General features: G+C 40.0%; 2 protein-coding genes across 5 annotated transcripts in view; both read left to right on the top strand.

The window, feature by feature from the left end:
- Nucleotides 1-14,078, top strand: part of FADS6 (fatty acid desaturase 6) — a 21,415-nt gene extending 7,337 nt beyond the window's left edge. The window contains exons 2-6 of one of the 4 annotated variants that reach the window (XM_060688710.2): nt 1,835-2,001; nt 7,513-7,693; nt 9,324-9,511; nt 12,484-12,663; nt 13,541-14,078. In XM_060688710.2, coding sequence (XP_060544693.2) covers nt 1,835-2,001; nt 7,513-7,693; nt 9,324-9,511; nt 12,484-12,663; nt 13,541-13,690 — 866 coding nt within the window. In that variant the 3' untranslated portion in view covers nt 13,691-14,078. The remainder of the gene's footprint in view (nt 1-1,834; nt 2,002-7,512; nt 7,694-9,323; nt 9,512-12,483; nt 12,664-13,540) is intronic. The other 3 variants (XM_060688711.2, XM_087887166.1, XM_060688712.2) reach the window with 3 other exon arrangements.
- Nucleotides 14,079-24,550: 10,472 nt separating this feature from the next.
- Nucleotides 24,551-58,239, top strand: FDXR (ferredoxin reductase). Its single transcript, XM_034408707.3, has 12 exons — nt 24,551-24,728; nt 29,494-29,591; nt 40,546-40,641; nt 41,613-41,735; nt 44,642-44,755; nt 45,598-45,699; nt 47,129-47,236; nt 48,715-48,799; nt 52,672-52,871; nt 53,671-53,842; nt 54,175-54,348; nt 56,635-58,239. Exons 1-12 carry the CDS (start codon nt 24,647-24,649, stop codon nt 56,763-56,765), a joined length of 1,485 nt encoding a protein of 494 aa, XP_034264598.2. The 5' UTR covers nt 24,551-24,646; the 3' UTR covers nt 56,766-58,239.
- The last annotated feature ends 13,850 nt before the right edge of the window (nt 58,240-72,089 follow it).

Below are 72,089 nucleotides of genomic sequence, written 5' to 3'. Positions count from 1 at the left end.
GGTAAAAACAATGAAGAATTATAAACAGTTCCAAAAGGATCACTGCACCAATGGGCATCAAAATGTCAGGTGTTATTCTGCGTGACCAAGTGTAAAGTGATGTACATTGGCCCCCAAAAATCTAACTATTCCTACAAACATATGGGTTCAGAACTAGCAGTGATTGATAAAGAAAGAGATATTAGAGTAATGATAAACACTTCAATGAAAATGTTGACACAGGGTCAACATACGCTATAAAAAAAGGACAACAGCATCATAGGGATAATAAGAAATGAGTTGTCAATATTGTAATGCCCATATCTAGAACAGGGGTGTCAAACTCAAGGCCTGCGGGCTGAATCTGGCCTGTGGCGTGCTTAAATCTGGCCTGCAAGGCTGGCCTGGAAATATCAAAGGACCAGCCAATGGTGCCTCTGCTGGCCAAAATGGGCTGTGTTGAGGCATCGCAAAGCCCCTGCGTGACCATTTTTGGCTTCTCCAGCCTCCAACAGCACTCTGCTGACCAAAAACGGGTTTCCGTGCGGAGGCCTCACAGGGTCTGTTTTTGGCCAGCAGAGTGCTGCTGAAGGCGGGGAGGCCAAAAATGGGCCTTGCGGGGCATCCATGGGGCCCATTTTCAGTTGGTAGCGTGCTGCAGGCGGCCATGGAGGCTGAAAACAAGGCATGAGGGGCCGCGTGTAGCCTCCCCTGAGCCCCGTTTTGGCCAGCAAAGTGCTGCAGGAGGCCATCCAGGCCAAAAATGGGGGCGGGGAGGCCACATGTGGCTGCCCCACGCCCTGTTTTGGCCAACAGGTGCTGCAGGAGGTTTCTGTCCCATCTCTCCGCCCCCCACTCTCCATCGGCCTGCGGCAGAGAGCTACAAAGCTGATCTAGCCCTCAAAGAAATCCAGTTTGACACCCCTGATCTAGAATATTCCTTTTGATGAACCTCAAAAGAATATAGTAGAATTAGGGAAAGTTCAGAGGAAGGCAACTGAGATGATGAAGGGGCTGGAATAGCTTCCCTAGTCTAGAAGGAAGACGAATGAGAGGTGACATGACTGAGATATTCAAAATTATGCATGGTATGGATAATGTGGATGAAGAAAGCTATTTTCCCATTCCCAAAATACTAAAATCAGAGGCTACCCAATGAAATTGAATCCCGGAAGAATCAGAGCAGAAAAAAGGAAAAAATAGCAATAGCATTTAGATTTATATACCACTCCATAGTGCTTTACAGCCCTCTCTAAGCAGTTTATAGAGTCAACATATTGCCCTCAACAATCTGGGTCCTCATTTTACCGACCTTAGAAGTATAGGAGGCTGAGTCAACCTTGAGCTGATCAGGATTGAACTGCTGGCAGTCGGCAGAGTCAGTCTGCAATACTGCATTCTAACCACTGCACCACCATGGCTCTTTGGTGTACACAAATACACAGTCAAACCTTGGAATTCATTACTAACAAGATGTGGTGCTGGCTACCAGTTTGGCTAGCTTCAAAAAAGGGTTGGACCAATTCATGGAAGTCATGGAGATCACCCTTGATGGCAGTGCGGCTGTCTCTGAAGGCTTCTATTGGGGGAAAAATGGGCTTCCTTGCTTGGTTGGCCACTCTGAGAACAGACCTCTGGATGAGATAGCCAGAGATCTCATCCAGCAGGACACTACTTATGTTCTCATGTGCCAAGAAAATGTTCTGCCTCTCTCCTGTAGCTGTGAACTAAACCTAGTTATCAAATTATATTTGTAAAGATTGTTGTGGAAGATGATAAATGACATGAATCTGGACTGCATTGTTGCCTTTGCTTATATCTGGAAAGATTCTAAGTGCTTCTTTTCCATTTCCAGGATTCCTGCTTCTACGTTCCAGTAATCCTTTTGTGTTCCTGGTGGGCATTGCTGTCCTGGGTGTAGCCCATCATACCCTCGCTGTGAAGGCAAGCCACTTGGCTAGCCACAATGCTCTGGTGGAATCCAAATCATGGGGGAAATTATGGAGCATATTCTTCATTGAGGTTTGTTCTTAGCTAATCCCATTCTCTGAGAGATAGAAAGTATGACAAAACTTCTGTGGGTATGTGAAATTCGTCCAAAATGAAAAATTGACACAACCTGCAGAAATTACATTAGCTAAACCAAACCATCATATGCATTTATTTCATTTGCTGTATACACTGCTAAAATTATACAATTTATGAGAGTTAATGATCATAGTTAATAAGAAAGTGAACATGGTCATTCTGAAACATGCCCGTTCTGATTTTCAAGTTTCAATACAGCCTACTATCAATGTTTCACTGCAAAATTATTTGGAAATCCTTGGGGATATTGCCAGATCCATACAACTCAAAGTACAATGCTTTCCAGATTTATTTTTTTCTTTGGTACTGTGGGAGAGAACAACTAGCTTAATGCTACATTGATTCATTGCTTGTGTGAATGCAGTAACGATGAATTAATAATACCAGCGATTAAATTAATTGTGGCTACTTAAAATCAAAGAGATGATAGCAATTGCCAAGTAGATTAAATCTGCAATCTGGGTCTTTTAAAAAGACATGTTATTTATATTGTGAAGCATATTAATAGGTGGCACCTGATGTTGATACTCCATAAATACACAGTTGTTATTTGGACATAATGTCTTACGAATGAAGGAGTTCTTTCCACATTAATTAATTAATTAAATATGTTAATCATGCTATGTCAGTAATCAGAAGTCTTATTTTAGGTCTAATAAAGTTTTCGTTCCCTCTTTATTGAATCTTGATAGATAATTGCATTAATATATTTGAAAATCCTTTCCTCCTTCCTCTTGTTAGGTCATAGAAAGTAATAACATTAGTGCCACAATTGGCAAAAGATAGTTCTGTTGTGTTTTTGCAAGTTAGTAGAATTGGGAATATTTAATGGCTTTTAATGTTATTTGCAATTAAGCTGTATTGCACATCACAGTAAAATGGAACTAAAAGTGGCATTATTCTGATTAGAGGAATTTCTGTACCACCGAAGGGCAGATGGTTGGAACAGCTTGAACTTAATCAATATCTCCAGTCAACAATCAATAATCTATTTCCTTCTCAGCAGCATTCTAAGAAAGTCCAGAATAATGTTTCATGTAGATTATAATTACACTTTTATTCTTCGTCTGAAAAGAATGAGTGGGAAATAGCCAGCATACATGCCCCAAGAACGGAATGGGACAACTTGCCCCAGCCAACCGGCCTTGGCTAACTCGCCACAGGACAACTTGCTCTGGGACAATTCAATTTAATTAGTTAAAATAGTTAAATATTAATTTTCATCATTCACCTTTCATTTTGTCCCTCCTTTAGCATCCTTTCTTTAAAGATTCTATTGCACTATTTTTTCCATATTAGTGTAACTCTTTTTTTTTCAGTTTTAAAACAAACTTTATTAAATTATCAAACAATTATAAAAACAATTAAAACCATAATAAGATATTCATATACATAGATCATATCATATATTTGACATTTCATTTCTATTCTTTCACATATCTATATATATTCCTCTTCTCTACACATTATATATTTCATAACCTAGTCCCATATTCATTCTCCTGACGGTGAAGTCATTGTTGGTATTTATATGAAATAAGCATTGAAATACACTCTCAATTATCAGTTCTTAGTTTAAAATTCACTATTAAAGAAAGGTAAAATTTAGTACCGTATTTTCCGGTGTATAAGACGACTGGGCGTATAAGACGACCCCCAACTTTTCCTGTTAAAATATAGGGTTTGGGCTATACTCGCCATATAAGACTACCCCTCTTCCAATGCACACCAAATAAAAATTAAAAAACATCAACTGGCTCACCTACAATGTAAAAGCAGCTGTGCTAGACCCAAAATGGCCCCTGCAACAAGCAGGAACCTCACACAGCCACAAAAAGTCCAAAAAACCAACTTTCATACTTTACACACACAAAATTCCACATACAGCTTTGTGAGATTTTGTGTGTTTGTGTAGTTAGAGTGAAACACTACAGAAACACACTAAATCTCAGAAAGCTGCACAAATATTATTTTATTTTATTTTATTTTTATTTTTATATGAAAGCTAAATTTAAAACTTACCCAATAGAACAGGGGTCTCCAACCTTGGCAACTTTAAGACTTGTAGACTTCAACTCCCAGAATTCCTCAGCCAGCTTTGCTTTGCTGGCTGAGGAATTCTGGGAGTTGAAGTCCACAACTCCCTGCTTGCTTGATTGCAGGCAGGGAGTTGCTTGCTGATGGAATAAATTCAGGCAAGCGAAGCAAGGCAAGCGTTGCGACTAGCAGCTGAGGTAAGCAAGCTGGAGGGGGAAAACTTTTTTCATTTTACATGGTTCTGGCCATCCCAGCTAAGTTGCAGGGAACTCAGCTGAGATCGTCAGAGCTTGGATGTCAGAGTAAAAGGGAAAAAACTTTTTTCCTTTTACATGGTTTCTGGCGATCCCAGCTGAGTTGCAGGGAACTCAGCTGGGATGGGATCGACCGTCAGAGCTGGGACCGTCAGAGCCATGGTTCTGGCAATCCCAGCTGAGTTGCAGGGAACTCAGCTGGGATCGTCAGAGCTTGGATGTCAGAGTAAAAGGGAAAAAGCTTTTTTCCTTTTACATGGTTTCTGGCGATCCCAGCTGAGTTGCAGGGAACTCAGCTGGGATCGTCAGAGCTGGGATCGACCGTCAGAGATGGGACCGTCAGAGCCATGGTTCTGGCGATCCCAGCTGAGTTGCAGGGAACTCAGCTGGGATCGTCAGAGCTGGGATCGACCGTCAGAGATGGGACCGTCAGAGCCATGGTTCTGGCGATCCCAGCTGAGTTGCAGGGAACTCAGCTGGGATCGTCAGAGCTTGGATCGTCGGAGTAAAAGGGAAAAAACTTTTTTCCTTTTACATGGTTTCTAGCGATCCCAGCTGAGTTGCAGGGAACTCAGCTGGGATCGTCAGAGCTGGGATCGCCAGAGCCATTTAAGGCTCGTCAGAGCCTTTCGGGTTGGTATGCCTGGTTACAGGAGAACGACACCCGGCGTATAAGACGACCCCCGACTTTTGAGAAGATTTTCATGTGTTAAAAAGTCGTCTTATACGCCGGAAAATACGGTACTCATCAAGATTATCTATATGCTTTACTACATATATTCTTACCCACTTTCTTTTCGCTTAATCCAATCGTACCACTTGTCCCATACCTTAAAATACTTTGAGCTTTCCTTATCCTTTAATTTCAGTGTTAGTTGATCTGATTCCGCACATGCATATATTTTTTGTATTATCTGCTGGTCAGTTGGCAAATGATCTGTCTTCCAAACTTGTGCAATTGCTATTCTTATTAGTGTAACTCTTGTCCCACTGTGAGTTGGTCGTGGCGAGTTGGCTGTGGCGAGTTGTCGTAGACCCCCCCCCCCAAATAACGGCACTACTTGGGGAAAAATAAACCACAGATTCATTGAATTGAGCCAGTAATGCATTGCACCTGAAATAAATATATTGAAAGGGAGTGAATGGAGACTATTTATACCTGATCCCCTGATTCATTTTAGGAAGCTCATTTATTGACATAGGTGAAGTGCTTTTGATTCTGTATCATAAACAGAGAAGAAGATATTTCTGGTCACAATTAGTACAACTGAACGACCTTCAGAGAACCATAAATACTTTAGTGCTTATTTTATATTTCCAAATTTATTTTATTGTGGACTAATATGGATGCATTAAATGCATATATACTGAAACATATGAAAGTCTGCAATAGAAAAGAGCAACTTAGAGAGCCGCAATTGAAAAAAACCCCACTTCTGAATCTGTTTCTATGGCTCTCGGTTGCTGCTTTTCTTGCACCGAGGTGGGTTTTCGGTTTCAAAAATGGCTGACAAACCACAGGTAGCCCTTGACTTACAACCATTCGTTTAGCAACCACTTGAACTTACAATTGCCTTGAAAAAAAGTGACTTACAACCAGTCTTCATGCTTACAACCATTGCAGCAGCCCCACAAGCACATGATCAAAATTTGGGTAGTTGGTGACTGGCATGTATTTACCACAACTGGGTCATGGGATCGCCATTTGTGACATTTCCAGCAAGGAAAGTCAACAGGCAAACCTGGATTAACAACAACATGATTCATTAAACAACGCAATTCACTTAACAACTGCAGTGATCAGTTAACTGTTAGAAAAAGGTTGTAAAATCAGTGTGACTCACTCAACCGCCTTGCTTAGCAGCAGAAATGCTGGTTCCAAATTGTGGTTGTAAATCAAGGATTATTTTATTAGCAAGGTAGGCATTCTGGTAGTGATTTAATGTTTGAATTTCATAGAATTGTAGAGTTGGGAGGGGCTCTTTTGGCCCTCCAGTCCAATCTCCTATTTAATGCAGGAATCCAAAATAAAATATTCTGGACAGATGGCTCTGTCTGTAGTCCCCACTTGAGCACATATAATGAAGGCAGCCAACACCTCTCTGCATGATTGGTTCCATTTTTTATTTGCTCTTACTGCTTCAGTAACATTTAATTATAATCTGTAGTGTAACTCCATTATTCTGTGTTTTGCAATCTGGAATGAGAGAGAACAAGCCTTGACCTACTTTGATCAGACAAACTTGTGGATATCTGAAAAGCATTATCGTGCATTTGTTTTTCCCCAAGACCAAGCATGCCCAACCACAGCAATGTCTCTCTTCATTAAGCTATGTTTGAGTCCTCTCATTATCCGCACGTTCGCTAAACCTTCTTTGAATGCTTTTAAAGTGTGGTGCCCAGAACTGGATACAGAAATCTAGATGAGATCTATCCAAACCAGAATAAGGTGGAACGATTACGTCTCATGATTTCTAAATTATATTTCTAGTTATACTTCCCTTCAGTCCTAACTAGTATGGCCAGTGGCATTAGTATGTGGAAACTGTATCAGAGTATCTAGAGCAAGGATGTCAAACTCACGTCATCATGGTGGTGTCATGTGACGTATCGGGACTTTTTCCCCCTTCACTAAATCCCAGCGTGGGCATGGCCAGTGCGTGACGCATCTGGCCCGTGGGCCGGGAGTTTGACAGCCCTGATCTAGAGAATTACAAGTTGAATACTTCTGTGGTGTATATATGTTTTATGTATAATTGAATGACATAGGCTGACTAAATGTCTCCACTGGTACATTATGGACTCCTGAAGGTGACTATAGTGAAACTGTTATCCCATCATATACCTGTTTAAATCAAATGACTGTTTAAATCCAATTAAATGATTTAAAGATTTACTGTATGCTGTTATCAAAATTTAGGAGGGCAACTTTAAAGATCTTCATTTGTATGATCTGCTGTAGACTTCTTCTTCAACGTGGTTCCTTCTAGCTGCCATATTTTGGAATGCAACTCTGACTGTTGAGCATATAATGCACCCATTTCTTGGGTGATGGGAGCTATATTCTAACACATCTGCCGGGTACCAAAAGACGTATCATATACATATGTGGATAATTGCAGTGTTCTTTATTTACCATTTCTTTCTGTCCTAGATTTGCTCCTCTTTCACAGCAGAACGAGGATCCTACAACCATGTCAAAATGCACCATGCTTATACAAACGTCATTGGCCTTGGGGATTCCAGTACATGGAAGGTTCCTTTCCTGAACCGTTATGTTTATATGTTCATTGCACCTATTGCTGTACCTGTCATCACTCCTTTAGTAGCCATTGGTATGTTACTGTCCTCCGAATCCCCCTACTAATGAGCATACTCTTCATTCATTTTACAGTGTTAATGTTGAATGCAATTAACTCTCTTCGTTAATATTGTCTGTCATTATAGCTTACTGTATGTGGCATTTGGCCTTTGAAAGAATCAGAGAAGTAGAACGAATAAAGATAAACCAGCAGCCTAAACCTTCTTCCATGAGATAAAGCTATTCACCCAGCAGCTTGCAATACAGATTATATGATGTGTTATTGGATAAGAGCCTCTCCCAAATCCCTTTGCTCCTGTTTAATTAAAAAAAAAATCTATACTAAAAAAAGAGAGTAGATTTTGAAAGATTACAATCAGGTCCCTGGATTTTTTTTAAAAAGAGACTTTCAAATTTGATCAGAGAATAAGCACTGGGGAAAGTGGCATCTGATCCTTTCCCTTGAAAAATTAAATTATTTCCTCCCCCCAAGCTACAATGTGTATCTTAGAAGGGAGAGCCTTTATTTTCTTCTCTTGGGAGTTCCACCCATCAAAAAATAGTCTAAAGGACAATTGTTAACTCCTTCTTTCAAAGGACAAAATCTGTGGAGAGTCTCAGTCATCCAGGTCATGGTTGTCCCAAAGGTACTTTTTCTGGAGGCAACTGGATTATCTTGTTTTTTCCTTTGAAGACATTTCGCTTCTCATCCAAGAAGCTTCTTCAGCTCTATAAGAATAGTGGGGAATGGAAGGATTTATATTCCTTGCAGACAGCTGGTCATTTGTATCCTTTTAGAGGGTCGTTGAAGCACTTGGAGGTTTATCTGTGTCCTCACGGTCACCTGAGTAGTGCTCCTAGTTCCTGTAGTCTGCAATTTTTTCTCTGGAAATCCATTCCTACTCCCACACCATTCAAAACGTGTTCATCCCAAATTGTATACTTAAAAGTCTTTAGAGATTCTCAGTCATCCATGTCATGGTTGTCCCAAAGGTGCTTATTTCTGGAGGCAACTGGACTTTCTTATTTTTTTCCTTTAAAGACATTTCGCTTCTCAGACTTTTAAGTACACAATCACGTGACCATGGGGAGGCTGCAATGGTCATAAGTGCCGTTGTAACTTTGAATAGTCACTAAGTGAACTGTTGTAAATCAAAGCTTACCTGTGCAAGATATTGAGAAGAGAGGAGAGGAAACATCTAGCCATTTCTTACTACCGGTAGTGACTTCTTTAGGTAAGATCTCTGAATTTTCTTTTCCAAGGCTGTGTGCATGATGGGCTAAGTATCCATTTCTTTGACAAGTCTGTAATGTCCTTTCCTGTTAAGGATATTGTTGTGTTAGCAACCAGCAGAGCATAGAGCACATGGAAACAGTGCTGAGAGCAATAATGAATAAAATACATATAAACTGGTTTATCAAAGTTTTTACTTTGTAGTGAAAATACATATTCATCATGTTAGCTTATATATTGCCTGGACAACCTGTTAGGCATGAACCATATCCTAACATTTCCCATCTTGATTGTTCGTCTCAATGAATACTCCCTTCCCTTTCTCAGTCTCAAGAGCAATTTCTTGTCCTCTTTTTTCTACAAAAACTGTAACAAGAAGAAAAGTAGCTTCCCAGTAAACAGTAGCTTGACTTATTGTTCGTTTCCATAGGTTTACTCACAGAAGTAGAACTGAAAACTGCCATTCGTACTCTGTGTTGTATATTCATTGGTCTGTATGCCCATTGTTGGCTGCTGCTTAATATCTCAGGGTTCCAGTCTATCTGGTCTACACTTGGCTGTATGTTGATCACCCGTGCTCTCCTCGCCCATGCATACATCCATGTCAATATCTTCCAGGTAAGGCTATCAACCCTATGTTGTATGAAGAAATCTATTAGATGAGCATCTCTTAGCATAAGTATCCTGCATTGTAAAAGTGTGCATGTTTTCCCTTTGAGTTGCCCAGACATGCCGTATGTCCAGATGCTGCTTATAGATGAAGTTCCCCTTGTTACAGTGTATTTAGCTAGGTTTTGCCCGTCAGCGCAGAAGATCCATCAAATTCTGATGGGCCATTATCCCTCAATCCATTCCCGGGAACCATAATTTATTTAAATTTTAAATATTACTGGTTTGCTGATATTAATATTTTTACTTTGCTGCAATTTTAGATACTATACTTAATATAAAACATTAAGTATATTAAGTACATTAAGTAAAACATTAAAATATTAATAGATATTTTTACTTTGATGCAATTTTAGATATTATACTTAATATAAAACAGTGTTTATGTGATACGCTACATCCTGGGTTTTATATTTTGTATGTTGGATGCTAGTAAGGTCGTTTTACAAATGTATTTTAACTCTGTACTAAATTTTATTTGTCAATTATTATTACTGGTCTTCGATCGCAGTAAATCGAATTGAACAATTGACTGGGAAACTAAAGTGATTGAGAAAGGGGGCTTTAGAGACTCTGAAAAGATAATTGGAGCAACTATTTTCAATGTGTATGCTATTTTTAACTATGTGATTGCACTGAGGCTAGGATCTTGTGCATATTCACGTAAAAATAAGGATGTTTCTAGCTGTAGGCTTCTTAGAAGCAATATAATATTGGGCAATCATTTCATCATTCATTCTGAAAGAGGTTTTTTTAAATTAAAAATACATACTGGGAAAACATGAAAGTGTTTCTGATTGTCCTACGGAAACTTGGTGGGATATAGCCTTACATAATCATGGCGAGATTTGCTTCCAGATATTTGATTGTATTATTATTTTTAATTAAATGGTGAATATTGAGTATTTCTTAGAAAGAGTCTAATTTTGTATTTGGGGAACTTGGATCTTCAAATGTTGCTGAATTCCCAGCATCTGTCTCTACTGGCTCTGCTGGCTGAGAGCAGTAACATGTAGAGGGCTATAGGTTTTCCATCTCTTGTTCATACCTGCTCGCTTTATGTATGAGTTTTTCTCCAAATATTCCACAGAATGGAATCTATAACATTGCAAATTGCAAAGAAATTGGACAAAACATTCAGATGAGCTGGTGCTGGTACACTGGTTAGAATGCAGTATTGCAGGTTAACTCTGGGCAGAGCCAGGAGTTCGATCATGACCGACTGTAGGAAGAATTAGTCAGCAATACTGCATTCGGCTCAAGGATGACTCAAGGATGAATCCTTCCATCCTTCTGAGGTCGGTAAAATGAGGACCCTCTCAGCCGGTCTAGGCAAAACCCAGTAGGGGGACAAGTAAGAGTTGGGACAATCATGCAACTATGGCAAACTCTGCTTTAATTCAACCCACAACTAAGCCAGAGCCTCAGAACACAATGAGCAGGAAAAAGAAAAGTCCTTGTAAAATTTTGAAGTCCTTGGGCCCCGCTCCCTGGCCAGCCTGCAGCCACGCTCAGTAAGCTACCATCTGCTGGCGGCCGGTGTATGTCTAGTTGCCGATGCCCATGCAGTCGGGATGGCCCAGCTGATTGCACACAGTTGTCATGGGAGCCTCCGGAAGCTGCCGCTTTCTCAGCTGAGCGGCGCAGCCTTGAGGAAGGTTCGGCAGGTGGCTCCACTGTCACAGGGTTTATTACCTGAACGATAGGAAAGAACCCTAGGTACTTAGGCCCCAGCTTTTTGCACAGTACCCTCAACCTAAAGTATTTCGTGGAGAGATATGCCTGGTCCCTGACCTTAAAGGATTTGTGGGCTGCTCATTTCTTATCAGCCTGAATCTTATAGGTTTCAGCCGCTTTCCGCAATGCCGCTTTTACCACTCCCCAGGTGTCTGGTATCTTGTCTGCCCTGGGTCCACTCTGGAATGGGCTTAAACTCCACCCCATGCACCATCCGGAAGGGGGTGAACCTGGTGCTGCTGTGCACCGCATTATTGTATGCTACTTCTGCGAAGGGAAGTAGGCCTGCCCAGTCCATCTGTTGATATGACATCTCAGATAGCATTCCATCATGGCATTTGCTTGTTCAGTGGCCTCATTGGTGCTGGGATGGAATGCTGAGCTCAAGCCTTGGGAGGAACCTATGAGGCGTGCAAAGTCTCATCAGAACCTGGCGGTGAATTGCACCCCCCTATCTGAGATGATACATCAGGGCACTCCATGGAGATGGTAGATGTGAGCAATAAACAGTTTGGCTAACCACCATGCCAATGGTATCCCAGTGCGTGGCACGAAATGTGCCTGTTTTGAGAACAGGTCAATAACTGTCCATATTACGGTGTACCCCTTCTCTCTGGCAGGTCTACTATGAAGTCCATGGCGATCTCTTCCCACGGTCTGACAGGATCAGCCACGGACTGCAGGAAGCCTAGTGGTTTTCCAGGCCATGCCTTCATTGCTGTGCACATTGGACAACTTTTTACATAGTTCTCAATCTCTGCCCTCGTGAGGGGCCACCAGAACTGCCGTTTGGCTAGGTGGAGGGTTTTAAGGAACCCCAAATGGCCAGCCTGTTTGACGTTGTGTCATCACTGCAACACAGTGGGTCTTAGGGCAGGCAGTATATATAGTTTGTCATTCCTCCTGTTCTCTGTGCGTGAACAGTGTTTTGTTCTCCACCAGCCAGGAGTCCTTCAACAATGCTGGTTTAGGGTTAGGGGTTAAGATTGCTGGGGGCAATAGGCTGACATTTGTAAACCGCTCAGAGTATGCTATAAAACACTATGTAGTAGTATATAAGTCTAAGTGTTGGTGCTATTGCTATTTCACAGATAAAAAATCCTTCTTGGCTGACAGCATTGCTATCCCAAGAGTTTTGGTCTCCTAATGTCCTAATAAATTAACATTTGTGGTTTATTTTATAGCATATTGGCCTACCCATGTTTTCACCTGATAAGAAGCCAAAACGAATCCACATGATGAGCTGCGGAGTTCTCAATTTGCCTCGAAATCCTCTCCTGGACTGGACTTTTGGACACTCGCTCATTAGTTGTCATGTGGAGCATCACCTCTTCCCAGGTTTTTCTGATAACATGTGCCTGAAGGTGCGAGGTTGAATGGCGGATGGAATGGGCATTTGGAAGAGTAGGGTGGGACAAAATAAATACCTGCTGAATGTTTACTTGTAAAGAAAAGGGTATGTGATTAAAAGCTGATAAATTTCATATAGGCCAAAATCCTATCAGTCAACAACAGGGAAAAAAAGTTATGTTCTTGATCAGAAATTAGTTTTTACATAGTTCAGGATGCTTTGATATTGAAAGGGGGCACTGGGCAAAAACTACACATCCTATAGACCTGAAATCATATTTTCTAAAGAATAAGTTTCATTTTTGAATGATAAGAAATATATTTCACATTGGATGTTCTAATCCTTCCTTCTATGGATCATTTACAGCTACAGTAATTTCATTTTACTTTATGGTACTTTACATCACAAAATTGTTGGCTTCTCTTCAAGAATTCTTCAAGTTCTCTTAAGGGAGCTAAAATGAAAGGTATCTCAGAGGTTGCTAAAGCACTCTGTCTATACTGTTTAATTAATACTTATTTCAGTTGTATATATGTTGGGAAGCACCCAATCTGGCAAGGAGAAGGGCTTAAATGCAGAGTTAGCCTGGAGTCACTACACACCCATCAAAAGGCTTTGATCAATACCCAACCTCCAGACTCTTTGGAACCTTATCTATTTGTTCCCAAGAGAAAGCTGCCAATTGGAAAATTCCTGTTTTATAGGTAGAACATAATAAAGTAGTTATCTTGAATGCTACATGTATGGATCTTGTTGTTTGCACCTGACAAGATTCCTGCCATTTTTAGTGAGCAGCAACGTTCTTTATATTTGGCTCTGGGCCTTTCCTAATAAAAAATAAACATTAGTGTTTACTGTAATACTAACCTTATCTTTCCATTATATTTCAGATAAAACCTGTGGTTTCTCAGTATTTGAAAAAGAAGAAATTACGATACAATGAGGATTCTTACCTTTCCCGCTTGAAGCTATTCCTGGACAAATATGAAGAACTGATGGTCCATGCACCTCCTATTACTGAACTTGTGGGGATTCAGTAATGGTACTGTTATGGCTAGAGCTAGGGCCTTAAGGCAGCATGGTTTCTTTTTTCAAGATCAATGCATTTAAAGTCTAAGTTATCAGGGGAAAATAAGTACTGTATGTTATTTATGTCTTCCATATTGGTCAAGCAAAAATGATCTTTAGATACTGGATCCAGCTGCCCAGTAATGGGTCATAGGGGAAAATCAATAGTTCCAATTAATTCAATTGTACTATCTTTGATTTTCTTCTCTGCTGTAATAATCTTTGCACACTGATATATTTAATGGATCATTTCCATTCCACTATTCTGCAACTTGAGGGAGGGAAATCTAAGGGCTATTTAATGTCCTTCCTCTTAAATTAAAATAACTTCCAAGTTAAAAGACATTTGCATAGTACAAACTTTGAAAAGTTCTGTGTAGCAATTTCTTTTCCTCATCTTGGGTATATGACAGCAAAGAGCCTTGGTAGTACAGTGGTCTAAAGCACCCTGTTATTAAGACCAGCTGCCTGCAATTACTGCAGGTTCGAATCTCGCCAGGCTCAAGGTTGACTCAGCCTTCCATCCTTTCTAAGGTAGGTAAATTGAAGACCCAGTTGTGGGGGCAATAAGCTGACTTCGTATAAATATATAAAAGGATGAAGGCTATTGCTTAGCGCATTGTAAGCCGCCCTGAGTCTCCAGAGAAGGACGGCATATAAATCAAATTAAAAAAAAAAAAACATAGATCACTGCTGCTAACCGATCTGAAATCCACACTGTAGAAAGTGCAAGCTGTCTTCGCAATATATGCATTTTTAGAGCAGCCTTCCTCAACTGGTGCCTTCTAGATGTGCAGATTCCAATTACCAGAATGCCAGCTAGCATGGGAATTTCTGAAATTCTAGAACATTTGGAAAGAACACTGGGAAAGAAACTTATTAGAGGAAGCTTTTCCTAGAGGTTAGAAGAAACATGGAAAAATTCCATTGACTGTTGGACTGATATCCACGTAGCTCTAATTCCATGAGAATTTATATGGTAAAGAGATAGCTCCTGTCAGATGCTTCATAGATTTTCATTTTTTAGCACACCCTCAGCAGGTAGCAATCCCAGCCTACTTTGACTGTTCTGAGAAGCTAAGGAAGGTCAGGCCAAGAATGTGCTTAGTAGACCTTCATAGAATATCAGATTTGAGGGCCAAACTGGAAAATCAAAAACCACCCTGGAAGACGGCAGCAGTAAGTCACTTCTGTACTGTTGCCAACTCCTCACTCCCCACACATGGATCCATTATTGCAGTTGCCAAGAGTTGAGCTTGACCTGAAGGAGACTTTACTAAAATTTCTCCTCCTGCAAGAAGCAAAAAAAAAAAAAAAAGCTTATTTAAACTATGATGCTGAACAGTTGAAGGAAATAGAATTGTCATTACCAACGTACCTTTTATTAATACAAATGATGCAAAGAAGGACTGTATAAAAGGTCCTGCTGACAAATGTGATGATATCTATGCAAAGAGAGAACAAATTATTACCCAATCCACTTATGTGGAGGGAGTGTGGTTTAATAAAAGGAACAATGTAAAAGCAAGCAGATTAGGCAAAGAAAAGCAGAAAGTAGATATCCTTGAAAAAATATTTTGAAATAAACTCTAACTGACTTGATGAGCTGGCATGGCCCCCATGTTCTTTAGCTAGTAAAAACCAGCTCTTATCTGTTCTGAAAGTAAAAATGTTTATGTCCACACATTTATAATACAACATATAACTATTATTTACATGAAAATTACCTGGATAATAATGTGCACTGGAAACCTACATATTTTGCTGTTGTTTCTACCTAAGGGCCCATTTTTCTCCCTTTTGGAGAAGTGTCCAATGATCACTGTTTACTATTTCTGGAATGAAGTTGCATAGTGTTAGCTTTCTCCAGCTTGTTAGTAGTTTCACTTGAGTTATATTCCTAACACTGCTGAAATATGTCTATCAGGAGAACATTCTTTTCAAATATGTGTTTGAATTATGTATTTACATAATTAATTTCTAAAAGCTGGTTTGGGAAAATCTGAACTATCACTAATAACGAAAGGGCTAATTATGCATCAAGAAGCTGAGCTATGGAGAACAAAGAGAGATCACTTCACTATTCTGAAAATACAAATCAGTGATGGATGCTTAGTGTGTGAATATATCTTGGTGGCGCAGTGGTTAGACAACTGTACTGCAGGCCACTTCTGATGACTATTGGCTGCCTGCAATTTGGCAGTTCAAATCCCACCAGGCTCAAGATTGACTCAGCTTTCCATCCTTCCAAGGTCGGTAAAATGAGGACCCAGATTATTGGGGGCAATATGCTGACTCTGTAAACTGCTTAGAGATGGCTGTGAAGCACTGTGGAGAGGGATATAAGTCTAAGTAGTGCTATTGCTATAGCTATCTTTCGAACAGTTCTCATACTGTACAAGAAAAATATAAGTTTCCTTTAGTTACGTTTTAATTCCTAGTTGCTTCATGCAGACATCTGGGTAGCTTTATTGGCAACAAAATGGAAGTGATTTTCCAGTAACTTTTTGATGAACACATTTTTTGATTTTCCAGCTTAGCCTACAACCTGCTGTGTACTGGAAGAATACTACCCTAATACTCAAAGGGCCTTACTCTACTTGATTGATTAGGGCAGTAGATGGACATCAATTTCCAGAATTCCTCCAGCCAGCTTGTTGGTTGGGGAATTCTTGAACTTGAATGCCATACATCTTAAAATTCCTGAAGTTGAGAAACACTGATTAAGGGTGTTACATAAATTCAGTCAGTATGTCAAGTAAATCATGTAAGTTTAGCATGGGTGAATCTAGGCAATTATGGTTTATTGAATAAAACATGCTTAACAAATCTGGTTTAAGTGTGATGTCTGAATCCAGCTATATACCTGAATGGATAGAAAATGAAAATAAATCATAACTGATGTGTTTCGTTCATGACAAATGAAACAACAGGCATTGAAAGTCCTCAAAAGTCTACCTCTAAACATTCAAATACATTTCTGGAAACCCGCCTGACCTTTAAAAGCACACACAATTGGGGTTTTTTTATTGACATCTTCAATTTGATGGGCACTGAGTGAAATTAAGGCTTTATCATTTCAGATTGGAAGTGAACATCACATAGAAAATAATCCTGAGTTGGCAGAGCAGGGTTAGTTGATTTAATTTCCAATCGGTTTACATTTACTAATTTAATTATCAACATGATTATCAACATGAATTTCTGTGATGGCTCTAAAGACTTCCCAATCTAACAGCATAAAGATTAAAAAAGGGGGAACATTATTCAACCCAGCTTTACTCTGATTTTGTTTGTGTAAAAAATTAATTCCACTCCTACATGCTACTAACATAATTACAGTTCAGTTTGGAAATGGTAAGTTTGACCAGCTCTAGCTTGTCTAGAATAAAGCATAACCATGTGTGTATTTATTCAAACTAGCTAGAAGCAAATACCTTTAGGGCCAATGGGCTTATTCATAGTTAAATAATTATAGTATTTCACCCTTAACAAATACTGAAATTGAATAAAGCATAATCTGTGGCTGGGTTCAGATGTCAGGCTAAGCCAAATGGAATTTATTTGAAGCCAGCTGTGCATTATTTAATAAATCATAGTAAAACATATGGAGTCTTAACTAGTAGTATATAGAGCTGCAAAAATCTAGATTGCCACAAGATGGTAGCAGAGAGATGTGGAAAACTCTAATCCTTTCTGCCATTTAGTGGTTGCTTGTATCTTTGCAGTCCATATAGGCTAGTTTAGCATAACAGGTAAATCCACTGACAGATATGTACTTGTCACACTATTCTGTGCTCTATGTAATGCTTCAGCAGTACATTATGCAGAGCACAAAAAGGGGTTGGAAAAACTAGTCAAAGAAATTAATAATATGAGATAAAGGGGGAAAATAAATAAAACTATTTTACATCAGTACCTTTCAATATATCTTTCCATATCTTTTGGTTCTTGAAAATAATCTTTGTGTCTAAATGCTGCTTCACACATTGCTTTTTTTCTTTAAATTTATCTTATTTTCAGATTCTCATTAATTTCCCCATGGCACTTTCAGTCTTCCCTTTCCTGTCAATCTTTCACTCTTCATATAATTGTTGCACAGTGCCCCCACCCCTCTCTTCATGATCAAGCCATCTCAAAGTATTTATTTCATGCTGATCTCTTACTTTTGCTTCCATTCACATTCATTCAGCGAACATTCGTTGTTTTTCTTTTGAGAAACCCAACTCTAATTTCCAGCGTAATAAGCTGGCAGAAGACTACTCTTATATACAGCCATTTTCGTTTTTCTTTTTTTTCAGTAAACATTCCTTTTGCACAATAGGAACTTTACTAATCCCTTCTTTCAGTATTTCCATGTCCTAAAATTTCTCTGTCCAATTTCTTACTTTTATTCAATATATTGCAAAGACATAAAACCAGTGGTGGGATTCAGCCAGTTCACACCATTTCGGGAGAACCGGTTGTTAACTTTCTGAGCAGTTTGGCAAACTGGTCGTTGGAAGAAATCATTAGGGCAGAGAACCGGTTGTTAAATTACTTGAATCCCACCACTGCATAAAACACTTATTTACTTGCTCTAGTTTTGTTATGCCATTTATAATTAAAACTAAAGATCTGGACAGAGTCATAAGGGAAAAGGCACTTTTTTCAAATAGTCTCTTTCCACGTTGTCTAGGGCCTTGTGGATTATAGCTGGCATTTTGAATGTTGGTCTGAAACAGGACAAAATTTGATTACCTTATTATAAGACAGGAGTAATTAAAGGTAATCAAATGCTTTTAATCAGTAACTTTATCTCAACATTCCAAACACTTTTCAAAGTCAATTTATCCACAAACTGTGTGTTACTGAAAGCCAAGCAGTTGTAATTATGTACTAAAATGGCTAGAACTTCAGGGACAGGCCTATCTGAGACAGGAACTTTAATTGTATAAATACATTCCTCTATGGAAATGCTTGAGTGCAGAAATGCACTCAATTCCTGGATCTGATTTTTCAAAGAGTGTACAATCCCATTTGATAGAGGCCAAATCCTTTTGCCTGGCCTTCCTTTTGCCTGAACAACAGCAACTGCTGCTAAAGACTAATTTTACTATTGCTCAAGTGGACATTCATAGAACTCCCTTGAAGATCGTATTGTTTAACACCACAAGGTCAAGGTTTTTGGGGCAAGGCCAATACTCAGGGACACAGTGCCCTATCTTGAGCATGAACCCTCACATATAAAGAGGACACAAGGAGGACTTCAAGGAACTGAGCAGTGGGGAAATGAAGGCAGATGCAGTATTTCTTTCTCTAGTACATAATCAATCTATTGCCAGAGAATATATCAGCAATCAATTCATATTTTAAAAGAGGATTATGCAGTATTGAATAAAGCTATCAGTGTTAGCTAATCCTTCATGAAGGAATCAAAGGAGAAAAAAACCTGCAGCCGTGATGGCGAACCTATGGCATATGTGTCAGAAGTGGCACATAGAGCCATCTCTCTGGGCACGCCAGCCATTGCCCATTGCTCTTCCGGGTTCCAGCGGGCGCATGCGCGCTGACCAGCTGGTCTTCGCGCACATGGGAGTGCTGGAAACTAGAAGAGCAACTCCCCGGGATGCATGTGCACGCGGGGAAGCTAAGCTTCCGGTTTCCGGTGCGCACATGTGCACTGGCCAGCTAGTCTTCGTGGGCACATTCGTGCCAGAAAGCAGACGACCAGTTGGCTGGTGCATATGCACACATCAGAAAGCAGAAGCTCAGCTTCCCGGCTCGCGCATGCGCGCCAGGGAACTGCTCTTCCAGTTTCTGGCGTTCCCGTACGCGCATGCCGGGGAGTTGATCTTCCAGTTTCTGGCACTCCCCCCCACCCCGCACGCTCCCATTTTGGCACTCGGTGCCAAAAAGGTTCGCCAACACTGGCCTACAGCAATGTTTCTCAACTTTAGCGATTTTAAGAGGTGTGGACTTCAACTCCCAGAATTCCCCAGCCAGTGATGCTTGCTAACTGGCATGTATTTATGATGTTGCATTGTCCTGGGGTCATGTGATCAATATTTTAACTTTCCCAGCTGGCTTCTGACAAGCAAAGTCAATTGGGGGAAGCCAGATTTGCTTAATGACCAAATGATTCACTTAACAACTGTGGCAATAAAGGTGATAACATGGGGCAAAACTCACTTAACAAATGTCTTGCTTAACAATGGTAATTTCGTGCTCAATTGCGGTCTTATGTTGAGGACTACCTGTAATTAAAATTAGTGCTAACAAGATCATCAGTTATTTGGTGACGCCAATGTGTGTTTAGCCTGCAGGGTTGCCACAATATTGTTGAACAAGAGTGTCAAGAGTGTGGTTTAGGAAGCAGACTGTTTTGCTACTTATGCATATAATGAAGCAATGACCTAACAGCCACTTTAAAAATGCAAAATCTCTGCCAATTTTTTATTCCTATGAATTTTGATGGGAAATGTAATTATAACTAGGTTCTTGACATTGGCAACTACTATACTCAGCCTGCATCTATCGCATATATCAATACTGACAGTTTGGTGAGCAATGAAAACAAGTATATGCACAAACCACCTTAAAATGTCAGCTTAAATCCAAGTTCAATCATATAAGATATTTGTGGTTTACAACACAAAACAGACTGTTTTTAAATAAAAGTCTTCAGTTTTCCCAGCTACTTAATTAAACAGAAAACTGACAATGTCAGGGCACCACAAACTATGGTACATTTTCCATTATTCCTATGGAAGTTATAAATATTCATGATTCTGCAGATCAAAGACCACCAGATGAAATACGACGTGGCAACTATGCGATATATTTTAAAAAGATAGTTTACGTAGCCTTGCTTTATTTTTCCATGGATGGCTTATCTAATAGACCTTTTAGGAAGTGGATATTTTTGGCTTCAAGGTCTTCAATAAATAGCTTTTTTTAAAAAGGCATAGTCTGGAAACAAGGATAGTTCTGAGACGGGTACAATATACTCATCCTTCAACGTATGAGTCTTCCCCAAACTGGGGTGTCTCAGAAATCTTCAACTACAATTCCCTGAAACATGGCTGTAAAGGAATGATTGAAACGGCAGCCTCATAACCTCCCCAGGGCATCAAGCTTGTAAAGGTTGATATAACTGATGATTGACGGGGTGATTTGTTGTTGTGTTATTTTATATTTTTAATTTAAAAACAGAGATGTATTTTCAAAAAAATATAATACCTGTAAAGGAGAGGTAATTACTGAAGGTAATGTTCACGAGAACATTAGCAAAAGATTCCAAGCAGAACACATTTCTTTTTAGGTCTTTACTATCTGCAATCAGGTTTTTCTGGTTTAAACATTTTATTAGATTATAGAATGAAATACAAAATACAAAAGCAAATAGTAAGACACAGTGGGGAGGAAAAGGGGAAAGACAAGTGAGGAGGGGAGGAAGAAAAGAAAAGAAAAAAGCATTGACTTCCGACTCTCTTGTAGAATAAAGCATTAACATCGAACCTCAACTTTTTACTTTTCCATAATATAAACTAGCCATTCTATAACACAGAATACATTTTGTTTTCATAATTTGGGGAAAAAAAAGTACATACAAAGGTTTGAGCTTGACGCTGAAATGCCCACTACATTATTACAGGAAGTCTTTGACTTACAATTATTTGTTTAGCAACCATTAAAATTACAATAGCATTGATAAAAGTCACGTATGACTGTTGCAGCATCCCCATGATTCTTCCTGATGTGTACTGAACTGTTAGAAGAATTTCCAGAATAGAACTAGGAGGGAAATGGGGGAGAGAAGTAAGGAAAGAGCATAAATCCTTTTGTGTGGTGACAAAATTCACAGATAAGTGAATTCTGATATAACATTAAGCCAAGACCTTAAACTACAGGTAGTCCTCGACTTATGACAACTGAGCCCAACATTTCTGTTGCTAAGTGGCAAATTTGTTAAGTGAGATTTGCCCCATTTTTCAACCTTCCTTGCCACAGTTATTAAATCACTGCAGTTGTTAAGTTAGTAACATGGTTGTTAAGTGAATCTGGCTTCTCCATCAACTTTGCTTATTGGAAGATCACATGACAGCGAGACACTGCAACCATCATAAATGCGAACCAGTTGTCAAGCTTGAACTCATGACCATGGGGATGTTGCAAAGGTCGAAAGTGTGGAAAAATGGTTATAAGTCACTTTTTCAGTGCCGTTGTAACTTTGAGTGATCACTAAATGAACTATTGTATGTTGAGGGCTACTTGTATTATGATTTGTTGAACAATCCATAGTGATCGGGTTTACAAATAAAGTTAAGCAAAAATAAATTGCATTATGATTTAGTATTCTGTACAAAGCAGAACATAAGAGGCTACAATGCTAAATTAGTTAACTTGAAAATAAAATGACAGTTCTTAAGGGAACTCCCAGGTAAATATGCATAAGATCAGAATGGACATTTCCATGAATCTAATGCAACTTACTTTTGGCAAGTTTTGTACAATTTGTGCAATGTAATTTCGTACAGTAGTACCCTGACACTCAACTGTTTTGAAACTCATCTAATTTGATACTCAATACATATTGTTGTGAAAATTTTGTCCCAGTACTCATCGTTTGTTTGGCACTCAACACCCAAGCTAGAACTTGTAGGTGTCAACTGCCTTGTGACTCACTACATTATTCCTAATGGGAAAATCTGTTTGGTACTCATTGTTTTTGGTACTCATCACATTTCCTGGAACCAATTAACAATGAGTACCATCATTAACAGTGCTAAACTCCTGTCTACAGAAAAGGTTGACCAGGTTCTCCACCTGATGAGCTAAGGAGAGACTGGTTAAGTAGTAAACTGTTTCTGTATTTTTCAAGTTGCCAAGGTTTAATATGGAGATTGGAGCCAAGAGACATCTCATTAAAATCATGAAGTATTCACTGAAATTGCAGAAATTATAGAATCATAAAGTTCAAAGAAACCATTTGTCTGGTCAAAGCCAACCTGCTACTAAGTGCAGGAATCCAAACTGAAGATGGTTGGCTAGTTCCACTTGAACACATCCAGTGAAAGTGAGCTCACCACTTTTCTAGGTAACTGGATCCGCTTATGAACAGTGTTTATTGTTAGGAATAACATTTAACATTTAATCAAATTTGCCTTTCTCTAACTTAAATCCATTATTCCACATCTGGCACTTCGAACTAAGTTATGACCTTTTTTCCATGACATCTTTCCAAGTATTTGAAGAGAGCTATCATGTCACCCCTCTCCAACCTTCTCTTCTCAAGGCTAAAGTTGGTCAGCTCAACATTTTTCACAAGCCTTTTTTTTTCCTAGTCCTCTAGTCTTTCTCACGGCTGTTCTCTGAATTTGTTTCAGTTCCTCTGAATCCTTACAGTGTAGTTCTCAGAAGTGACCACAGTAATCCAGATAGGATCTAAACAAAGCAGATCCATGTTTTTTATTCAGCCTCAAGGGACTTTCAAACAAAAAGCTCTTGGTACAGTCATATAAAATACAACTGTTTTTCTTTTAAATAGATTCTCGGAAACATTTTTTTTTCTAAGTACATTTACATTAAAATTAGCCTAAGATAGGTTTTTTATCTGAGCATGCTTTCCGTGTTTAGCTAAGGTAGAAACAGTAAAATAAAAAAGGAAAAAAATAATGCACAAATTGTATGTAAAGTACAGAATACAGAGTATTATGTTGCATTGGACAGAATATAACCATACTCTGGAAAATTGCATAATTTTCCAACTCACTTTTTTCTTCTGTATTATTCCCAATTGTTGACCCTTACTCCCTATCACTGGGTTCACCATAGCTCATTAGATGTCTGGCAAAAGGACACGTCTTCTTTTTTGTCCTCATGTCTTCAGTCTGGGAGGCATAGTCTTAAAATCAAATACTTTCTGGCTTTTTGAATGTCTTGGTTTTGTTTTAAATTGGGCTGTTTCATAGCAGTAGTCATTCAAACATTCATGTACTGAGACCTTATAAATCATCTGTTCTTTCTTTCCTTGTTCATTGACAGATTTGACAGCCTAGCTTTACACACACCATCAAATCTACAATCATGGTAGTCTTTAAATCATATAATTCCTCATACATTTCCATAGTAAAATTTGAAATGTAAGAAAGAAAGAACATCGCCATTGATTCTATATTATTGCTAGCATCTGTTATTGACAATAAAAAAAAAGTTGGAAAATATTGCAATTGAACAACTAGACTTTCTGAGTGGTTAAAAGTAATTTCATATCCATGTAGACCTAACTACTGTACACATCTGGCAGTGTTTTGCTATAACTTTGGACACAGATGCCCAGAAAGTTGAACATTCAGTGTGTCCTCCTCTCCCCCATTTGTTCTCCTTTCCAGTTATCCACGTCCACCAGATGTTCAGACATCTGGTGACCCTAGGTTAACTATCGAAGCCATAGTTTAATACTGTATATCATAACTGACCACATATACACAGCATAAATGCTAGGTTAGTTTATAGTTCAATGCATAGTGAGAATCTAATAACCATGATTTTATTAAATCGTTATGGTTTAGCCCCATTTGCAAACCCATCTTATGCAAATCGAAATACCTAAAGTTACTAAACCTACGCTTTATATTAGTTTCGTTGAGCGAAGGATACACGATAGAGTTTAACACCACTACTAAGAACAGAGTACATCCTGCGTTTTGTTTCGTAGACTCTCGATTTCCGGATTGGTCAAAAAGGTCTCACAGTAATCGACGTGATAGGCATTTGACTTGATCGCGGGGGCGTGGCAAAAAGAAGTTTTCCGGCGACGGGTGGGCGGATCTATGTTAATGATATATACTTTGCCTTCCGTGATTGGCTCCCTTGCGTTCTGATGAAAGCCGGGTAAAGTGGCGGGGTAAGCGCTGTGGTTTGACGCTGTCACCGCCGCTCTCACGATGAGCCGTACAGGGGGGATCCTCGGCTGCGGCCGGCGTCTTTCTGCGCTCGGGATCTTGCCGATCAAGGGTCCTCTAGCTGGTGAGCGATCTCTCGTTTTTCTGCAGGCTGTGAATGTGGCTGGGGGGATTGCAGAGAGATTTGGCAGTCCAAGAGCAAGCGAGAGGCGGGGAGACTTAAAAACAGTGAGATTCAAAAGGGGCGGAGGAGCTCGGGCTGTGGAATGATAGAAAGATATCGAGGGACCCATAGACCCATCTCCTTGTCTTTGCAAAAAAATAAAATAAAATTAAGATAATTACGGTGGAAGGAAAAGGGGGAAGAGTCTGGTTTTTGGGAAGACTGCCTGGATCAATTGTGCCAGGTCTCCCGTTCCTGCTAGAAAAGCACTGGTGGCATTTATAGTCCAGTTTATTTGAATAAGATCGTCGAGGAAGTTGGTCGAAATCGGGAAAAGAAGATAAAAGGGGAGGCGTTTCAGGTGATAAGGGGAGAGAGAGATGGCCCTGTGCAGGTCGTTTGCCTTACAGTGCCTAAGGTAATGATGATGAGCCCTTGATGAGACAAGCTGCAATATCTGCACAAGGAGGTTTTATAGTATGGTGCTCTTCTTTTCTTGAAAAGAAAAAGAGTGCCATTTCTCCCTGCAGGCCTTTATATATACATTTTCATTTGAGCATTAAAAGTTTGTAAACCAGGAGATTGGTGTGGTGCTGTTGCTGTGTCTTTGCACTTTCGCATTTCTGCAATGTCATTTTTTTAAGCAGAGTCCTTAAATTGCAAATTAATATATGCAGCCAGCTCTTTGGAGGCTCTGTATTATAATGCCTTCTTCATAATGCTGACATTATAGTCCTGGGCCAGGATAGTGTTGTCACAGTTGTGTAATGCTGCTGATGAGTATCCATGATGTTTGCTGCAAAGGTATAATGCAAACAACTGTTGCCCATATACACATTAGTTTATGAACAGCTAGTTATTTTAATAAAACGTAGATATAGGTGCCCTTAAGATAAGAGAAGGAAAAGTCTAATGTTGGGTTTAGATCAATTTGGCTGTCAAAGTTTTGATGGGAGTCATTTGCACATAATCTTGGTTGACATCAGATCAAGTTAATAAAGAGCATAAGAAGAGTGTGATCACTGAGAATTGATTTGTTTCTGGGCACAATGTAAAGTGGTGGTTATGATCTCCAAAGCCATGGATACCTTTGTACAAAAATGTTCAGAGATCACATACTTGTGTTAGACTCTGTCAAAAGTTCGGGGGACCCTTCACTCTGTATTACTTCTATAGGGAGTACATTTGGGGAATGTGTAAGAAGTAAGGACTCTTCATTGTCTGCACTCAGTCTGTGTAAATCCTTGCCGCGGAATAACATACAGGAAATCCTCGAATTATGACCACAATTGAGCCCAACTTTTTTGTTGCTGAGTGAGACATTTGTTAAGTGTATTTTGGCCCATTTTACGACCTTTCTTGCCACAGTTGTTAAGTGAATCACTGCAGTTGTTAAGTTGGTCTCATGGTTGTTAAGTGAATCTGGCTTCCCCATTGACTTTGCTTGTCAGAAGGTCGCAAAAGGTGATAACATGATCCCGGAATACTGCAACTGTCAAAAATATGAGTTAGTTGCCAAGCATCTGAATTTTGATCTCATGACCATGGGGATGTGTGAAAAACGGTGCCATTGTAACTTTGAACGATCACTAAATGAACTGTTGTAAATCGAGGACTATCTGTATTAGCCCGATCTCTCCTGGTCTCCTGTTAGCAATAGAAGACTGTGCTTAATACAGCAGTGAACACATCAGATGTATAAAGGTTGATAACCCCCACTTGATTCACTCCTGCCAGGATTTAGCCAAAGAAGTATAGGTAGTCCTTGACTTACAACAATTCATTTAGTGATAGTTTGAAGTTATAATGGTACTGAAAAAAGTGATTTATGACCATTTTTCACACTTATGAGTGTTACAGCATCCCCGTGATCATGTGATTTGCATTCGGATGCTTGGCATCTGGTTCACGTTGATGTCGGTTTCAGTGTCCCAGGATCATGTAATTGCCTTTTGCAATGTTCTAACAAGCAAAAGTCAGTGAGGAAGCCAGATTCACTTAACAAATGTATTATTAATTTAACAACTGCAGTGATTCACTTAACAAACGTGGCAAGAAATTCATAAAATGGGGCAAAATTCACTTAGCAAATTTTTCACTGAGTAACATAAATTCTGGGCTCAATTGTGATCGTAAGTCAAGGACTACCTGTATAGTTAATATTTTCTCTTCTGAAATAATTATTCTCCCGGGAATTATAGCAATTGTTGTGCAAGCTATCTGAAGGAAACTAATACTTATCCTGTTATTTCCAACACTTTGTGATCCAATGGGCATAATTTCTCCAGGATAGTCTGTCAGCAATACCTTCTTTGTGTTCTTTTAAATTTTTGTTTGTGAGTTCACTGACTGTATCTAGTCATTTTATCTTCTCTCAGCTTTCCATTTTCAGAAGTATTGGGAGTCTTCTCCAATGACTTTATTAATGCCTTTACATTGTGTGTCTAAAATATTTAAACTTAATCTTCATTTTAGTGCTTCTAGCAAGCACTTTTGGGTTTACTTTGTCTATCGTGGAATAATATATTCTTGCAGTGCAGGTTTTTCTCAACATTTTTCTCCCTCCAGCATAAAGGTGAATGAAAGATCTGAAAGGACTTAAAGTAAAAAGTAAAGATTATGTGTGAAATACTCTTTTCTCCCGTGGCATCAATTTCTTGAGATCCAGAGGCAGAGAATGAATGATAGAAGCAGTATTTGTAAGATTCTTTTTTTTAGCAACATACTTGGACATTTCTTTGCATGTTGTAGTGCAAAAATAAATGTCAAGGTTGTTGCACTGGAAAAAAGGGCTGTCATGTCTAGGCCTTCACATCTCTGATTAACTCTATGATCTCTGGCCTCTGGATTTTTTTTTTTTTTCTGTAATGAATGAAAGATTTTACACCAACGGTAGTGTTAGTGTTAAAGTACAGCATAAGGAATGAGATTATGAAGGAATTTACTGTCATAGACAAGCACATTGTCAAGGAATCTGCTGTATAGTGGATAATGTAAACAACAGAGTGTAAAATCATGCAATGATACAAAATGATAAGAAGATCATTCCGATGGATGTCATAATAATTAAGTGGCAATTGTTGTTCCAAACTTGTACTAACCTTTTATTTGAACGTGTAGCTAGCATTTTTAGAGATCTTAGTTTGTATATTTTGATTTATATTTTTTAATTCTGAAATTTCATAAGGATTTATAACTAACACCAGCTGAATTTTTATCTTACCTTGCTATCTTGTTTCTTATCTTTTTCATTTCTTGTTTATAATATAAAACTATGCTGAAATATAAATACATTTCAAAAGTCAAACCAGTATTTAAATATTACATGATGGGAGAAGAATAGCAGTGTGGAATTGTCTCTTGTTTATTTCTTGCAGAAGTTGTTCCAAGGCCTACAGTAAAGGTAATGCAAAAGCAAGAATTATTGTATAAGACGTGATCTTTAGAAAAGGAGTTCTTGACAGACAAATCCGGTGAATTGATGTCTGTTAGGTCGCAGAGTTGGAAGCCACTGAGCAACAATTGAGCAACAATTGACAGAAAACAGCTGCATTGAGCTGTGATGGCGCAGTGGTTAGAGTGCAGTACTGCAAGCTACTTTTGCTGCTTGCTGGCTGCCAGTAGTTTGGCAGTTCAAATCTCACCAGGCTCATGGTTGACTCAGCCTTCCATTCTTCTGAGGTGGGTGAAATGAGGACCCAAATTGTTGGGGGCAATAGGCTGACTCTGTAAACCACTTAGAGAGGGCTGTAAAGCACTGTGAAGCGGTATATAGTTTTTTCTGTTCAAGAAACTGAGAGAATTGGGATCATCAGCTGTCTGGGTTGGAACTGAATTTGGAGGCAGTGGGCCATACTACGAAGAAAGTATCTTCTTCGTGGCTCACTCTTTTCTCTCATTCTCTCAGAGTTTATCATATTTTTCTGGTAGATGATGATGATGATGATGATGATGATGATGATGATGATGATGATTCAAATTTCTATACCGCCCTTCTCCTTTCGGACTCAGGGCGGTGAACAGCCAAGATAAAAACATCTATACAAACATCACAGTTAAAAGTAAAGTTAAAATAATTTATAAATTTGGCCCATAATTTAAAACTTGTCAATTAAAATCAATATTAAAATTTTAAAACTAACCCTAAAATCAAGACAGACCGGCTAACTGAAAAAGATAAGTTTTTAGGGCACGACGAAAGATCCGAAGGTCGGAGATCACTCGTATCTCTGGGGATAGATTGTTCCATTCCAGCAGTTTGTAGATTATTCTGGTAGATTATTCCAGATTGAACCTGGAGGGCTACAGGTAGTTCTTGACTTAACAACCATGCTAGAGCCCAAAATTTCTGCTGCTAAGCAAGATAGTTGTTAAGTGAGCTTTGCCCCATTTTATGACCTTTCTTCCCACCGTTGTTAAGCGAACCACTGCAGTTGTTAAGTTAGTAACAATGTTGTTAAGTGAATCTGGCTCCTCCATTGACTTTGTCATAAGGTCACAAAAGATTGTGCAATGGCGACAGCACAACCATCATAAATAGGAACTAATTGCCAAGCATCCAAATTTTGATCATGTGACTGTGGGGATGCCGCAACAGTCATATAAGTGTGAAAAATGGTCATAAGTCACTTTTTTCAGCGCTGTGGTAACTTCAGACAGTTACTAAACAAAATGTTTGTAAATCAAGGACCAGCTTATGTAATTTCTTCTTTTTCTCTGCTCTCAGGTATCAAGCGGCTTCTTTCCACAGCCGAGTTCAGACCTAGAATATGTATTGTAGGCAGTGGACCAGCTGGATTCTACACAGCACAACATCTCCTGAAGGTAATGGGCACATTTATAAGACAAACACGTGGGTTCTTATGTCCCTGTTAGTTTATGGCCATTGAGTGCCTGCAGTTAGCTTTGGAAGACAGAGTTCCCTTAATGTAAGACTAGACAATTTTTGACTTCCATCACTCCTGTCATTATGGAAGTGGCAAAGAATTCTCAGAGATACCATCCACTTTGCCTATTTATGTCTTTTTCCTCTGCTTTAATGAATTTAGACATGACTGGAGATTCTTGAATTATGCCACAATCAATCATTGACATTAAAAAAAACTGGTTCCAAGGCTGAATAAGAGTAACCCCCCTAAACCTCCCTAAAGTCTTGAAGACCTGGTTCTTCCCTGAGCATCAGCCAAGATGTTGGATGAGCCCAATAATTTAACAACCGGTTCTCTGCCCTAATGACCGGCTGGGTGGGCATGGCCAGGGGGTGTGACAGGCAGTACTCTGCCTCTTGCACCCCCCTGGGAGCACCTTCTCGCGCCCCATTTTGGGCCTTGGAGGCCTCCCTGCACTTACCTGGGAGCCAAAATGGGACGCGTGGGGAGTCCTGAAAGGGGCGGGGCAGGGCCATCCAGCGATTTAACTACTGATTCATTCAAACCGGCTGAATCCCACCACTGGATGAGCCCATCTTGCAATGGGATGGGAGCATGAAATATTATTGTGCTTTGGTTCAGCTGCATTTATTGTTCTTACTATTGCTGGTTCTTTTTTTAATTCTCTTAAAAGTAAACCCTTTGCAAGTTGCCCAGAATGGCAACCATGAGTTGGGTGGCCACAGAAACATCTTGAATGAATGAATGAATGAATGAATGCATGAATGCATGCATGCATGCATGCATGAATCTATCTCTATTTCCAGAAAGATAGGGTTTGTTAAAGGAAATAAAAACAAAAGTTTTTTTCTCTTGATGATTAGTATGGCAGATTTCTAGGGAATATCAGAGCTGTAGACTAAACTGGGAAATTGAAAAAAGACCCCCTCCCCCCCAAAAAAGAGCGGCAAAGCACTTCTGCATTGGGGCCATTTTAAATTTGGGTGCCAGCAGAAAGGACCTTGGTGAGAATAGCATGTCTTTGCACCCTGATCTCATCTGTCCTTGGATCTGCCTGTTTTTATCCCAGAAGAAGTATAACTTGTGTGCACATCCTTTTAAAATGAAGAACAAATAGATCCCATCTCCTGTTGGATTGATTAATGATACTCCTATGCTGTTGCCTGCTAACAGTGTTGGAGAGGCTTATAAGAACAATAATGGGAAATTATTAACAATGGCAAATATAACATACAGAAATCTTGTGGCAGAGAATAAAGTTAGTGCAGCAGAATATTTCAAGCAGCACAAAGAAATATTTTAAACAAGTATTAACCCTAACATTCAAGACTATACAAGAAAAAGGGTAGAGATTTTAAAAGAGGCATTCTCTTGACACCAAAAAAACCACACAGCAGGCCAGGGCAAGTTGCCAATGGGTTGGACTATGCTATTGAAAAAGTCCTTTCCCACTGTCTCTTGTGCAGAGATACTGTACTAACTTTTTTCTTTTCTTTTTTTAACAACTTACTTAACTTTTTTGTGATTATTAACTATCACAAAAGAATAAATACTCTCTCTCTTTCTCTCTCTGTCTCTCTCTCTCTCTCTGTCTCTCTCTGTCTCTCTCTCTCCCTCTCTCTCTCTCTCTCTCTCTCTATATATATATATATGAAAAATTAGAAGAAATTTCCCCCTTAAATTAGAACTAAATGCTTTTTAATTCCATACCTCACCCCATTTTCTATAAACTCATCTCTAAATTTTCAATCTCTTTACTGTGTTCTCCCGAAAATAAGACCTTGTCTTATATTTTTTTGAATCCCAAAATAAGCACTTGGCCTTATTTTCAGGGAGGCCTTATTATTTTGGGGCACGTGGACCAAGATGGGGCTCCTCTTGCTGTCTTACCTGATTTCCAGTTCTGCATTTAAATATTTTTGGGGAGGGCTTATTTTTTGGGGGAGGCTTATTTTAATGCATGCGCTCAAAAGCCCAATATAGCGCTTGCAATACCAGGGGATGTCTTATTTTCGGGGAAACGGTATTAATCAGTAAAAGTCCAGTAAGGGCTAACAGAAACAACAACTTGTCTCTACTTCCATTTAAACAAATTCCCTCTGATCCCTCTCTTCAAATAATCAAAATCCAATTCCAATTCCAATTTTTAATTAATATATTTGTATCCTACCTTTGTTATTTTTACAAGTATCTCAAGATGGCAAACATATCCAATACACCTACTTCCTATATTTTCCTCATAACATCACTGTGAGGTGGGTTGGTCTGTGAGAGTGACCGGCCCAAAATAACCCAGCCTTTCTAGCCTCTGTTACACAAAATACTTTTACAATTTAATTCATTGCATCCAATTAAATGTTGCCAAAAATATCTATCATCTAATTTCAGTAAAAAATAAACCCTCTTCATTATATACCACAGATAGTTAGCCATTATTTTAACTATAATCAAATAAACCAATTTTGTATTTTTTTCTTCTTTCTATAAGCAATCTTTAAATCCCACAAATAATATTCTAACCAGTTCATTTTTGTTAGTTGAAATGTTAAAATCCTCCTTAAAATCTGTTTTGATTTTATTCAGCAGGGCTTGTTCCTTTTCAATAATAGCTTTTGATTCCATTATCAAATTAAATAGCTTGAGACCAGCGGTGAAATCTACTTACCGTCGCTACCGATTTGGGCGCGCTCCTGCGTGCCTCTTCTGCGCATGCACAAATGGTTAAAAAACGGGACGTAATGATGTCCCGGCGGGTGGGCGGAGCCTCCCGCCGCTAGTACTATCGGTTCAGCGAGCCGGATAGAACCAGGGGGATTTCACTGCTGTTTGAGACCCTCTTGTAACTAGGTGCTAAACTTATCCTTTAAAATAGTCAGCTTGTAAGCAAACATTTTTCCACACCAGAGAGGATCCTTTTAATTAACCTCAAAGTGTTTCTTTAATTAAAATTCATCTGATCCCTTAATCCAGAGTTCCCCAAACTTTTTGGCCTTGTGGATGGGCGTGGAAGTGGATAAGAGAGGATGGTTCCACAGGCATGGCGGGTAAGCACGCGTGCTCAGTTCCATTTGCATGAGTGGCGGGAATATGCACCTGCCGCTTATGCAAATGGAGTGCACACATGCTTGCCTGCTACTCATGCAAGTGGGGATAGGTGCTTGTCCGCCACTTCCAACATACAATAGATTTAAAAGCTGAGTTGAACTGGGTTGGCATCCTTTAAGATATTTAATAAAGGGGCCCCATCTACAGTATTTTTTGAGGTGGGTGGTGGACCATTTTATGATTAGGCTCAATTATGGTCATAATCCGAGGACTACCTGAATAAACAATTGTGCAGCCCTTCGGGTTTGTGTGATGACAGAGGTCCAAGTTTCAGATATGTTGCAAAATAACACTCAGAATTTCCAGACAATTCTAAATTCTGGCTGGGAAGTCTATGTTCCATCCTATGAGTCTGCAGGGGATTGAAAGAGAAGGACAGTGACATAGCCAGGGTCAAAACCATAAATAGAGATCTAGAGCCAAAGGCTTAGCCAAAGGCTTAGACCATGGAACTGAAGCCAACAAGTACTGCTTAATAGAGATAGATTAGAAGAATAAGTTAAGCTTGATGTATCCAAGAAAGTTTAGTCACAGGTACTGACACAGGTGAAATTGGAAGACAGGTTGAAATGCTATATTGTTTCCAGCCTGATTCTGTTTTATAAAGTTTCCAAAAGTTTACTACCATGCCTATTTCCTACCTCAGCTAGTGCTCTTCATAATTCTGATGCTTTGGAAAGCCTGGTCCTGCAGTGTAACAGTCCTCCTTCTACTATTCAAAGTACTCAACTACCAAGATGCTGCTTGGGGTTCAGAGGCTACAGATTAGAGACTGGATCTGCAAAGTCTGAAGGGGTTGCAAGGAGTAGCTCTCTTGTTTCATCCATGTGTGTTCTTGGGCCATGCAAGCTAGAATTTACGGTTCTGGTACATTTGGAGAGAGCCAGATTGTGAAAAAAGGACTGAAAGAGAAAAGGAAAAAAGAACCTGGTGTCTGAAGGGTACAGGGTTTAAATATTTGTTTCGATAGAGGTGAGGAACAATTTGATCTCCTTTCAGGGAATAAAATATCTTGGGAATTGTAATTGATATCAGAGAGAGTAACAGGCTGGTAAAAGCTGATTTAATAGCAATAGCACTTAGACTTATATACCACTTTACAGTGCTTTACAGCCCTTTCTAAGCAATTTTACAGAGTCAGCATATTGACCCCAACAATTTGGTTCCTCATTTTACCCACCTCGGAAGGATGGAAGGCTGAGTCAACCTCGAGCCTGATGGGATTTGAACTGCCAAACTGCAGGTAGCTGGCAGTCAGCAGAAGTAGCCTGTAGTACTACACTCTAACCACTGTGCCACCATGGCTCTTAGTGGGATTTCCCTCAAGAATTACCATTCTGTGAAAAGTTAATATTAATGAAAGTTAATATTATTGGCATGAAAACATTCTTCTCCTTATATTTACCAAAGGAAAGCGGTGTTGTTAAATTAGGATCTCTCTCTCTCTCTCTCTCTCTCTTTATCTTTTTGAATTTCAAAGCTTGACCTTGGTTCTAGCAGGGAAGATGCTGATGCTGACTGTAGAGTCATGACAGATAATCCTGAAAGAAATAGGCTGATACCAGGAAAGGAAATGGATGTTGTGGCTCTCCTCCAGCTTTCAAGGACATTGTGTTCTTTGCTCAGGAAAAAGAAAAAACATAGTTCTTTCTTATTGTAAACTTGTCAACCCTTTGCATGCACAACCACACATGACTTAGAATATGAATATCTGATGGCGTGCTGAACTCTTATGCATCTGCCCATCAATTAAAGATCCAGTGCAGAGGCTCCCTTGAGACGAATACATCTGCCAGTGAGATGCTGTGCTCAGCCAAAGAGAGTACATGCTCATTTCCATCTCCCTGGCTGTGGAATTTCCTTCTCCTTCACTTCAGCTGGACCTGATTTTTATCAGTTTTCAACGCCAACAGAAATCCCTTCACCCAGATCCACCCTGTCCAGACTGAGGTTGCTGAGCCATCTATTCAATCAATCTGTTTCAATTTATTATAAATGGCTTTTTAATGTTTCCCTGATTCCCTGGGGATGTGCCTTTAATGAGGAAAAAAGACAAAATATGTTACAAGTGTAAATAATGAAGGCCTGCCCTGGTGTTTGAAATCATCTTTTCCTCACATGTTTGTTCAATCCAATGTTTGCTTGGGTCTCGTGGGAAGGACCTAGAGAACTTGTGTTTTATGGTGCATCCTTCAAAGATGTAACGATTTAAAATAGACCTGAGTATAGCTGCATACGAAAGGTCACATTTTGAAAACTGAATAAATCCACCAAATCTAATCAAGGATTGAAAAAGCTAACCATCTGAAATGCTAAATGTTAGCCTCCATGTAAACCACATAGAACCAACATAGGAAAAAAAAAGAGAGAAGCCAAAGCTTAGATACATAAAACTAAAAACAATCAAAAGAAATAATACTAATGAATCCCGCATTACCACAACACCAACTTCTGGCAAACTGAATATAAACTTGCCCTTCCTGGTTGTCTGCCAGCTAAGTGTTTTTAACTGTAGGGGGAATAATGATGAAAGATGTATTTTCACAATTTTTTTTAAAACAATAGTTATATATTGTCCATCCTATACAAAAGTAGAAACTTCAGATCTTATTGCTAGATTTTCTGGATTCAGACAAATTAACATTGTTCTGTGTTTTTATCTCTCTCTCTCTCTCTCTCTCTCTCTCACACACACACACACACACACACACAAACACCCCCCCCCCCACACACACACATTATGTGACAGGTAGTTTGGTGTAGGTGTTAACTCACCAGGGTAGAAATCAGGAGACGATGAGTTCTAGTCTTAGGCACTAAGCCAGCTGGGTGATTTTGAGCCAGTCACTCTTTCTCAGATTTAGGAAACAGACAGTGGCAAACCACTTCTGAAATCTTGCCACAAATATGGCAAAGACCAATCCAAGCAGTTTCCCAGGTTCAAGGCTGACTCAAAGGCATGGAAAAAATGGTATATGGATAACCAATATAGTTAAAGCATAGCTGGATACTGACAATAAAAACAATTTTTTGGGACAGCTTTTTGCTGCAGAAGGCATGCCTGTCTTCTGAATATTCAGGGGGGAAAAAATCTGAGAATGATCGGGACTCTGTTAAGCTCTCTGTCTTCACAAGCTCATTAAATCTAATTTTTCTTTGTTACACATTTCAAGAGCTTAACAGTAAACACCTGAAGTTCCTACAATTCTGTGAAAAAAATGTGCCCCTTTTTGAATTTCTGAATTCTTGAATGCCTTTGCTATTTTAGTTCATTGCTACTTGTTTGGGTCCATATCCAGAAAGAAACAACCTTGTTTTGTTTGAAGTACAACTTCTCAGATAGGTTTGGGCAGATATTTCCTGAAAGCTGTTTCACACAGAAAACATTTTGCCTATCCCTGATTTTGGTATTTCCCTGGTTGCTACCCGTAATAAATTGCAGGGAGTTCCAAAGAGAAGGAAATAAAGGCTTTGTTTCCAGATTAATGGGCGTAACTTTAAACTGACTTATTTTGTTTCAGGAAGTTTTAATGTCATTCATCCAGCTGATAGAAAGGAATTCTGTTTTGCAGTTGCCATTTTATCAATATTAGCACATCAAGAAGTTTTATACCCCTAATTTTGTTAAACTGACAAATAGTGCATTCTTTAAAAATATTATGCTCATGTAATAACTCTGCTTCATGAGCTGCACTGGTTGCCAATCTGCTTGCAGGTTTAATTTAAGATGCTGTTGATATAGCTGTGTGACTAAAGGCATAGGCCATGTTCCTTGGAGGTCTGTCATGGTTTGTGTTGGACTGGTGAGTACCAGCAGAGGTGGTACTCCAGGTCTATTCACTTAAACCGTTCACTCATTTATCCATCCATCCATCCATCCATCCATCCATGTCTTCATTGTTGACTTCATGTGACTGTCTGGATTATTCCATGCAGTTTCCTTGGCAAGGTGTTTTAGAAATGACTTGCCATTGCTTCTTTATTAGGGCTGAGATAGTGATTGACTCAAGATTACCCAGCTAACTTTGTCAGGCAATGTCCAAACAAAATTAAATAAATAATCTTAAACATTTGATCAGGATTAGAATTCAGATTTCTGTTTTTCTAGACTGGTGCCATAACCAGAGTACCTGTCAGCATCTTTTACCTTGATACCTTGGAACTGTGTCTTCTCTGTTGGGGTCCCTGACCTTCAGAATGAGGTCCCCCTGAAATCTGTGTGGCTCCCACTGTGTTGGTGTTTTGTAAATCGTGAAGATCTGGTTGATCTCCCAGACTGAGACAGATGGGGCCCCAGGGTGTGTTTTTAATTTTTGTTTTCTGCTTGTATATTGTGCCCAGATGCCATCATTCTTTTGGCTGGTATTGTTTTTTACAATACTATTTGTGAACTGCCCAATCTCAGTTGGAGTCAGGCAATGTCCAAACAGAATTAAATAAATAATCTTAAATATTTGATATATTTGAAGATGCAAAGACAATAGGAAAAAATGTAATAAACAGTGTCAATAGAACTGAATGCTAGAATGTTTGATTTAGAATGCAAATTCTATAATTCTTTCAGAAGAGTCATTTATGTGAGATGGGGGACATGAATAAAATAAATAATCCACTTAAATAATTCAGTATAATATGAAATTATAACAAAATAATGGTAGATATTTGTTTCTGTCAGATTCTTCCATAAAGTAATTCTGTCTTGATCATATGAAAGAGACTTGGCTGATGTGTAACATTGAGGTGGCCTAAAGGCTGTGATAGCTTAAGAGGGTCAACTGTCTCTGTTACTGCATGCTTGAATTATGTAAGGCAGCAAGTTAGTAGAGAGTATTTTCCCCTTCCATTCAATTGTGTTTGATTCTTAAAGATTGCCTGGACAGATCCCTGCAGTTTTCCTGGCAAGGTTTTTTGGAAGTGGTTTGCCATTGCCTCCCTCCTAGGGCTGAGAGAAAGGGACTGGCCCAAGATCACCCAGTTAGCATTATGCTGAAGGTGGGCTAGATGTCATGGTTTTTTGGTTTCTTGCCTGTTACCATAGCTCACAGGTGTCAAACTTGTGTCACGTTGCCATCACGTGATGTTTTGTGACGTTTTTTCCATTAACGGAGCTGGGATGGGTATCAGTAGTGGGTTTCAATTTTGGCCGCTACCGTTTTGCTCGTGGGTGCACACGACACTTCTGTGCATGCACAGAGACGTCCAGGCGGGTGGGCAGAGCCTCCTGCCTCCACTACCAGTTTGCCCTATCCGGGGCAAACTGGTAGCAACCCACCACTGAAGGGTATGGCCTGCGTGTGACGTATCCGGCCCCTAGGCCGCCAGTTTGACACCCTGCTTTAGCTTATACACACAACTGGCTGTCTTGAGAGCATGTAGTCATAATTAAAAGTAAAGAGGCCCTCAAAGGGTTCATTTATTTATTTTTACTTCCCTAGTTAGCTTACAGCCTTGAGATTCTAGGTAATCTTTTTTTTTATTGAAATTTATTATAATACAATACAATACAATTAGTCAGACACTGTTATTTTTCTACACCAGTTAGATTGATTGTTAACACTAGCAGACTCCTGTGTCTGCTTTGGGCACTCGGTCCGGAAAAGGTTAACCATCACTGACCTATAATGTACATTTCCCTCTCCTCTTTTAGAAAAACCCAATCAGCAAATTTCATTTCTATTTTCTATCCACTGTGTGTTCCAAAACCTGGACAAATTGTCTATAGCTATTTTCTGAGGGAGAAATTAAAATTCTAAACATGGTTTATCACCTTGTTTCCTGAACTGTAATTAATTCAAATCATACAACCAAGTTCATAGCAATAAATAATTGCTAGCTAAAATAGACATAAAGCTTTTGATTTCTTTCTCATAATTGCAGCGAGGGAGAAAGTAGGGAGAACACCTGCAGGTATCTAAGGTGTCTGTCCGTCCGTCCCTCCGTCCATCCATCCCTCCATCCCTCCATCCATCCATCCATCCATCCATCCATCCAATTTATATAGCTGTCTATCTTCTAACCAATTCTGTGTGGCTTCCACTCAAAAATTAAAACAACAAATGACACCATATTAAAACTATAAACCTGAACTAATTGAAACATTAAAAACAACAAAAATTTGGTGCCAAGTCAAGCTTCTAATGTGCTGTCATCCAATCTTATCTCACACTTGGGGAAAAGCCAGGCCAGGACAGAGGCCTGCCTAATGTTCATGTAATACTGGACATTTACCACAATATTTAAACTAGATTGCAATCATTTTGCTTTTGTAATAGGGAGGATTATCAATAGAGATGGAAGCATTTGGTAATTCATAGTTCACATCACTGTTGCAAATCTGTCCTATTTAATACTATGATTTTGTAATTGTAAATTCAATTATGGTACCTTTCTAAAATGCATTGAACAAATATGTACACCAATAGGACGGGTATATTTCTCTCTTTAAACACATTTGCCTTGTTGAATCCTTTATAAGTATGGATTTGGTCCATATTTTTTGGGGGGGAGGGTGTCTTTTAATTACTCCGTAATCCTTTACATCGGGGTGGAGTCAGGGCAACTGAATGGAGCTGAGTGTTTACTGGCTGGATGCCCTTCCTGTTGCCAATGCAGAGTTCACAGCAGAACTTTGGTCCATATTTTGGTTAAAACTTGGGGTGATCTCCTGGCTTAATGATGCTGAAACTGCTGGGCAGAAATGATCTGCACTCTAGCGGTTTGAGCTCGGCTCCGTGAGATAGAGTGAGCTCCTGTTGCTTGATCCCTAGCTCCTACCACCCAGCAGTTCGAAAGCATGCCATATTGCTAATAGATAAATAGGTACCAGTTTGGTGGGGCAAAACCTAGCTATAATTGAGTGTGCGGGGAACGGAAGCCTGGGCTGGTCCTGGCAAGACATGAGGCATTGCAACACAAGGCAAGATAAGGGGAGACTGATGGAGAAGCCTGGAAGAAACAGCAACCTGAGCGCCACTAGTTAATTGGTGTAAAGCTACTTCACCCCTCACCTGTCAGGACTGCATGTGTAGATTTCCCTGACATTGTGTGCCATATGCTAAATAAATAAATGCTACCCACTAGCAGGAAGTTCAACAGTTACTCCTTTGACACTCTGCATCTTCTTGGGGGCTCTGTTGCTTTGCAGTTGGCTGCTACAGAGTTATTGATGAATATAAGATACGGCATGAATGCTTTTTATTCATTTATTTGAAATATATTTATACAACTTTTCTGTGTATTTTTAAAAATTAGAGAGAGAGCCAGGGAAAGGGAAAGTAGAGGCAAATCTTACATCAGTTAGTTGTATGTGGCATTTTTTTAAAAGCTGGATCAAGAAATCTAGAATCTATGCCTGGGACAATTTCTCTCTGTCTTTTAATGTAAGAAATATCTCTTGGTTTCAGCAGAAAAGCTAGACCTGAGATAATCCTTGACTGTGGTAAAATAGCATAACATTCAGGAAAATGTTAAGTGTAAGCAATAATATTGATTTCCAACACAGGTTTCTGCTTTGATAGGGCATCAAATTCAGTGATGGTGTGGGTTCTGTGAATGCTAAAATTGTGGAGAATCTGCTGTGTAGAAATGATTGTAGAGAAAACTTCCGGTCCATTTGTGAATATATGTAGCTGTAGCAAAATGATAATCCTACATTCCCTTTTCAATTGTTTGAAACTTGGAGAGTTAGATTTAAAGGTGGGTTTCATTGCTGTTAAAGGACCCAATTCAACACACCCTTTTTATTTTTTCTTAAATGCATTAATGACTTGGGATGTCTTCTCCAGCATCACAAACAGACTCAGGTGGATATTTATGAGAAGTTGCCAGTTCCGTTTGGCTTGGTTCGTTTTGGAGTGGCTCCTGATCACCCAGAAGTCAAGGTTGGTACTAACTTTCTTTTTGGTATTAGCAGTCACAAAAGGGATCTACTAAGGTGGAGGCAGGGGAGGAGCCTCTTAAATTATTCCCTTTCTTCTTCTCGCCACCTTCTTTTCATTCCATTTTTGTCTTGTTTTTTGGTCTGCATACAACCCTTAGAAAATATGAGATATTTTGTGACTGATAACAGCATACTATTTAAGCAAGATTTGGAAATATGTACTAGGGCTGGGCAAAGCATTCAGAAGAGGTGTTTTATGATGCACAATACTATGAAAGAAACACCCATCTGAATTGTGAAAGTAGTCTTTGTGCAGCTGCTTCCAAAGCTGTCCTGTTTTCTCTCAGTACAATACAGTATATGTTTGGGTGCCCACAGCCACTTTGCTTCATTGGTGGCCTCAACAGAAGCTTACACAGACCACAGGAAACAGTTTTGGAAGATGCCAAAAGAGTCTTCCAAAAGACACGGCTGCTTTAACAGTCTGAAAAGCGGAACTTTTATTTGCCTTAACACTTTTCGCAAAGCACCTCTTTTGAACACTTAGCACAGCCCTAATATTTCATGGCCGTCTGTGGGTGTGGAGTTTTTTTTATGCCTGATGTCTTGCTATTGTCAGATGGAATGGACCAGTAATAAAGATCACTTGAGTTTGCACAGGTAAACCTGATGATAATGCGCTGTGTTTTCCCGTAAGCTAGTTATGACCTTGTCTACAACTAGAATGTCCACCGCTGGCAATAGGCCATATTACCTTCTCCCTGTGCCTGTATCTGGAAGAAAAATGTGCTATTTTAATGGAGCTGACTGGCCTGGTGCCAGCCTGAATCGCAAAGTGAGCTGCTGCTTGAGATGTTGCAAAGTCATCAGGCCTGGCCTCGTTCTTTTGCTGTAGTCTCCTGCTTGGGCACTTAGCCACTAGAGGCAAGGAGATGGCTTTCAGAGGGAACCTCTCTTGACCTCTCTCCCCAGAACGTGATCAACACATTTACCCAGACAGCCCACTCTGACCGCTGCTCCTTTTCTGGGAATGTGACCGTGGGGAAGGATGTAACTGTGGAGGAGCTGCAGGCGGCCTATCACGCGGTGGTCTTGGTAAGTGTTCTTGGTGGTAGTTTTAATAGCCTCAAGAGAAGGAATAGCATTTGTAAGAACATGAAGGTATGTCAAGAGTGATACATCAAAGCAAACGTTTTTTTTTATTATAGAGTAGTCCTCGACTTACAACCATTCGGTTTATGACTGTTCAAAGTTACGATGGCACTAAAAAAAAGTGACTTATGACCGTTTTTCACATTTATAATCCTTGCAGCATCCCCACGGTCATGTGATCAAAATTCAGATGCTTAGCGACTGGCATGTATTTATGACGGTTGCAATGTTCCGGAGTCATGTCATCACCTTTTGCGACCTTCTGTCAATGAGAAAGACAGATTCAGTTAGCAGCCACATTATTAACTTAACAACTGCAGTGATTTAACAACTGTGGCAGAAAGGTCATAAAATGGAGCATAACTCACTTAACAACTGTTTTCCATAGCAATGGAAATGTAGGGCTCAATTGTGGTCATAAGTTGAGGACTACCTATATTCCAGGAACGGCTGGAATATATTTCTGTCCACATATTGAGGCCACTATCATAGATAGTATAAGAAAACAGTTGTATTAGGTTTAGCTTGTTATACTTTGCTTATGGGATATATATTTTTTCTTTTCTGCCATCCATTAGGATTGGGCCAGGTTAGCGATGTTGTTAAATAAATACACAGACCAGCATTGCAAAATCCTGGACCATCATCCCATCAGAAGTGGGACTGAGTTCTTCACAGCTCTGCCTTGAATCCTGATGTTTGGATCTAGCTGAAATAGACAAAACGGACTCACTAAGCCTGGTTCACATATCCTGCTAAGCTGTGATGTGTTTAATTCGATTTAGGCTTAAGAGTTTCTTTGCTGTTGAATTTTTGGCTGAGCTCACAAATCTTGCCTAAATGTAATTTTTTCACTCATGTTTCTTCACCAAATCATAAGGGATATGTTCACATACTGTTGCTAAATCCTAACAGAGGGATTCATATATTTTTCTGTGCAACAACCCAATCTCATCAGGGTTTAGCATGAGGTATGACTGCAGCAATGGACCTCAGTTTGTTTCAGTCAAAGCTTGTTGAACAAATCCTTGTAGCATGACATAAAGATACAAGTCCCGATAAACAAACTACAGTTACTGAAGTTATACATTATACTGAGGCAGACCTAACAATTGGTACCGAGGCTTATATAAGCAGTTTTCCCTTGTGTGTGAGCCAAGCGGCTGTGTATGTACAGTCTATGCAGAGGCAGGTAGAGATGACTCTCTGAGCAGCCTTGTGAAACAAAAGATGTGGCTGCTTTAATAATTCAAAGACAAGTATGTCCTTGCTTCCATGTGTTGCAAAGTACCTCCTCTGGAGGCTTAGCAGGGATATACACAATTTCGCAAAATGAAAATGAAATCTCTGGCACAATCCCCATAGCATGTTCTAATAACCTCTGTTGTAACTTGCCATTTTAAAGGCGTAAGGGTTTTTGGGGAAAAAAATCTATCTCTGTATTTCATCTAGAATTTACATAATGCATCCAGAGTCCCTCGTGATTGAAAATACCTCCTGTGATATGAGCAATTAAATGACTAAACAAGTAAAAGGGAAAGGGGAAATGCTTATATAGATACCAGGGCTCTGATCTGCATCAGGAGAGTTAAAGTACAACTTTCCAGAAGGACAGCCAACTGCAAAAGACGATGGAGTTTCTGCATCCCGTAGCTGCAAATCAGTGTGGCTTGTTCCTCTCCTGGAAAAAAAACACAATTCAAGATGTAGGACGTAAGAGCAGCAAGTTGTTAATAGCATGAATGAGCCCAATATCTACCTTTCTTGCTGTTGCCTTTATTGCACCTCCCCCTCCAGTGGTGGGTTTCAAAAATTTTTACTAACGGTTCTGTGGGCGTGGCTTGGTGGGTGTGGCATGGCTTGGTGGGCATGGCAGGGGAAGGATACTGTAAAATCTCCATTCCCACCCCACTCCAGGGGAAGGATACTGTAAAATCTCCATTCCCACCCCACTCCAGGAGAAGGATACTGTAAAATCTCCATTCCCACCCCACTCCAGGGGAAGGTTACTGCAAAATCCCCATTTCTTCCCAATCAGCTAGGACTCGGAAGGCAGAGAATAGATGGGGGCGGGGCCAGTCAGAATTATTACTACCGGTTCTCCTAACTACTCAAAATTTCTGCTACCGGTTTTCCAGAACTGGTCAGAATCTGCTGAAACCCATCTCTGCCCCCCTCCCCAAAAAGCCCCTCAAACCTCACCTTATGCTTTCCCACCTTTGCTGTGGCCAAAGAGACAGGCCTACTCCCATCTCTGCTTCCTTTAGTACAGAGGCTTCCCTCCTGAACTCATCCAAAAATTGTCCCGTTCATTGTCTTATACCATCTTGGCACAGCCCTGTCAGTTAAAAAGCCAAGAACAGTGAACAATACTGTAACACCACTACCCATTTGTTTGAGAGAGCAGTATCTGTAATACACAACCAATATAATAGTGGCATATAAAAATCTCTGAGAGTTTTGTAATCAGCAGATTGACCTTAAATTGAGGGACATAATAAATGGTCTTTCAGTGCTCCGGCAACACTCATGGGGATTTTCAACTATAATGGAAACCATTCCTGACCTTTATTGTGCCACAGTTATGTATTTGCTGGGGGGTGGGAGTGGGAAGAAAGGCTGTTTCAGAAAATAGGCTGTATAATATGTATTTGAGCCACTGATTTGCATGCTGTAAAGTAGGGGTCTCCAACCTTGGGAACTTTAAGCCTGGCAGACTTCAACTCCCAGAATTCCCCAACCAGCCAGTTTTGCTGGTTGGGGAATTCTGGGAGTTGAAGTCTGCCAGGCTTAAAGTTCCCAAGGTTGGAGACCCCTGCTATAAAGCTTTATTTCCATTCTTCTTGCAGTGTTATGGCGCTGAGGACAACAGGACGCTTGGAATTCCTGGGGAGGACCTTGAAGGCGTCTACACAGCGAGAACATTTGTAGGATGGTACAATGGCTTGCCGGAGAACAGAAATGTAAGGATTTTAGTGTCATCTCACTTCCACCTCTCGAAGGTTGCCACCTGCTCAAGCATCCAGGGGAGAGACCTGCAGTTGGAAAAGAACACATAGATACCAAATTAAATCCAGAATGGTTTACGACTGCGAACCTGTTTGCATATCTTCTCTTTCATCTGCCATCAAAAGGCTAGAAGAGAAACTCTGGGGCTTGAGATAAAAGAAAAATGAAGATGCTTGTAGGAGTGTTTGCCATCAGGTGTGGAACACGGGCACAACAGCCTTTGCAATGGACGTGCTTATGTTCCCTCCACTTATGCCAAGCAACTTCATTCATGAATAGTTGTCATTGTAAAAATAATGGAAGCTGCTGGGCAGTTTTGGCCCTTCAGTGCTCTTCAAATAAGTAGTATTGGCATGATAAACTCAGAAATGACTGGGAAGGGGTATTTCCTTATTAAACAGCACATCCCACATACTTTTCCCTAGGAAGAAGTGATAAATATGAAGGGAAAATAGCCTTGTCTTACAATGCTATTTCCCTGCAAGACATCTTCTGAAAGTAGAAATGTTTTCCCGTGCATTCTGTGGGATTGGATAGAATCTGTAGCATGGTGCATCTTAAAGGATATGAAAGAGCTTTCAGCATCTCAAGCCGGTCCTGAAATTATAAGGAAAAAATTCTGGTGGCTGACTGCCTTGGACAAAAAACTGGAACGAGCTACTGATTTGCAGGCTGTAAAGCAATTTCCCTTCTTCTTGCAGTGTGTTATGGCGCTGAGGACAATCGGGCCCTTTAGAATTCCTGGGGAGGCATAGGTTTTGAAGGCTTACTGTGAAATGTCTCTTTGTTGTTCTAGCTGAAGCCAGACTTGAACAGTGAGACAGCAGTCATCCTAGGTCATGGGAATGTGGCGCTGGACATTGCACGGATTCTCCTATCGCCTCTTGAAATTCTTCGGGTAGGTTGTGAACGAGCCCTAGAGTGTTGGATGATGGTGGGGAGCCAAACAATGAGGTTTGCTATCAACCTGCCAGAAAATAACCTTTCAGGTAATGAAGGGTTGTGGGTAGGATCCCTGATTCAAAGACCTACCTGACTGCAGCCATCCTAGAGTCTTGCATTTCAGGTGAACACTTGTCTGTTTTATTGGAGGGGAGAGGAGTACCTCTTGCATCTCCTGCTGTAGGAGTGGGGTTGCTGCATGTGAATCATTCTTCCAAAGTCCTTCAGGAGAAGACTTCCAGTTTGCTTCATATTCTGCTGCCTTCCCTTCTTTAAGGGCATGATTCTCTTCTCTTTCCCTGCTTTTCCTCGGCCTTCCCTCTTTTTTGCCTTAAGGTGGTGGAGCAATTTTTGCTTCTCTTTCTCCCTCTGATGCGGGAATTCTTGGGAGCAGTGAACAGTTTTTGGCTCTAGGAAATGCCATCATGAACTCCCAAGTTTCTTATGCCTTCAAGTAAAGGTAAAGGTTCCCCTCGCACATATGTGCTAGTCGTTCCTGACTCTAGGGAGTGGTGCTCATCTCCGTTTCAAAGCCGAAGAGCCAGTGCTGTCCGAAGATGTCGCTGTGGTCATGTGGCTGGCATGACTAAACGCCAAAGGCACACGGAACGCTGTTAATTTCCCTATTTTTCTACTTGCATTTTTTACGTGCTTTCAAACTGCTAAATTGGCAGAAGCTGGGACACGTAACGGGAGCTCACCCCGTTATGCAGCGCTAGGGATTTGAACCGCTGAACTGCTGACCTTTCTGATTGACAAGCTCAGCATCTTAGCCACTGAGCCACCACGTTCCTACCTTCAAGTAGAAGGGGATAAAACTGCAAACCTAAGGCCAGATTGATCTTCCACCTTTATCTGTTTCTCCCCAGATCTGAGGCTGCTTTCTTTTAGGCTTTGGAGGCAGAAAATACATGAAAGTGATTGCCTGGAAGTTTTAGATGTTATCTCTTTACTGAAACTTAAAAATGTTGGCTTTAAGCCTGCTTTATGTACGTTGCTAGCTGCTTGAATTCTTTTTAAAGCAGGAAAATGAGATTAAAATATTGGTAATAAATGCATCAAGTGTTCAATTTGCTGTTATTTCCGCGTGTTAATGCCTTTTTTTCTCACATTAATAAGTAATTCCCATCAGTGTTGCCTCTCCCCCTTCCTGTTTTCTCCTTTTCACCAGTTTTCCCTTTCCATCACAGTGTTGATGTGTTGTCAACAGATGCAGCATTGTGAAAAATTGCCTGAAAATGATGCATGCTGTCGTACCAAACTGTTCCATTACTATGGCATTAACCTGAGAGAAGGTCTTTGTGTTGAGTGCAATTCATTTGAGCAGATGGCTGCTCGTTCCATGTTGCCTGCCCTAATCCATGTTCCTTCCTCCCTCCTTCTAGAAAACTGACATCACTGAAGAGTCCTTCTCAGCCTTGGCCAGCAGTAAAGTCAGACGGGTGTATCTTATTGGCAGAAGGGGTCCCCTCCAGGTGGCTTTCACCATAAAGGTAAAAGAAAGAAAAGGAAGAAGGGTAGTTCAGTAACACGTCTTGACTCCAGTAAGGTTGTTTGTTCTACAAAGACAAGTTCACATTAAGACAGAAATGTGTAAGAAGGGGGCCACTGAAAGCCCACCCAACTCCAAAGTGTCACCCTGAAGCCCTCTGTAAAACTGCTGCTGACTGATACTGTAATTGACAATATAAACATTGTGAAATACTTAGGGGATAAGTGTATGCATGTTTGTCAGCCCAACAAGATAGACCAAACTAAGAAATAGATACAGTTCAGACCTACGTTTATTGTAATGGCTATAGTGACAGACACTGTAAGTCTGAATGTGCTTCCCCCCCCCGCTCCCATTTTATCTTTGTGTGCACTAGGAAGAGTTTTTTTTCATATTACTTTCTTGCTGAGCTCAAGACCCTCTTATCTGACTGTTGCACTGATAGCAGCTCTTCCTCCTGTTTGCTCAAGGTTCTTCCCTTTACTCTCTACAAGATATGACTATTAATTATTTTCACTTTTTAAAAAAAGTATTACATTTATATGCCACCCATCTCCCTGCCTAAAGCTACTCTTTTTGGTTCGGTTCCCTTTCACTTGGGGGGGAGGGGGTTGTAAGTGTAGCGTACCAGTCAAGGGACAAAAGAAGCATCCACATTGTGGTCCCTGTTAAGATCAGTCACTGAATACAGTTTGGAAATTGAAGTAGCCCCATCATATTGGATGCTCAAGCAGGAAGCAAATGTACAGCTCTGAATCTAATGAATCTGCTTCATGGTTCTGAAAGAGGAAAGGATGCCCAAGGTTCACCTCACATTTGTTGATATGGTAGGAGTGCACTGTCCTTCTCAGGATTGTTCATCAGCTCACCTGATTGAAATCATATGATGGATGCCTACTATGAGTATCATCTTACTTTGCTTTTAAATGTCATCTTACTTTGCTTTTAAAGTTCTGGTTATAGATGCAAGGGTTAAGCAGAGTGAGGAAACAATCTGGATCGGTCACCGGGACAAGAGTTTAGTCTCTGAGCTTTCAGACTCATGCTGGAGCCCCTCCTCAGAGAACTTTTCTCTAGCAGAGTGTATGCCTTAGGCTATTCTCTGTATGGTATTTATATGGTGCCTGGTTGTGTGTGGCTTTTTAGTTGTTGATTGGGAAGTTGATGGCTGGCTTTTAAGTTGTTGGCTGTTGTTTCAGGATTCAATTTGGGTGTATTTCAACAATAATGTTGCAGGATCCAATCTGGGACGAGGATCTCACCTTCATTCATCAGAATTAGGAAAGCTTTAGATCCAGGCATGCTATAATACTCAGGATATTTTTCTTTTCCTCTCAGTTATACCTGCCCAGGTGACATTATCTAGCCAGGTTTGGCTGGTTTTGGAAAACTAAACCTATCACCCTCTCTGTGTTTCAATGTCAGCCTTCCTGCATCACCTACACTTTTGCCTTCTGTTTCTGTCTCTGAAACCTTCAGGAGCTGCGGGAAATGATCAACCTACTCAGCGTTAGACCTTTCCTGGATCCTGCAGATTTCAGAGATCTTGGCGATGCCATTAAAGGTGAGGATCAGCTAAATACCTGTTGATAAAACTAGCAGAAACTAACAGATGAATATCTGATGTCAGCTAAATCTTCTGTCCTTGCTTAACAGCAGTAATTGGAACTGGAATTTTCATCACTAAGCAATGCAGTTGTAAAGTCTAATATCACATGCCTGCATCATTTAGTGACAGCAATCCCAATAGGCCCTGTTGTTCTTGTTAATTGAGGATTGTTGGTTATTAAGTGAGGATCTCCTCACAACTTCCTGCTGACTTCCTACAAGCAAAGTCAATTGGAAAGCTGGCAGGAAGTTTCAAATCTTAGGGGGTGCTGGGTAACGGAGGGTGTGCAGGCTGCCACCATAGCACTGTGTGAGGCTGCTGCCGGGTCAGGAAAGATACAGAAGGGATCGCCACATGCAGCGATATCTGTTGTGGATACATGCATGTTCTACAGATCCTGGACTTCATACACCATAGCCATGTTCCTCAAGAGAAAAAGCTGTGTTGGTGCGAGCGATTTAGAGGACCAACTTGCAACCTTCCTGCTAGCTTCCCTGTTGACTTTGGTTGTGGAAAGCCAGTAGGAAGGTTTCAAATGGCAATCACATGACTGTGGGATACTACAACTATCATAAATGCGAGCCAATTGCCAATTGCCAAGCACCAAGACTGTGATCATAGGACCATGTCAAAGACCAGTTGTAAGTACCACTCATTCAGTACCATCATAACTTTGGACAGTCAGTAAATGAGTGGTCGTTAATAAAGACCCATGGTCCAAAAACCATTCCCTTTAATTATGTTCTCTAAATGGGAATTTTTGTTCAAAAGCTAGGTGGAATTTTCCTTTTCCTTCTACTGGGTTGTTATAATCTAGATTGTTGTTATATTGCTTGTAAAGTGCCAGGAAGACAGGATTGAAAGACAAATAATTGCAATAAATTATCTACAAGGGTTTTAAGTTTCCCTAACTGAGATAGGTACGATAGATGGCTTAGCCCAATACATCTGAAGCAGGCCAGGTTAGGGAACAGAAGTGACACTATTTCATATCTAAAGAATCAGGTTGTTAAACTAGTATTAGGAAAGGCACAATGTTGATACTGAGCATTATAAAAATAATTGTGGACAATTTTTAAAGCTAGCCATTATACGATTTTGATCAGTTACAAAAAGTTAGGCTTTCTACTTTGTACTTCTACTCTGTTTTATCACAGGGGTTTAAAGAATAGCCAGTGAGGAGGAGAGAGAGACATTCAGGAAGAAAAGCAAACAGGGCATATAAGCACTTTCAGATCCGGAAATGGTCAAGGAGACAGATGGAAGGAAGGACATGCTTCCTCTTGTCCAAGTGACTGGAAATTCAATCCATAGATTTGCATGGGAAGAAAACCCTGGAGCCAGGCCATCTAGGCCTGCTGCTCCAGTGTAGCTGCGAGAAAGATGCGGGCCAGCGGCCATCGCTCCTGCTGCACATGGCTGCTGGTGCTGCCGCTACGAGGCAGGTGTCAGGCGTGAATAGTGTGGCTGTGGTGGCACTGAGGTAAACTGGTGCAGGGCCTGTGGGGCAGTTCCACCCCCTGCATCATGGCCACAGCACCACAAACAACCAGACGGAATGGGCAGGTGGCCGGCTGTGCAGGCTCTTAAGTAGGGCTTATTTTGGGGGACGGCTTATATTAGGCACATGTGTAAAGACATTCTAGGGCTTATTTTCTGGATAGGTCTTATTTTCAGGGAAACAGGGTAAGTGTACTGTTCGACAACATTGGAGAGTAAAGGTTTTCTACCTTAGTGTGGTTTTGATTTTCTCCTCACCCATTTCTGTGCTTGAACAAGCCAGCAGGAACCTCAGATGTGTCATCCAGATGGGAATTTACTAATGTTTTGAGTTATTTCAGCAGCCAGGGCCTTGAATAAGTTGGGTATTTTATATTATATCCTTTGGCCAAAGTGATCCAGGACAAATGAAAGCAATTATGATTTAGTCATTAGGTGTAATGATTGACGCCAGATAAAATCCCATTTTGTCAATCTCTGGGAATATTGAAGATTCCATGTGAATTGTTATGAAGGGACAAATTTGTACAGCAGCCATTTTTTGAAATGGTTTAGTGTCCTGTGTTTTTAGTGAGCCAGATGTATCTCCTAGTTTTCCCTCATTTTCCACCAGAACATCTCTTTGTAATAATAATAAATTGCCACTTGTATTGCCTGGTTGAATTGCAGTGTTTTGAATATGCAGTGTGCTTTGTAACCTTGGGAGAGAGCTGGGACCATTCCCTGTTTGAGGTTTCTCCAGAAAGAGCAGGTTTTCTGCAAATTAAGTGGGGTGTGTGTTTTTGAGGATCAGAGGAAAAAAAGCAGAAAAGTATGTGACAAAAGGTGCAAGTGTACAATGTAAATTAAAACAAACTATAGGTGGAATGTTTTTTTCAGGAGGGTTAGGTAAATTCTATGCTTACTTTTCTGTTTCAGCACTGAGCTGTCCTAAATTGCCTTTCTTCTTACATCAATACAGTTTGCGCTAATTTGTTTCTCCTAATTTCTAATTTCAAAAGCCAGGCTTCTTCTCTTTGCTGCACATGTAATAACCCAAGAAAGAATCTTTTTGTGGACTCAATGGTTCCATTCTCCATTGGTGATGAATTGTCAGTTTACATGAGTTTGACCAAGAGAGGGTAATCTGGGATTTTTTTCACCACACCACCTCAGTGGACTTCATTCATGGTGACTGCTCACTTTTGTATTCTGGATACATTATTCAGTATGCATTTGTCTTCTTAAATAATTATTTCTTAATGGATTCCATTAATTTTCATACTTCTCTTGATGTCCCCAACTCTTTCCTATTGCAAAATAGGCAAGAATGAGCTCATATATGTGGCCATTTTTGCTCCTTTCCACAAATGTTCACTCCTCACAATATACCACACATTAGCCCTACCTTTCTCCTACCATTTGTTTGTTTTAAAACACTTCCACCCATTTTTCTATCTTTAGTGCATATTTTGTCAAGATGTACAAATTAATAATTTTTGCCGTTTATGTACACCTTGCAATTGCTCATCGATTTTTTTCCGTCAAACACAACTACTTTGATCATATATTAATAACATTAATTTTTAGGTCCATGCTTCTTGTTGCCTCATGCAACCTATCTAACATTCACCACAAATCATACAGGTTCTCAGTCGACAATATGGAATCTTCCGCGTATAAATGCACACATTCACATTGCCAGTCAACCCAGCTCTAACTTCACCACAAGCATTCCTTTAAAAAAAAAGGTTCAAAAATAAAAAAGTTAAAATACAAAATTGCAACACAAAGGGAAAAATGGGGGGAGGAGGACAACAGGGAAAGTTTAAAAAGTGACATAAAAACACACACCAAAAATAACATAGGAAAAGAAAGGGAGGGAGGAAGGGAGGAAGGGAGGGAGGGAAATGAAATGATTATCAGTGTCAGACCTGCCTCAGCTTGAACCTCTAAGTAAGAATGATCCTTAACTCCATTTGTTGAGAAAGGTATAATTTACTAGAAGTCAAGTGAATTGCAGTAATAGATCACCAGAACTCCCCATATCTAATTTTCCCCTCCCTTAGTTGCCTCCCATCATTGACCCCCATAAAGTTCCATTCCAAGCTTTGAAGCCCATCCCAGAGTGATACAGTGAAGTTTTGTTTCCCTAGAAGCATCCCCCTTCCCATGCATCCCCCCCTTGAGTTCATGGCTGCTGATACTGAATGGTTGCGTAGCACAAGCCTGAGGTGACAGGTGACAATCAATCCTTTTTCAGGTTATTCTGTTCAGCATCACTCACACAATGGTAAACTCTGCCTCCTGGAAAATCCCTTGTTTCCCAATACTTTTGTAATTTTCAGACATCCCAAGACCAAGGAAACGCCTGACTGAGCTGATGACCAAAACAGCTCTGGAAGAACCACCTGAGGAAGTGGGTGGCCGCTGGGCTTCAGCATCCAAAGAGTGGAGATTGAAGTTTCTGCGCAGTCCACTGGAAGTGTTACCTACCATGGATGGAAAGAGAGCAAGAGCGATCCAGTTAGCTGTCAACAGGTTGGAAGTACGATCTCAAACTTTTTCCTTTCTGGGCCTTCAACCCTCTTGTCCTTTTTTTTTTTTTTTTTTTTTAATTAGATTTATATGCCGCCCTTCTCCGAAGACTCAGGGCGGCTTACAATGTGCTCAGCAATAGCCTTCATCCTTTTGTATATTTATACAAAGTCAGCTTATTGCCCCCACAAACTGGGTCCTCATTTCACCTACCTTAGAAAGGATGGAAGGCTGAGTCAACCTTGAGCCTTGGCGAGATTCGAACCCTGCAGTAATTGCAGGCAGCTGGTCTTAATCTTAATAACCAGCTTAATAACAGGGTGCCTTAAACCCCTGTACTACCAAGGCTCTTTCTTCATTTATCCCTTTAAGGTTGGCAACAACCTCCACACTGCTGCCTTTTTAGTAATAAGTTAAATATAGTTTTATTTTCCCACTCTAATTAGAAGTATCAGGGTAACTGCCTGCACTCTGCTTAAAAGGGAGGCTCTCAGGAAGCCATTATATGTGTCTCCAAGGATTCATGTTCTGTGTAGCATTGTGGAAAGAACTCTGTTTGTTTTGTATTGATACCTGTGATATGAGGGTGTCCTGATAATAAAGCTGATTACCCAATCAACACCTAGGAGGAGAATTGGCTAAGAATTTATTTGTAACTTTTTTTTTTTTTTTTTGTTAAGACTCCATAGCACCTTAAGGTGGGCTCCCATCCCATTCAGACTTCCTTGAATGCTGTTTAAAACATGGGGGTTACCCGATTGTTCAGATGGTTTATAGGATGGTCATCCTAACATTGTCCTCTGTTGCAGGGGGCAGGAGATTCCGTGAAAGCAGTTCCCACTGGAGAAATCGAGGAACTAAGGTCTGGCCTGATTTTTAGCAGCATTGGATACAAAAGCCTCCCAATAGATCCTGCAGTACCCTTTGACAGCAAGCGAGGTTTCATTCCCAACAATTCAGGCAGAGTTCTTGGGGCACCAGGTTAGTATGCTTTGCCACGTAGTAGAAATTGGTGTGATAAAGACAATGGGGAATTGGCTACAAGGCTGAACGATGAATGGCCAGCGTGAATTATTGGGACTTATATACACGCCTATGCTATCCACTAAAAAAGAAGAAGAATTTAGTTTTTCCAAACTTCATCTTGTATACAGCTAGTGCAAGCATAATTGAATGGTCTTCTTCCTGGCATTAGCAGGAGGCTTTGAATGAATGTACCACAAGAAGTTACAGCAGATTCCTGGCCATTGTTTGGATCTGTTCAAAATAAAGCACTGAGTCTCAACTGCCTGGTTGGGCATTGTGTTTTTCAGGGCTCTATTGCAGTGGCTGGGTAAAGAGGGGACCCACAGGTGTAATCATCACGACTATGAATGACAGCTTTGACACAGCCCAGTCTGTGCTGGAAGACCTGCAGTCTGGTGCCTTGCAGCTCTCCAGTGCCAAGGAAGGCTTTGATCTAGTGAGCCAGATCCTTCAATCCCGAGGTGTGTATGTGACATATTTTACAATTGCCTCTTAGTCTTACTAATACCCTGTTTTCCAATCTTTTTCTTACACGTTTATTTAATTTTTATCTTCAAAGATAAAATACAAAACAAAGAGAAAGAGAAAACAAACTAACAAACATCTGACACCAACAATAACAAAAAAAAATGTAGAAAAAAAACATATTGAATACATCATTGATAACTAATATTAAACATAAAAAATCCACCCCACTGAATGGTGACAAAATACAACAAAAATCTGATGTATTCTCCTCCTCTCACATAATAAGTCTGCAAACAGTTATAAACTTTCCCATCTATATTTTAAAAAATATTATATTACATAAACAGATGTCCCTTATGTGGAAAACTAATTGTCTAGCAATTGAATTGATCCAATGTCTGTTCACGATATACATGTAAAAAAAAACAACAGTAAAAGATAAAACTAATCTGTTTAATCTCTGTTATTGCATATAACATGTGGAAAGTCCACAAACGACTTCCACTCTCTTATAAACTTGCCCAATCCATTGTTTCTAATCAAAGCAGCTAATTTTGCCTTCTCTGCCAATTCAGTTAATTTTAAAATCCACCCTTCAACAGCCGGCATACCCTTTTCCTTCCAATGCTTAGCATAAACAATCCCGTTTTCCAATCTTGTCGACTTTAAGGTGTGTGGATGTCAACTCCCTCAGCCAAGGTTGGGAAACCTTGCTCTTATGCACAGTTGAGGAATCTGTGGCCAGCAGAATGCTACTAAAATAAGCCATTAAGTAGCCTTCAATATTGTCTCTGCCGGTGGAAGCTCCTGAGTTTATACAACAACTGGAATGTGACAAGTTCCCCACTTTGTATCAGTATTTTTTGATGAGTGGGAATACCCCAGCTAAGGAATGTATTTTAATGAACTGCAAAACTGAGTGGCACCATGTTTGCATGGCTATCTTCAATTCGCCTTATCTAGAACCCAAATCGCTATCTCAAATGTTTTGGCAGGATCTCCCAGTGTTGTGACAAATGTCTTTGCAGTCTTAGTCTGTGCTCATTTGTAACACTTACAGGTTGTTTACTTTTTATTGTTGAATTGATATTGAAAGTGGGATTTTTTCCCCCTAAACTGTCTTGAGGAGCTTGTGTGCTTCTTGACTCTTAGAACTGATCTCTCCAGATTTTGCCTCTTTGTCTCAAGGAAACATACCTGCTTGAGGACGCATCTTCCCAAATGTCGTCCCCAGGCTTTGCTAGTCTCTTCAGCTGCCTGTTCAGATAAAGGGGTTGGGGAAGGAAGGGGGATATAAACAGAATATTGGACAGGAATGCGATTCATGTGAGATTTTTCTAATGACAAGGTATTTTGGCTTTTTGACAGTTCCCCCCCTCCCCTGCTTTTATGTACTTATGCTTACGAAAATCTTTGCTTGAACCTCTTATGCCGAAGTACCTCCTGAGATTGTAGGCTGCAATCTTAAATAAACATTATAGGGATTAAGTCCCTTGCCTCTGTGGAGTTTATTTATTTCTGCAGATTTGCATAATATCCAGAGATACAAATTCTAGGGGGACAAGGGGGTCCCTCAGAGCACACAGTTGATATTGCTACCTAGGTGAAAGCAATTGGCAGTGCCAGGGACTCCTTGGCACATGACAGATTTTCTATCCAAGTCTTTATTTCCTTGCCTTTTTTTTTTTTTTTTTGCTATATAGGAAGGCACAGAAGTGGTGTATTACTGTGAGAACTAGGTCTATATAAAGCAGCGGTTTTGATAGGCTTAGAAATGTAAGCAGATTGTCCTCCAGAGAACCCCAGGTTTGATGATTTCACAGTGACATGTGAAACCTGGAAAAGGCTCAGAGGAATAGAGGAATCTCTTTTTACAATGTGGTTGAATTTGAATCAGCTTTTGCTGTGGCCCTTTCCTAGTATATCTGGGAACACATTTTAAAGCCCAACTGGGTTTTTTATTGTCGTTTTATTTAAATGCTTTCAATTAGTGTGTTCCCTCTAAATTGATTCAAAATGTTTAAACGAACCAAAGGCGATTTGTCCCTGAAAATAGAGTGATGCTATTAGAAGAAACTTCCCAGAAACGGCTAAGCAATCTGATTTGACTGGGACTTTTGAGTCTGCCTAGTCCTTTGTGCGGAGAGCGTGTCTTTAATTCAGAATTTGATTCAGAGGAAGCCTCGGCACATCTGAGGGCTTCTGAGATTTGTGTGTGTGTGTGTCTGTGGTTAATTTGGATTTTGATCTGTACTTCCCCTTTCTCTGCCAATTAATAGGGGTCCACCCTGTTTCCTTTTCGGATTGGGAGAAGATTGATGCTGTTGAAGTGACACGAGGCAAATTGGCCGGAAAGACTCGGGAGAAAATAGTCGATCAGGAGGAAATGCTAGAATTGATTGGACAATGAGACTGGACTTGCCCAAGATTATTAACACAATGCTCCTGCACAATTCAAAGGTTGCAACAGATTGTGCAGTTCCCTTTCATTGCTCTACAGATATACCACTAACAATATCTGATGGTTTTGAATGTCTACATTGGTTGGGGGTACCAAAAGCTTGTTGCTGTCTCAAGCGATGGATTTCATCTATAGTCTGGTGCATCCATTGTGTTTTTTGAACTGGGGAGCTCTCCGTTACTCTGAAGATGCTCTAGGCAGCTCTCAAACAGGAGCAGTTCTCTCTTTAGCTTGATCCCTGTAGAAAAGGGGAGGAGGAGCAGATAAAGTCTTTCGGGGTTTCATTTTCAGGGATTTATCAACTGGTGTAAGTGCCTTATCTGCCTTTGCAAAGATTTGAGGTTTGTTTTGTAGGCTAGAATGGGGATTGAGAGTGGTGGTCCTGTTTTGTTTTATTCCGATCTCAACTCCACATATACAAACCAGATGAAGAAACTTCTAGACATGATTTCCACCACAATTCCTCTTGTCACTGCATTTCTACTGGACTTTTGTCATTAGATCTGATGCCAGGACAGCCTTCTTAGAAGAGTCACAATTAAATTCATACAACATTCCACACAAGTTTGTCAGCCTTACAAACGCTTGAAGTAAAATAAATAAATGAATACAATTTGTAGGTTGCTTTGAACATTCTGGATGTAAAGGTAAAAATCAGTGTTACTCTAGAGCCGTGATGGTGAATCTATGGCACGCCTGCCACAGGTGGCACACATAGCCATATCAGTGGGCACGTGAGCTCAGCTCTGCTGATTTTCAGGCCTTCTGGGCCCACCAGAAGTAGGGAAACAGGCTCTTTGCTGCCTCCAGAGGGCCTTAGGAGGTGGTGGGGAAGGCCCATTTTTTGCTGTCCCTAGCCTCCAGAGCCTCTCTAGGAGTCTGTGGAGGGCAAAACAGCCTTCCCTAACCCCCCAGAGATCCTCCGGAAGCTGGAAACGACCCATTTGCCAATTTCCGGTGGGACAGGAAGTTGGCAAACTGGCTGTTTCGGCCTCTGTAGGACTTCCGGGGGTGGGTGGGTGAGGAAGGCCGTTTTCGCCCTCTCCAGACTCCTAGAAAGGCTCTGGACACAGGTAAGAGAGAAATATGGGCCTACTGGGCCATCGCGTGCCAGGAGAGGGGGGGGTCACGCATGCATGCGCAGGGGCGGGCCACATAAAATTATGGGTGTGGGCACACACGCGTGTGACCTCCCCTCCCCCCCAGCACGCAATGTTAAAAAGGTTAGCCATCACTGCTCTAGAGGAAAGGGGAAGATAAATTTGTACTTACTAATCATGAGGATTAAGTCAGAGAGGAAAGGCAATATCAGTCACTTTTCTTATTAGCTCGGGAATTCTTTCCTGCTCACATCCTGACTTTGCTGTCCAATTGTGTATTGTATAATCATTTTTAAAAATAAAGCTCTTTCTCAAATGGTGAACCTGGGTCAGCAGTCTAGACTTCAGTTTGTTGCCAATCATAAATCTTTTAGTCACAACATATGCTGTTTATTCTACTGCTCTTGCAATTTAAGGAGAAAGAAAATGCAGAGCTGGGCTTCACACAGTTGACTGATTCTTGCCAGATTCCTGTGCACACTAATTTTTGATAAGTGCTGGGAAATCAAAGGAAATAGCTTCTTTTTTCTAGAAATTCAAACTGAAGTTGGGTTACTGTTAACAGATAAAGTAGCATACATGTGTATGTAATAAGCTCACTCCTAAGGAATAGCATAAGAGAAAATTCAATGAACTATAACAGTCCATTCCACTACTGCAAATATGAATGTAAAAGTTGTAAAAGTTTTGGAATGTAACTGAAGAGAGTGTGATTTCATATCTTTCCCCACTTTTTCTTTGTCTAAAAATGGTTCCACATCAAGAAGCAACCATTTCCATCCATTCTAGTTCAGCTACTTCTAAATTGCAGCAATTAAGACATGGCAGGATATTTTTTATTTATTCATATTGGAAATTCAATTTGAAGCTTGAGATTAATCCTCATGCTGGAAGCAGTATCGAAGAGCAGAAAGGCAGTTTTTTGGGCCTCCAACCTTGCACATTTGAGATAGTTGAATATTATATATATCTACTCAATGGACTTAAAACCTTTGAACTGTCCTTATATTACTAGTTGGGGCCCTCTGGCCATCCGAAAACCTGGGTGCCCTCTCCTTCCAAGATGAAATTCCTATGGTCCATCAACTTTCTTGTTCTGAATGTTCATTAGGTGGCGCCATGCGGCTACACTATTACTTACAGCCAACAAGAAAGTTAGACGGCTTCTAAAAAGTATGTGGGAATTTCTGAAGTTTACTTAAAAGTCTGCTTTCCTGCAACCTGATGTCCTCCAGATGTCTTGGACTTCTAACTTCTATAATCTCTTTGTTAGTATGATTTTTGGAACCAGGAAGGCACAAGTTTGGAGGCTGATTGACCCACTATAGAGTCTTGAAAAATCCAGCCCGGCTGTTAAGGGCAACGTTTGGTCTTCAAGCTGCTTTCTGATTACAGTTCCTGATACTGGAATGAGGATTCTGCTTTCCTTATTTATTGCCATATTGATGGTCCTTCTAGCTTCCTGAAGTGTACCAAATTGAAAAAACAGAGGTAAGGAAGATGAGCAAGGGTCTTGAGGGATTAATGTTGGACATTTCTCCATTTGAAATTTACAGCAGAACTGATGACCTCCATCTTCCTCCTGGGTTATATTTATTTATTTATTGGTTCGATTTATATGCCGCCCTTGTCCGGAGACTCAGGGCGGCTTACAATGGGTTAAGCAATAGCCTTCATACTTTTGTATATACCTGCTTAGTAGGGCTTTCATCCCCCCCTAAGCGGTGTTCTTTTTTATACAAAGTCAGCTTATTGCCCCCACAATCCGGGTCCTCATTTTACCTACCTCGGAAGGATGGAAGGCTGAGTCAACCTTGAGCCTGGTGAGATTTGAACTTGCAGTAATTGCAGGCAGCTGGTGATACTTAACAGTGCTTTAATCTGCTGCGCCACCAAGGCTCTTGACTCTCATTTCATTCTCTTCTTCTTAAACAATCTTAAGTCACCATTTTGTGTACTGAAATATAAATAGCCTCTCCCTCCTCAATTTTACATTGTTCCCTGCACACTTCAAGATGTCAAAAAAAAAAAATGTAATGTTTTGTCAACCACGATTTTGAAGAGAAAGCTAGGTGACCTTTTGTAAGTATGACCAGGGCTGTACTTCGGAAAGCGCAGATGCTTCATGGCCCTTTGGGTCATTGACCAGGTGGCACTGCAGTAATTTCTCTTCCAATTGTTCTTTCCTATAACATTTTGTTTCTTTAGATCCTTTCGATCCCTTTACCATTCCTTTCCTCTTGTCTGTTCCTCTTTCCTTCTGCCCTGGCTGTCACCTTGGCTGTGTCTTAATTGAAGAATCTGAATCAAAATCTGATGTGTTGCATTAATTTTAGAATTTTTGAAATAGTCATGCTTATCATTCGGAGCTGCCTTCCCATGTGGGTCTTTATTTCATCATATTTTGAAAAGTTGAGATGGGAGTGAGATGAAGACAAGCAAACTGAGCTACGGAGGCCCAAACAAAGTCTCCAAATTCCAGAACGGTACAATAACATCAGACTCACTCCCATTCATTCTGCAAACGATGCATATTTACCCGCTGGCAGATGATGTGTTGAAGGGGATGACGGTAAAACCAGAGGATAAAGCTGATCATCCTGCCTGTAGCAATGTGCAAATCCCCCAAATCGGAATTATATAATTTTATAGGGAATCATAAATGATGTAACTCAGGCAAGATAGGATTGAGGTTCTGCACAGCCAAGTTTATGATGGGATGTTTTGCTGCCAATGCAAGGAAGGCTGGATAATATTTTAACCCAGTAGGAAGGAAAGGGCCATAAAGAATTGATTTTGTGGAACAGTTGCCTTTGAATTGGGAAGCTTCTTGAGCTTGTTCTGGATGCATAATAGCCATGAAAACAATGGTTTCTATGTCCTAAAATCTCTGGAATTTGACTATTCAGTAATAATGGCTGTATTGGAAAGATAATTCTTTTGAGGAATTGGAAAAGTAGTCTTTATTCCTGAAATTAAAGATTGGATTTAAAATATTTTTATCTGTTTTGGAAAAGCAATTTTAACTACTGATAAAGAATAATGCAATATGTTTCCCTTTGGCATAGATTTTATATCATACAACAATAGGGTATTATTTGTTTTCTTTAATCTAGAATTTTTAAAATGTGGTTTACTATTTGATGGATATGTGATATGTTTAGATAATCCTTTCTTTTTTCTTTTTCTGTGTATCTTTTTGTAAACCTTGTTACGATAAAAAAAAAAACTTATTAAAAAGCAAATTCATTTCAAAGGCGAATGTGAATTCCAATTTCATATGTGCTCCCTTTCTTATCATTTTTCTTACTTGGCTATAAAGAAAGCAGTTGCTACTTGTCGAGAAGCCAGAACGGGTGGGTTCATCAGCGTGTTCTGCCAGAATCAGACAACTCACATTATGTCATGGCTGAACCTCTTCAGAGTGGCAATAAACAAACTTCCATTTCCATCTGGATCTCCAACAAAGGAGTGTTTACTATACACACGTGGGCTCTTTGTGCCATGCTCAACTGGTCTGCAAGCAAAAGACTTGGCTTCTGTGGCTTCTGTGTGTCTGTTCTTTGATTATCAGTACAAGGCTAGTGACAGAACACATCCCTCTATCTTTGCATTCTCTCTCCCTCTCCCCCCGGTTCAAACATAAAGCATTTTTTTATTTTTTTCCTAGTGGGGCTTCCCAAAATAATATTTCATGTGTGCTCACAAGCTTCCAGTCTTTTCCAGGGGAAAAAAGATGACTGGATAATGGGTAGATTTTTCCCCACAAGGAATTCTTCTCCTTGTTCCTGCCTGAAGGTATTCATCTGTCTTTTAAATCTGATCAAAGCCAGTGGGCTGGTGTTGTCACCATGATATAATTAGTTATACAACTTATACATCTGCTTATCTTATATACAGATAGTCCTTGACGTATGACCACAATTGAGCCCCAAATTTCTGTTTCTAAGCAGGACAGTTGTTAAGTGAGTTTTGCCCCGTTTTACAACCTTTCTTGCCACACTTGTTACAGGCAAATGAATCACTGTGGTTTGTTAAGTAATACGCTTGTAAAGTGAATCTATCTTCCCCATTGATTTTGCTTGTCACAAAATGTGATCACATGACTCTGGAACCGTCATAAATACATGCCAGTTGCCAAGCTTCTGAATTTTGATCATGTGATCAGGGGGGATGCTGCAACAGTAGTTAAATACGAAAAAGGGTTATAAGTTTCTTTTTTTTCATTGCCGTTGTAACTTTGGTCACTAAAAGAAAGGTTGCAGGTCGAGGACTACCTGTACGGCTATCCTAGGCAGCCCATAATAAAAAGCAATAAAAACAATCATGTCACCCATACGCAGTGCAGCACACTCCCCGCTAAGATGCCGTAACACCTGTCTGTTCAACTTCCCAGTCATAGGCATTTCTTTCAAATTACTTCCATGTGCAAATATGGACTGATGGGCTTCCTCATGCAGATGGTTGATCTCTGTGAGAAGACACTGCTAGACCAAATGGGTCAGGGATCTGATCCATCAAGGCACTGTCAATATCCTTATAGCAATAGCACTTAGACTTATATACCGCTTCACAGTGTTTTACAGCCCTCTCTAAGCAGTTTACAGAGTCAGCCTATTGCCCCCAACAATCTGGGTCCTCATTTTACTCACCTCAGAAGGATGGAAGGCTGAGTCAACCTTGAACTGGTGAGATTTGAACTGCCAAATTGCAGCTAGTGGTCAGCTGAAGTAGCCTGCAGTACTGCACTCTAATCACTGTGCCACCTCGGCTCTTATGCTGGAGAAGAAGTTGGGAAGTCTCATATCTTGTGACAGATGATACGCTTTGCATGCATTAGCCCAGGTTCAATCTTCAGCAACCCTAGGTAACAAGGTGGAAAAACTCCTGCTTGAAACCAAGAGAGTGGAGATCAAGCCAGTCCTGACAGTATTGGGGTACAGTATATTAGTCTTTCCCAAGCCAGGCAACTTCCAGATATGTAAACTGCGATGCCCAGATCTCAGCTAAAAGGCAGCTTCTGAAGCATGAAAGCCAGCCTCCTGACTGATGTGCAAATTCTTCCGTATGGCAAATGTGTTCTTCTGCAAAATAGAGGCACCTCATTAAAGAGCTCAGAAGGAACTTGTTTTTGTGCCATTGGTTCTGCTTGTGTAAAAGCATCAAGCTCTGCTGAACCTGAGCATGTTAATCTCCATTCATGAAGATGGCTTCCCTAAAAAAAAAACCTAAACCCTACTTTTATCTGACAGTGATCAAACAGCACAGCACAAGCCATTTTTAAATGTTGTTTTAGATACTTTCTCAGACACATGAAGGTCAAGAGCAACAGCTAAAGTGTAATTTACTGCTATGAATTTCTCCTTGCACGCATTTGGTGCACTTTGGAGATACACAGCTGCCCCATAAAGAATTACATAGCCTTGAGAACAGAGATTAAGAAAGATAGATCTGTAAGACATTAGAATACTCTTCTTAAAAAGTCTACATTTCCCAATTGAGATAAAGTTTTTACTGCTTAAAAGCATCAGCACCAATGCAAGCTTGTATTTCTTTAATTTGCTTGAATGCTCTAAGAATTGAATGCTCTAAGTATTATTAAGCGTACAGTATGCTGCCTTCCACCATGTACTGTATGAGGCACTGTTAAGAAAAGCTCTTTAAAAAAACATGCAATAATGTAAAACTGGAGTTAAAAGGCCCTGTGTCTTCTTTTACCCAATTTGTGCACTCCTAATCTTTAGCCACCCCTATAAAGTCCCAGGTGGGTTAAGTAGCTCTCAAGGGAAATAATATCCCATCCCAGCAGGTTGTTTGAAAGCAGAAAAGAATGGGAGAAACTATAAATGGATATAAACTTGTAACCGTTTCTCCAGTGAGACTGCCCTCTTCTCATTCCCAGATCATAATTGAGACAGCTTGGAGTCATTTTGAGCTGCAACCGTGTTAAAAGTAGTGTTTTCCCCACTGTCCAAGGACAATCTCAACGTATATTTAATTCTTTAGTTTTCGTTACCTTGGTCGGAGGTATCTACAGAAGCTTGAGACAGAAAAAGGATCGACATTGAGGGTAGCATGTTTCATATCTGTCCTTCTGACTCAAGGATAGAAAGAAGGCAGTTTGAATCAGCTCTGAGGGTGCAAACCATGCTCAGCAGAAAGTACACTCTACTTGATGATCTAACACGTTGTTGTTATCTCCTGTTATTAACCCTGGTGCTTCTTGGAAGGCAGAGGGTATGGTAGAGGATTGGCCTTCTGGTACTTTTATTGTCGCTAGGGAAACCGAGGGCAAAAGACAAACATCCAATGTGTATTTTTCCAGCAACAAGGAGAAGAACCTGAGTTTGGGCAATTATAGAGTGAGCCAGGATTGGCTTTTTCAATGAGGTACCATTTCTTAAAACCTCAAAAGTTCCCCGAGATGGGCACATCTTCTCCATTCTGGAGGAAGATTAAGCTTTGAAATAGGCACTTAAATTTGCAATACTATAAGACCTTGATTTTGTCCATGAATTTTTTTGTAACTCCAGTGTGGAAGGAAAAAAAAAAGAGGTCCTAAGTTTTTGACCATATTTGTTACTCCGTCTTGATTAATTCCATTGTATCAAAGCATTGCACTAAGGCTACAGACACAATTCTATTTATGTTGGTCCAAATCCTTACATAAAATCTTCCCGCAACCAATATTTCACCTTCATGCTGCCTCATTCTGTACCTTCCTTAACAATGTAACACATGAGATTTCAGTTTTAATATCAGACTGTTGTCATGAGCTCCATTTCTCTGCTATAATTCTATCTTGCTATAAATTTTTGAGAAAGCAACTATTAAATTGCTTGAAATTCCACACATGACCCAGAGCAGAGTGTATGAAACCTATATTTCCTAGTGCACACAATATGACAAACACACACAGATACAACCTGAGGGAAAGCAGAAATACAAAAAGACACACAATTACTATATGCATCTTTGTTACATAGAGATGCCTCCTGTAGCCACTGCTGGTAAAAATGTTGGAAAGAATTCTGGAAGCCATAGAATTGTATTTCCCTCCCTTATTATGTTTTCCAAACCAATGAACTCAGTCCCTCAGTAGAATAGTTCTCTGAAAACAGAAGTGGACCAAATTTAATTAGCTCTGCCTTACTGCTTTCAAATAAAAAATCAAAATCAGAAATATTCACCAACTCTTTTGGGGAGAGGCAACCCAACCAGTTGCTATTAACTGAAATCCATGGGCAACCATAATCCCTCCAAACTACATTACAGCTATCACACAATATTTCTAAGCTTTTAATAGAAGGTGTTGTGCATGTTTTCTTTTTCTTTTTCTTTTGTACTTGAGTTCCAGAAATTACCTGCTCTTCTTTTGTGGGGAAGAAGGGCAAAGGAAGTTTCCTGGTGGATCCCCTAGCTTAAAGGCTTCTCCTACATATATTTATCTTTACCATGGCAGGAGAGAGGATTACTTTCATCTGTTTTTTTCATCCATCAGATATCAAATGTTTCTGCCTCAATACTGCAGAATTTTCTTTGAGCCAGGAGCTGACAAGTCAATGGTTTCAAAAGATAACACAGACCTGGCTTTGTTTGTTTGTTTGTTTAATCAGGCTTTGGCTAGGAAATCCTGTTTGGATAGCCCCAGCCTATTTTAATACACCACAGTCAACAACCTACAGTTACCTTGAGGTCTACATAGGATAGTGACCACAGTCAGACTTTGGTGGCTTCATGGCAAAAGCACTAGACTCCTAGCCTGAAATTGTGAAATCCCATTTAGACAAGGTTGGTTGTATTTGGTCAGTCAGTCAGTCAGTCATCTCCCAATGATCCTTAGCCAGCTATTTTCTTTTATGGGGGCCTCAGATAAACTTTAGACCTGTATTTTGAGTGCAGAAAGGTCTCAGGGACAATCTTTGTTATCACCAGTTAGAAGAAAACAAAAGAAATAGGATAAGAAACATCCCAAAGTGCACTTGAAGCTCGGGCTCAACAATACTTGGCATAGCTGGCCCAGGAGTCAAGTATAATACAGGCAACCACAAACCAAATACAAACAACAAACCAAACCAACAACTCTACAAGCATAATTTGAACACATGCTCAACTCGGTTAATAACACCCACTTAATTGAAACTTTTATTGTTATTGTTAAACAATAACAACAATATAGCAGCCATTTCCTGTAGTGCAGTATATAGCTTAATGGAGAGGGGAGAGAATAAAAATACACTAGATTACACGCACCCTTGATAGTGCCAAAATCGCCCATTCTCCAAAGCAAATGCCCATTTTATTAGCTGACTCCAAAGCCTGCCATTTCCTTCCCATTGCGTTTTCTAAAGATGTTGCTCTGTGGAGGAGCAACAAATGGCTGGTGCTCCCTGACTCCTTAACTTCCTAACCTCTTCATTGCCTGCATTTTTTTCATCAACGTATGCCTGGTGCTATCCCAGGAGTCAGACTGCTTGGCTTCTTGGCTATTTTAACGCTTAGGAGAGCTGGAAGAATGGAGGTTCCAATCTCCATTTTGGACTAGGATGTGCATCAGGGTGATTCAAATGTAAACGGAAAAGGGAAGCAGCAAGCCCTTTCTTTCAAAAGTGATCTGTTTAATTAAATCGTAGAAACAAATTTGCTAGATTACCCCCATCTGCTGGGGTGACATCCCACTTTAAAAGTTCCCTGACATTAACTTCCATGAATCATCAAGCCAGCAGCCGGTTGGTGCATGGCTTCATGGTCCTTTGTTTAATGGCCCTTCATCCGACGAACAGATGGCTTTGAAGGCTGCTGGCTCCAGAGGCTCCATTCCACTGCCAAGTTGGCCTGTGTGCAAGACCTGCCAAGGCTCTTGGAAAAGTGAGTAGAGTTGGAAAAGAAAAGAGCATTGCTTAGACCTCGTTTCTGCTATTTAACAACTCAAGGAATACATGGCTTGGGTTCACATTTGACACCAAGCCCAAATGGGATTTGTTTGGTTTGGGTTTAGCAAATTGTAATGGCATATCCATTTGGTTTGTCAGATTTATGGTCTGACATGTTGCCAGACCAACCAACTGTAGCTTTGTCAATAATCTGTGGGAAAACTAACAGTGGTTTAATGTTGAGGTGTGGAACTCTGCAGGGAGAAAAAAAAAAGAGGACACACACATCGCTTAAACCTATTACATCAGGGGTGTCAAACTGGTGGCCCATGGGCCAGATGTGTCACGCGCAGACCACGCCCATCCCAACTCCACAAATGGAGAAAACATTGCAAAATGTCACATGACAGCAACACGACGCTGCGGGTTTGACACCTGTGTATTACATCCTAGGCAATAGGATCTAGGCAATAAATTGCAAAATATGTTTTTTTCCCCTTAGTATTAAAAATCCATTCCTTTATCTTGGCACAAATGTATAAAACCAAGCAGCAAGTTTCTAGCTTTGGTGTCACTTTTGAAGTGCCTGACAGCAGCAAAACGAGCTTTCAGTAATAGGTAGGGGCCGGGCAATAGTACTCAATAGGTGGTCCGTGTATCAGAGATAGTACTCAACTGGATGAGATGTAGGGTAATCACTGAAGCTTTAAGTCTTTAGAAGTTATAAATATAATAACTGTCTGGAAACCTAGACATGTTCGGGTTTTTTTAAAGTAAGCTTTTCGTTTCTACAATGATTGAACCCAGATGGAGCGATGATGATGGGACTTAAGATACATAAGTCTGCTGCCTAGCCCCTTGAACTTTTTCTAACCTCATTTCATTCTTGTTCTCAACACAAATACAGGCTGATCTCCCAGTCTTTCTTCTGTTGCAAACAGCATGGTAATTTAAAGATTGTTTGGGAACACCACCATTTGCAAGCACTGATGATAGCAGGTATCTGTATGCAAAATACTTTATCTCTCTCTTCACAGTTGATTGCTGCTATCTTTTTATTTTTCTGCTCTGACTTAAGCAAATAGCACTAAGCCCATCCTTATTGATCTCTGTGTATCTCCTCTTATCTCCTCTTGTCTCATCTCTCTCTCGCTTTCTCTCTCATGTTTTCTGAGACCAGAATCCATGTACCTTTGTGCCCTGCTCTAGTCAAATCCCTTATACCTTAACATTTCTCATTCTTCAGGATTGTTTGCTGCAATCATCTTTTTCCTCTTTGTTTTCGGTTTGTCTGTTGCACTTACTCACATTCTCTGAATTCAAATTATATGTGTAGAGTGTGTGTGTGTGTGTGGGTATCTTTTCCCTTTGTGTCAGGCGATGGAAGAGAAGGACACCGTTCAAACAGTAACAACAGCTCTTTATTAGAATAGAATAGAATAGAATAGAATAGAATAGAATAGAATAGAATAGAATAGAATAGAATAGAATAGAATAGAATAGAATAGAACAGAATAGAATTCTTTATTGGCCAAGCTTTCAGTGTACATAAAAAGAAACCTTATGATTCTTTAAGAATCATAAGGTACAACACTTAATGATAGTCATAGGGTACAAATAAGCAATCAAATCATATTAGGAAACAGTCAATATAAATCTTCAGGATACCAGCAACATGGTTACAATCATAAAGTCATTAGGAGTTGTACTCCTTGCAGACAGCTGGTCATTTTAGAGATAAAATGACCTGGAGGTTTATCTGTGTTGTCAGGGTCACCTGAGTAGTGCAAATGGGTGTGGACTTTTCTTGAAACTGTTGAAAGGACTGTGTTTGAACAGCCCTCTCTCAACAGAGGGGGAGAGATACTACATCATCTATCTCCAGTTTACAATACAATCCTTTCAACCTTTTCAAGAAGACTCCACACCCATTTACACTACTCAGGTGACCCTGAGGACACAGATAAACCTCCAGGTGGTCTCAACGACTCTCTAAAAGAATGCAAATGACCAGCTGTCTGCAAAGAGTACAATTCTTCTATTTTCCACCATCCAGTCAGAGCTGAAGAAGCTTCTTAGATGAGAAGCGAAACGTCTTCAAAGAAAAACCAGAAAGTCCAGTTGCCTCTTGAAAAAGCACCTTTGGGACAACCATGACCTGGATGACTGAGAATCTCCATAGACATTCATTGGAAAGTCTGTGCGAAACTCAGTTCAGATGAGGCTGTTTATTTTTCATAATTAAGCATCTTATCTCTCAATTATGAGTTATTTCCTACTCTACTATCCGAGGATTTGAACTTCACAAGGTATGCTTCAGGAGAGTACTTCTCAGTCTGAAAGTGTGCCCATTTAAAAGCTTGTCAAAACTCATGCCTGCAGCTGGTGTCTAAAGCAATCTGCTCAAGAGACTGGCTAAGCAGCAGATGGACTCAGTTCTGAAAATGATTTTACAAAGGCTTCAGACTGTTTCAAGACAGATTCCCCTGGCGTGCTCTGCTTTCTTAGATCATCCTATAATGCTGTTATAACCCTATTATGGTGAGTTTAGGTTTCAGACAGTAATGCAAGAATGATCATTTTAGCCATTGTCTATCCCCTGTAGGATGAAGGCCACTTCTGCAAGTTTCCAACCTATATGGTCCTGAGCTTTCTTTTGCCAGTTGGGCCCACAATACTTGCTGATGTCGTCAATCCATCTTGTTTTAGGTTTCTTTCATGGACACTTTTTATCAAGGGGGGGGTAGTTTCCATTCTATGACTGCCTTGGTCCACCTGCCATTAGTTCTTGCTATGTGATCAGCCCATTTCCATTTCCATTCTTTTACTCTCTTGATGATATTGTATACTTTCGTTTGTTCTCTAATCCATGTGCTGGTCTTTCTATCTTGTCTTGTGATGCTGAGCATGTATCTTTCCATGGCTCTTTGAGCCACTTGTAGCTTTTGTATAGATTGTGAGGTTAGTGTCCATATTTCACCGGCATATGTTGGTTGATTGAAATTTTTTATCTTCAGGCATCTTGAAAATTATGCTTAGCTTGATGAAGGCCTGACAATCACATTTAACATCCCATTCAATTTTCTTCATTGTATCACCTTCCATTGAGATTTGTTGGTCAAGGAATAAGTAGTGGTCTACTACATCTAGTTCTTCTTCAGATATATAAAATAAATTCTTTCTTTAGTGAATTTATTAAACATAACCTGGCTCTTTTTCAGGTTTTTTTAAAAAAGCCAAATGATTCCCTTGCTTTGTGCAGCTCTTGCATGTGTCTTTGTAGCTCTTCTGGGTCTTGTGAGAAGAGAACAACATAATCTGCAAATTTTAAGTGATTTAAATAGGTGCCATTGATTTTTATTCCATCTTTTGCCCAGTCTAGTTTGTGAAATACTTCTTCAAGGTGGGCTGAGAAAAGGATAGATGATATTATCCTTTGGCTATGCATAATTTAATGTTCTCAATATTCTTTTTGCTACTATCTTGGTGAAAACCTTGTAAATGATTAAATTGGGTAACAGTTCTTTAAATCATCTTTGGCTCTTTTCTTGTGTATAAGAATCACTTCAGCATTTCCCCATGCATCAGGTATTTTTTCTTTTCTGAGGCATCTTGAGTATAGTTTTGCTAGTATCTTGTGTAAACTATGACCACCAGCTTTCAGCATTTCAACTATAACACAGTGATTTCCTGGGGGTATTGTTACTTTTGACTGATCTTGATCTTTGTATAGCTCTGAATAGAATTTTCAAATTATTTCTAACATTTCCTGTCTTGTTCTATCCTGTTTTCCCAAAAATAAGACATCCCCTGATAATAAGACCAATCGGGCTTTTGAGCGCATGGCAATAAGGCCAAGCGCTTATTTCAGGGTTCAAAAAAATATAAGACAGGGTCTGATTTTCGGGAAAACATGGTACACACAGAGCCATCTTCAAGTTTTAATGCAAAAACCTTCTTTCTTGTATTTATAAGCTTGCATTTTGCTCTATTAATCTCTTTGTTTTCTTCAATTGCCTTTTTTACAAGCTTCACATTAAACTGAGTTCTTGGATACATGTGTGTGTGTGTGTGTGTGTGTGTATGAAAGACTGAGTGGGACACCTCAAAGTCTCTTCAATTTTGGTGTGGTTGTATGGTTGTGAGGTCTCAATAATGGAAGTATTGTTTCAGTTGATAAAAGGAAAGTTTGTGTCCTCCAAATATTCTGGACTTCAATTCCCATCAGCTCCCACCAAGCAATACTACTAATGGCAAGAGATTGTGAGTGGTGTAGTCCAAAACATTTACAGGGCATACTTATAGCTGACATAAGAAGTCAAGTCTGTCCAAGTAAAAAAGTGATCTTTTTTTTAAAAAAAAAATAAGACAGTGGGTCTCACTGGAAGAAGAAATGGAATTTAATTTCCCCTCTTTCCTGAGAGAAATTTTTGCAAAAGATGGAAGGTTTAAGATCAGGCTACAGATGAAGATTCTCAAAGTCATAATGGATAAGCAATGGAGTATTAATATGATGCTCAACCCATAGGTATATAAGTATATATAAACACTGTATTGCAAGCATGCCCGCTAGTGTGTCTCCTTCTGAGAAAAGTAGCCACTTCAAAAATTGAACATCTTGCAGTTTGTTACCACTTCAAGAACTGTGATGTAAACATAGCCATCACCTCTCCGTCACAGTAGAGTTGCTAGCTTTATTAGTGCCTTTGCTCCTGTGCTTTTAACAGCCTGATCCAAAAACCTCTTGCTGTAGTCATGGATCTGAAGGCATCCTTTGATCACTCCAAAAGGACAGTAAAGCATGTTTGATTTCACTGTCAAGGTGGCCACATTAAAGTGGAGAAGGTTGGCGGGGAAGGTATAAAACACTTGTTTAAAATAATGAGAAAATGTATTCCATTTCAGGTTTTATTCCATTCATCATTTCAACAAAACTGGATGAAGGTTTTCTGATTGTATAATAAAAATTATGGTCTGTGTGTGTGTTTTCGTCTCCATTTCATTCCTTTTAAATAGCTGCTAAAGTATAACATTAAGACAGCTTCCCACTGTGTTTCTAATAGCTCTCTGACTGCTAGGATGTATTTCTTTTTTCGCCTGATTTAAACATATCAGTATTTTGGGCTATCCCCAAACTGAAAGATCAATTCTTCATTCCTGCCCCCCCCCCCCAAAAAAGTTATTTGTACAGATAGTCCTCGACTTAACAATCACAACTGGGACAAGAATTTTCACTGTTAAGCAAGGCGGTTTTTAAATGATTTGTGTCTGATTTCATGATCTTTTTGCCATGCTTGTTA

Source organism: Pantherophis guttatus, chromosome 2 (genome assembly GCF_059756535.1).
Source record: "Pantherophis guttatus breed Tessera chromosome 2, ASM5975653v1, whole genome shotgun sequence".
NCBI lineage: Eukaryota > Metazoa > Chordata > Lepidosauria > Squamata > Colubridae > Pantherophis > Pantherophis guttatus.
The sequence above is the reverse complement of the archived record's forward strand: the minus strand, read 5'-3'. Positions and strand labels throughout refer to the sequence as shown.

Excerpts from the sequence above, each read along its gene's own strand:
- FDXR (XM_034408707.3), top strand. The coding sequence starts at position 24,647 with ATGAGCCGTACAGGGGGGATCCTCGGCTGCGGCCGGCGTCTTTCTGCG. Across the intron at positions 29,592-40,545 it reads CAGCACAACATCTCCTGAAG|CATCACAAACAGACTCAGGT; the intron begins GTAATGGGCACA and ends TGTCTTCTCCAG. Across the intron at positions 40,642-41,612 it reads CTGATCACCCAGAAGTCAAG|AACGTGATCAACACATTTAC; the intron begins GTTGGTACTAAC and ends CTCTCTCCCCAG.